Below are 72089 nucleotides of genomic sequence, written 5' to 3'. Positions count from 1 at the left end.
TGATAGCAATTCTTTTCTTTAAATAGAGTAGCATATTAAAATAGTTAGTCTCCACTTGTACCACTGCACTAGAGTTTTCTTGTTGCTTATTACTTTTTTCTCCTATCATCACCCTTTAGTCTATTGTTTCCTAATTGTCTTGAAATAATTGTTCCCCTAAGTGTTTTTCACAAAGACTTCATCGCCTTCACTCCTAGTTTATTTTAGGACATCATACTTCTCCCCCTCGAGTTAGAGTTCATCCTCCTAGTCCTCCATTAAGTCCCCATATTGACTCTAGTTTTTCTGATTCTTCTAGTTCTCCCTCTGATTCCATATCTTCCCAACCCTGTACCGTCACCATGTTGGGCACTAACGTGAGTGTGGGAAACTAAGGTGGTAACCAAGGTATCCCCAAACGTGGAAGCTTTACCATTATAGTCACTAATCTTCCATTTATCCACTATATGGCTAGTTTGAACCTTCCTGATTTCAGAAAACTCATCAACGATCCTCTTGTCCATGACCCCAATTGGCCTGCTATGCCTACCAAGTTTCCTTTCGAAATCCCCAAATTTAAAGGTAATCCTAGAGAAAACCCCACAAATCATGTTCACTCTTTCCATATGTGATGTTCATCAAATTCCATCATTGAAGACTCCATTTGTCTTCACCTTTTCCAACACACCCTTGCTAGAGCTATTGACAAATGGTATGTGGACCAACTGCATCCCTCCCATTCCATCTTCATGACTCTAACCAAAGATTTTTTCATCCTTCAAGCTACCTCTTTGATATGACATTGGTACCAAACTCTTGAATTCTTTCCTTCAAACTTCTACCACTCGCCTATCTGACCATGTTCAAGAATGGCGCAGAAGAAGGAGTGTGTGTAGGGCCCTTGAATTTGAAGACCGCGTCTATATGGATTAGTTCCTTAGAATGCTTTTGGCCCCATAGGTAAAGATGTTACCTCTTACTTCCCCTAGTCTGAGAAATAAGTGCTCCATATAGCTTTGAAATATAACCTGATCTATGCATAGTCAAGTTATGATTATATTGTCCTTCGTGAATATCATTCCATTAACAGTATCATTGGATCTATCTCATACCCTCAACTATCACCATATCATCAACTTTATATCAGTTATGGTCAACCCCATGGGGGGATCATTTCTGTTACCTATCCCCCTCCTAATCCTTCGTGTGTCAACAGTTACCAAGGTACAAGCACATCATATGCATATCCCCATCTGCATTAGTCAATTCTAAGGCCAACTATTGTTTCACCTGGTTATTGAAATGTTGCCACAAATCCTTACTATTCTTATGCACTGCAAGGTAATCTAGCCTCACTGGCACTAGCGGCCCAACCTCCCATGACTCCTCCAGCTCTTCCACAACAACAACCATCACCTCAAGGTCATGTTTATGCTCAAGAGAGTGCAACCAATCCCCCCAACCCAAACAGAAGGAATAAGGGGAAGGGTTTCCAAAACCATCCATCTCAAGGTAACTAAGGAAACCAAAGTCCACCACCTAATTCCCCTAAGGGTGACCAACTTAATCCCACAAGCCAACAATAGGATGGACATCTCAAGAAAAATAAGGCTCTTCAAACAACAAACCTTGTGCATGTTGCAGAGTAGTTAGCCATTATACTCATGAATGTCCCATTTTTTTTGGAAATAATTTTGAGAGGGGGGGTGAATTAGTATTTACAATCTATAACTTTTTCATTTCCATAATCATATTTATATACGCTACCTCAGTGAAGGGAATTCACATGTGCACACAACTGTTATTGAGGAAACCAACGTATATCCAGTGAACTTATGATTCAGTTAATTCATCATATGTTGACCTTTAATCAGTGAATCAGTACTTTATTAAACATTAAATAGTAACCATGTGCAATAATAACAGAATAAACCATCACACATAAGCAACACACATGAACACCAAGATTTAAGGTGGAAACTCAATGTGGGTGAAAACCACCTGCTATTATAGTCTCTGTCTTCTTTTAATAATAAGAAAATATGTTTACAATCTTGTACTGGTGCAGACTCATACCAATACACAGTCTTCTACCTGCAGAAGGTTACAACCTTCTCTTGTTCTCCAGATTCTATTGGAAAGGAGCTACAACCCCCTAGCTCTTATACTAGCTAATATGTTTACTGGTACATAGGCGTTCCCTACTGAAGGCTCATACCTTCACTCACTATCCAGCTACTACTAGAAGGGAGATCCAATCCCCTGGCTCTTGTACTAGCTGATATGTTTACCAGTACATAGGTGCCAACCTACAGAAGGCTACGATCTTCTCTCTTCCTCCAGGGACCACGTTTCATTAATTTTCAAACTGGATACTCCTGGAACAACATTGAAGCTCAAAATCATAACTGCATTACAAGCATCAAATACATCTGCATCAACTAATCACTGAAACTCAATCATCACTCTCTAAATCAGCCATAACTCAATCAATTACTGACAACCTCTCAACCTGTGGCACAACTGTATCATTCATATATACTTAATTAACTTCAACCAATCAACTGGAACAGATAGATTACTGTAACCAATACACAGATCCAAACCCAGAACACTGCATCATCATTCAGAACCAATTGTCGCATCAAAACAATGCATCAAAGTGTATACGCTACTTGGTTGAACACAAACTGCATGTATATGATACTTCCTTTAGCCCAACCTGTGTATATCTCTAATGACACTGAATCGTAAAACTTCTGAACCACAAACTTTACCAATCAGTGACATTTTGAATATCTACTATTATATTATTGAGTTCTAAACAGATATCAACAAGGATCACCCTTCCTTCTCAACCAATCAATCAATCAAACTCAATTTCCTTATATATTTGATTCTACTTTTAGATATAAGAAGGCATCATTGATAAATAGTAGTAAAACCATAGTATTGAGCTAATAGATCAATCATCCTTGAACATCAAGCTTTTCTTTTGCATACACTACATGGAAGAGCCGAACCAGCGTGTATATGCAATTTCACCAAAGTGAACCAATGTATAGATCTGCAAATACTTACATATAACTTCGCTGCACTTCTCGACTTCAGAAGTACCCAGATCATCATATATAAAGGATAAAATATGTGTTAGCAATCATATCTAGCCCATCCATTATCAGATCACATAATGATAAGTCATTATGATCTTGATCCATCATTAGATCTCATCACAATCAATCAATCTGAACATTCAAAACACTGTCACTAGAATGCAATCACCAGAACACAAAGCATAACCCAGAACTCTGCATCAACAACCAGAACCAATTGCAACTTCAAACATCATACTTCATAAGGTATACGCTACTTCGATGTGTCGAACCAGCGTGTATACACGCTTTTACCAAAGCGAAAAAACATACATATCTGCAAATACTAACTTAAAACTTCACAGTTATTCCAGACTTCAGTCATACCCAGATCATAACATATACAGAATAAAACATGCGTCATTATTCAAATCTACATCGTCCATGATCAAATCACATAATGATAATTCATTTCATGCTTTATGATCCTGATCCATCATCCATCATCAACCACATAGGTGCATCCTTAGTTCAGAACAAGAAAAGCATTAGAAGCTCATAACTTGTATATATGATCTAACACTTTATAAGATATTCAATACTTGCACCCCTTGGCCTAATGATCTTCTCCACCTTATATAGTTTTAACCCTTTCTCAATACCTTGGATCAAAACCACTTAGTACCGATACCTTGGACCAAATACCTAGGGTCAATACCTTGGACCAAATACCTTGGACCAAAATACCTTGGTTTTCCAACATGTATGTGCTTTTCCTCTTGTGAAAGTGCGTGTATACATATACGCTCTTTTTATTCTATGGACCAACGTGTAAATGATGTTTTGACTAGGTGGACCTGTGTATACTTCTTAAACTGCTTTTCATCAACATTTTCCTTTACCTTCTTTATTCTGATCAGTAGACCTTAGTTCCATCTTCCTGTTCTTCTATGCCAATGTCCATTACCTCTGAATATACCTATTACACTGTAATTTGTCATATTAATTCTCAAATGATTCCTTTCAACTACCCTGCATTTTGTCACATTTGTAAACACAACTGCCATGCATTCTGTCACATCAGATATTTCTTCTATAGATTCATCTAGTTACCATATACAAGTGATTTGTTTTGCTATAAGTGGGTTGCCATCAAGTACACCACATGTATCATAATGCCAAAAATCCCCCCCTTTGGACTTGATGGCAACCATGTTGGTGTTGATTACTACACGCTATAGAAACTATTAGAGATAACAAGCAACACGAAAATACTCTCCCCCTTTGACATCAAGGGAAAAGGGTGGACCAAGATATTCTCCCCATTTGATATGAAGAATGTAATATCTGAACAATTGAATATAAACATTGATCATGCTCCCCATATACACATGTTGAATTCTCTGATTAGACTCCCTCTTTATGCATGTTCTGATATCATTATACATGTTGTGTTGCACTAACCATCCATGCTCCCCCTGAGCACATGTAGAGTCGACAAAAATATTTTCCAAAAGAATAACATGACTCTATAACTCAACTATGTGAGTCTGACCTTCCTATCACCAATGACTCATACATACATCAATCTCCCAATCAAGTGCGGATATACCAAATTTGACTCATCTACCCAACCAAGTGGGGATATACCAAATGTTTATACATGATTGAAATATAACAATTATTACATCATCCTTCCCATGCATAGTATGGGTACAAATTACTTCATATGACCAAAAGGGACTTATTAACAGAATACGATGGACAAAGATATATTACATCATGGGTCATATGACCTTTACATCGAATGATGACATTTATAACAAAGACCAAAGATCTAAACAAGACCGTGATAGTCATCAACAACTATCATACACCATGTATGATCTGCACCATAAGCATCTGTCAATCAACATCTAAATCAGCAACCTGTATATGTCCATCATTAGTTCCCAAAATATGACAATGTAATTACCATCAATTTGTGACAAACTATGTTGCATATAGATATCAATTCATCTTGATCTCATCAATAACAACTTGCTCTGTTTCCTTAGTAGAAAGAGCCTTAGCATAACCTTCCATGAATCAACCTAGAATATGTCATATCTCCAATTATTCACATCATATCATATGTATGTGGAAACACCATAGTCATCATTTATGATCATAACATCATCATCTAGAACTGCGTGATATTTCCACAAGAACCCTCAATATATCAACCATGTATCATCACTAGGGAATATCCCACATCTGATAAGCATCAACCATGATAATCAACATATGTGAATATCAAACCTATCATCATAAAGTAAAACGTTATCATCATTATGTGAATAAGTAAGCCATGTCTTCAAATATCCATGTCTTCAAAAGGCTATGGAACGTGTAACAACACCATTCTATTGGCTAACCAACAATATCTATCAATATGAAGCTTAATTAATCATCCATGTATCCAATCATAATGTATATCCATCAAAGAGATAGAAATATGTATCTAGAAAACCATGAGCTCATAGTCATGCGTCAAGCTTTCTTGATACCATCAATAGCAACAATCCTCAACCATGTGAGAGCCAAGAACTTGCATCATAACTGCACCATATGAACTTTATGCATTTTTGAAGACATGATGACAGTAGCATAAAAGAAACAAGTGACTCATCATCAAATAATGAAGTTGTGTACTCAAGCTTTGTACTTCTCCTTGTCCATTATGTACTGTATGCATTATCAAAAATTCATCCACAATCATCCATAAATATGATCTGAATAACAACTATGTAACCCCAAGCAATACAAGTATTGTCATCATAGGAAACTTATAACCACGCCATAGCATGATGTATAAAAACACTTTCATTTGGTACCAAAGACTTATAATGCCAACAATGCAATATTAGAAGCCTAGCATATTCTCCCCTTGAACATATGCCACCTGTTCACTGTCAGATCTGATCATTGCATATATCAGTAAGAAATATCAAGGCAACATCATCAATCAGATATACATCAACTTTTTAACAACTTATGAGCACTTTACACATTTCCACACATCATCATCAAATTGTGACTATCATTAAACATAGTAGATAATTGTCTGAACCATATCAGACCCCTTTTCCTGAGTCTGTCCCACTTCTTTTTCTTCAAACCAACATATACACAACTGTGCAGCTTAGATCTCACGTATATACGTGACTTGTCTTCATGAAAATTGCATATGAGATTTAGAGCACTGAAGTTTCACACTTTCAGCTTCCCCTGAGTCTGTTATGTCTATACACTATGTTATGCCACATCTTTCTGACTGTACTTCCTTCTTCTTCCATATCTTCAAGTGTGATGATGTTTTCTCCTTTTGGTATGGTGCTCAAATTTTCTCCTGCAATCCTTTGTTATATGTCCAAACTTGTTACATGCATAAATCTTACATGTTTCATATTCCTTCTATAGCAGTCAATGGCTTTGTGACCAAACATATTGCAAGAAAAACAATATCCCTTAAAGTACCTGGAAGTTGATGATATTTCTGTGTGATGGTCTTGAACCATTCCACTTCTGCATCTCACTACAACATGTCCAAAATTATTACATATAAAAAATTCAACATTATTCATCAAAGGAAAGAACCAATTATCACTTCCATAGTTAGGAGTAAATGATTTTCTTTGAAGACTCCCTTGCTTTGGTTGTTGATGGGGTTGACCTCTTATCTCCTTGTTGAGCATTTTAGATTTTGCACTAGATTTCTTTGCTTCAGTTTGTGAGCTAGATTCTCCTTTAAAAATTTCATGAAAACCAAGACCATATTTGATGGTAGGAGACCTTTGAGTACTAAGAATATCATCCAAAATCTTAGTACTATCTTGAAATAGTAAAAGTTTATCCTTTTCTTCTAATTTACCTTTTAGGATATTTACCTCAACCTGATATTGCTTTTCCTTTTCAAGATACTACTTCTTCATGGTTTCTTCAAATTTTCTTCCTTCTTCCACTTGTTTCCTTAATTCGAGAACTTTTTTGTTTTTGTTTTTCAAATGATTGGAGTAGTTCTTCATTCTACTTATTTGGTTTTTCAAGATCTTCTTTTAGAGAGAGGATCTTAGCTTCAAGACTTTCATAGTAACTAGATCTCTCTTTAATTTTCTTTATTGTTGTATTCCTTTCACTTACTTCATTTCTTAATGATGTCACTTCATCCTGCAGCTTTTGACATTGATCTTCCTTTTCCTTATACTGCTTCCTTACCTTGTTTCCTTCCTCCAACTGATATTTTAATCTGGTAACTTCTTCTTTGTAGGAACATTTCCTTTTATCAATTAGATCTTCTTGATCTCTAATTATATCCGTGAGCCTTTTAAATTCTTCTTCTATTTTATTTCTTTTTCTTTCACCCATAAGAGAAAATTCAGTTGTTTCACTATCACTTTCATTATCTTCAAATGAACAGAGAAATGTGTCACAAGAGGACAACAAATTCATACCTAATAGTTCTTTTTCTTGTTCATCTTCATTCTGAGGTGATTTTGAATCTGAAGAGTTGCTTCTACATAATCCCCAATCATCTCTTCCACTGTCATAATTCCTTTGGGATGCCTTCTTCTTTTGAGGTGCTTTCTTCTTTATCTTCTTTCCCATTGCTTCTATGGATCTCCTTCAAGCGATCAAGCTTCTGCCAAAGGACCTGCTTTGATACCAATTGTTGAAAATAATACTAAGAGGGGGGTGAATCAATATTTACAATCTATAACTTTTTCATTTCCATAATCAGATTTATATACACTACTTCAATGAATGGAATTCACGTGTGCACACAACTGTTCTTGATGAAACCAACATATGTCCAGTGAACTTATGATTCAATTAATTCATCATATTTTGATCTTTAATCAGTGCATCAGTACTTTATTAAACATTAAATAGTAACCATGTGCAGTAATAACAGAATAAACCATCAACTATAAGCAACACACATGAACACCAAGATTTAAGGTGGAAACCCAATGTGGGTGAAAACCACCTGTTGCTGTTATCTCTGTCTTCTTTTAATAATAAGAAAATCTGTTTACAATCTTGTACTGGTGTAGACTCATACTAGTACGTAAGCTTCTACTTGTAGAAGGTTACAACCTTCTCTCATTCCCCAACTTCTACTGGAAGGGAGCTACAACCCCCTAGCTCTTGTACTAGCTGATATGTTTACTAGTACGTAGGTGTTGGCCTACTAAAGGCTCCAACCTTGTTGTTTTCCAGCTACTATTGTAAGGGAGCTCCAACCCCCTGGCCCTTATACTAGTCGATATTTTTACCAGTACATAGGTGCCGGTTTATAGAAGGCTACAACCTTCTCTCTTCCTCCAGGGACCACGTTTCATTAATTTTTAGACTAGATACTCCTTGAACAACATTGAAGCTCAAAATCATAACTGCAATACAACCATCAAATACATATGCATCAACCAATCACTGAAACTCAATCATCACTCTCTAAATCAGCCATAACTCAATCAATTACTCACAACCTCTAAACCTCTAGCACAACTAAATCATTCATTTATACTTAATCAACTTCAACCAATCAACTAGAATAGATAGATCACTGTAACCAGTACAAAGATCTAAACCCAGAACATTGCATCATCATTCAGAATCAATTGTAACCTCAAAACCATGCATTAGAGTGTATAGGCTACTTGGTTGAACCCAAGTTGCATGTATATGCTACTTCCTTTAGCCCAACTTGCGTATATCTCTAAAGATACTGAATCATAAAACTTTTGAACCACGAACTGTACCAATCAATGACATTTTGAAGATCTACTATCATATTACTGAGTTGTAAATAGATAGCAACAAGGATCACCCTTCCTTCTCAATCAATCAATCAATCAGACTCAATTTCCTTATATATTCAGTTCTAGTTTCATATCTAAGAAGACATCATTGACAAACAGTAGTAAAACAGTAGTACTGATCTAATATATCAATCATCCTTGAACATCAAGATTTTATTTTGCATACGCTACTTGGAAGAGCCGAAACATCATGTATACGCAATTTCACCAAAGCAAACCAACGTATAGATCTGCAAATATTTACTTATAACTTTGCTGCACTTCCTGACTTCAGACATACTTTTATGAAACCAGCTCACCAAAAGATAGAAAAGAGAGATCCACGCCTTAGAATACAGCCTCTTCGAGGGGGAAACCTCCTTTACATTACATAAATGAGAAATTCTTGGATGATTCAAATGACAAAACCTCCTTTCTATATATAGGATTCTAAGGAGTCACAATATAACCCAGCCGACCTAACAACAATAATATAAAGCCACAAACATAACAATAGAGGAATTCTATGGGGCACAGTAATAACAATATGGGGGCGATAGGGGCACAAAAATATTAATAAGGGATACAACTACAATAGTAATGGGGTAATCACTAGTATTATAGGGACCCAACATGCCCCTCTCCTTCAAAAAAGTGTTGTCCTCAACGCTTCAATAGTTCTGGATACTTCTGTATAAAATTCTCATCCTCTCATGTGGAATCTTCAGCGGATAAGTTCTTTGACTTGATAAGATACTCTGAAATTGATCGATTTCATAACTGTCGAGTTCTTGTTTCTGTGACTGCTTTTGGTTCCAATATAATTTTTCCTTCCTCATCAAGTTCTGGAAATATTGTTTGAACTGGGAGCTTGTCACCTATAACCTTCTATAAACATGAAACATGGAAAACTGGGTGCAATCAAGAAGCTGCACGAAGCTCCAATTTGCATGCCATAGTACCAATCTTTTGCAACACCTTGTACGGACCATAATACTTTGGTGATAATTTATTATCTTTCTTAGCTTGCTTGGGGGACATTTGCTTATATGGTTGTAGCTGTAGGAATACCCAATCACCTACATCAAAACTTCTTTCGCTACGATGTTGATTTGCCTGTTGTTTCATTCTATTCTGTGCCAACACGAGGTTATCCTTTAAGAGTTGGAGGACATGTTGTTGATGTTTGATGTGATGTTCCACTGCTTGAACCTTAGAATTTTCTCTTAAATATGATGTAATGGATGGTGGCTGATATCCATAAAGTGCCATAAATGGGGTCATTTTTGTTGCTGTATGGAAGGAAGTGTTATACCACCATTCAGCCAGAGGCAACCATTTGACCCATTGTGTTTGTTTATCAGATACAAAGCAATGAAGATATCCTTCCAAACATTTGTTTACTATCTCATTTTGCCCATCAGATTGAGGATGATAAGATGAGCTATGAGCTAACTGAGTACCAAGACAAGAAAATAATTCTGTCCAAGAATTTCCAGTGAAAATGGGATCTCTGTCACTTACAATAATCTTTGGGTTTCCATGTAGCTTTTGAATTGTTTCCATAAATGCAGTAGAAACTGTACTGGCTTTAAATGGATGTGATAATGCACAAAAGTGTGAATACTTGGTAAGTCTGTCAACTACCACCATGATGACACTCTTTCCCTCAGACTTGGGTAAACCTGTGATAAAATCCATTGAAACCTCCTCCCAACGTTGGCTTGGAATGGATAAAGGTTGTAATAGACCCGGTGTCTTAATTGTTTCAACTTTATTTTGTTTGCAAACCAAACATTCCGCCACAAACTTTTGAATATCTGATTTAAGGCCCTCCCAAAAAAAATCTTTCTTAACTCTGTGGTAAGTTTTTAAAAATCCTGAGTGCCCTCCTAAGGGAGAAGTGTGCAATTCCATAAGAATCTTTTGTTTTAGCTGGGAATTCTTGCAGAGGTATAAGCGATCTTTGTACCATAACGAATCATTTTTCCAGCTAAATGTATCAGACGTACTGGAGTCTTGTTGTAACTTTCGAATAAGTGCCCACACTTCTTCGTCTTTCTTCCATTCCTCCCTTTCTTTGTTTATCAAATCTAGTTGGATAATAGAAATGGCGCACAACGATGCTTCAACATCCTCATCCTTTCTGGAGAGTGCATCTTCCACCACATTTTGCTTCCCTTTTTTGTAGATGATTTCAAAGTCATAACCCAACATCTTTGTGACCCACTTTTGTTGCTCTTCAGAGGATAATCTTTGTTCTAAAAAGTATTTAAGGCTATCATGATCCGTTTTTACCTTGAAGTGTCTTCCCATTAGGCAGGGTTGCCATTTCTTAAGTGCATGGAGTATTGCCAACATTTCCTTCTCATAAATATCTCTGTGTAAAAACTTTCCCTTGATTGGACGACTTTCGAAAGAAATGGGTCTTTCATCTTGCATTAAAACAGCACCAATTCCATTTCCTGAAGCATCACATTCCACAATAAAGGTTTTTGTGAAGTCTGGTGTAACTAAGATCGGTGCTTGGCACATTGCCTCTTTAAGATGCTCGAAGGCCTTTGTTGCTTCTGGAGTCCATGAAAATGCATCTTTCTTCAATAATGTTGTTAGAGGTGCTGTTATTCTCCCATAATTCTTAACAAACTTGTGATAATACCCTGTCAACCCAAGAAATCCTCGCAGATGCTTTATGGATGTGGGGATTTTCCATTCCTTAATGGCTTTAATTTTTCTAGGGTCTACCTTAACTCCTTCATGAGATACAATATGACCCAGATATTCCACCTCTTGTACTCCAAAAAAACATTTGGATCTTTTTGCATATAATTGTTTCTCCTCCAATAATTGTAGCACCCTGTCAACATGTTCAACATGATCCTTCCAAGACTTGCTATAGATTAGTATATCATCAAACAATACTAACACAAATTTTCTAATGAATGGTTTGAAAATGGAATTCATCAAACCTTGAAATGTTGAAGGTGCATTGGTAAGGCCAAAAGGCATGACCAAAAATTCATAATGACCCTCATGAGTTCCAAATGCTATTTTTGGAATGTCTTCAGTATTCATTCTGATTTGATGATATCCTGAATGAAGATCCAACTTGGTGAAGTAAATTGATCCATGCAATTCATCCAGTAATTCATCAATGACTGGAATGGGAAACTTATCTTTAATAGTGAGCTTTTTGAGCTCCCTATAATCCAGACACATGCGCCATGATCCATCCTTCTTGTGCACCAATACTACTGGAGCAGAGAAAGAATTTTGACTCGGTTGAATTATACCAGCCTCTAGCATTTCTTCAACCATATGTTCAATTACACTCTTTTGGGCATAGGGATATCTGTACGGCCTGATGTTTGGGGAACACTTCCTGGAATCAGATGAATAGTATGATCATGATCACGAATAGGTGGGAGACCTTTGGGAGTCTCAAATACCTTGGAATGATTGTCCAAAACTTTTTGGAGATCTGGAGAAATAGATGATTCCAATGTGGAAACATCTAGCGAACATAATTGTGTAATTACACCTATTTGTTCCTTTTTTAGAAGCTTTGTCATACCATTAGAGCTGATTATCTTTCCCGGTTTTCCTGCAATACCCCTTAATTCAACTTCCTTTCCTTCCACAGAACATTTCATGAAAAGTTCTTGAAAATTAAAAGCTATTGTACCCAATGATTGTAGCCATTGGACTCCTAGTACAACATGAGCACCTCCCATTGGAATGGAAAGCATTGGGCTAGTCAATACATATTCTCCCATGGATAGCTTAATATTATGGCAATTTCCAGAGCAATTTATTGTTCCTCCATTTGTAACCATCACTTGACACTATCGTGCTGGATATAAGAAGAAATTCAATTCTTTTGCTACCTTATAATGAATAAAATTGTGGGTACTTCCTGAATCAATCAACACTATTACCTTTTTCTTCTTGATTTGTCCTTCTATCTTGATGGTTTGAGGAGTGGTAATTCCTACCAATGCATTACAAGATATGGTTGGATTCATTTCTTCTTTATCTAGGCTTTTTTCCTGGAGTATATCCTCTTCTTTTGACCTTTCTTGCTCCTTTTCTTCTTCCTCTTCACAATCTATGTAGAATAATTTCTTCTCAACACACTTATGACATTTAGTGTATTTGCTATCACAGTTGTAACAAAGCCCTTTTGCTCTTTTTTCTTCCAATTGTTGTGGTGTCAACCTTATAGGTTGTGGAAGACTAGGGGCAACAACACTTCCATCTTTATAGTTGTGAGTGGTATGCTTCCTCGTTGCCATTATTTTGCTTTCCATTTTTCTTGCTAACCTAAATGCCTTCTCTAATGAATCAGGTTCCAAAAGGCAAACATCATGTTGGATATTATCCTTTAAAGTCCCTATGAACACATCAATCCTATGCTCCTCTACAATATTTTTTACCCTTACGTTCAATTTTTGGAACTCCTCAATGTACTCCATTATTGAACCCTTTTGTTTGAGACTTATAAATTGGCTAAAAAAAGTGTTGCCCAAGTGATAATTTGTTTACGAGAGCAAAGCCATTGATACCAGACAAACTGATTAGGTTCCAAATATAAAGTTTCAATACGTACCTTTTATGTGTTTTGCACATTATTGAGATCGAAAAATTGCTCCATCTATAATATCCATGTTGCAGGATCCTTGCCATCAAACTTCCTCATATCGATTTTTGGAATATGGTGGGTCTTCGATCCAACAGTAGAGTCTATGGAATCATGATTAACATTTCTTTTGTTCTCATCATGAGTTTCCTTTACTACCCTTTCACCATTAGTGACCATTTCTTGTAGAAAATTATTAATATTTATCTTCAATTCTTCCATCTTATCATCCATGCCATAAATTTTAGCATCCATGCCATTCATCTTAGCTTCCATGCCATCCATATTAGCTTCTATGCCTTTCTTTAAACAATCCATTTAGCTTTTACACCTTTCTTTAAACCATCCATCTTAGCTTCTACATCTTTCCTTAAACCATACATCTTAGATTCTGTTGCCTTTTGTGCAAGTGACACTTGTTGCACTTGGTCTTGTAATTTTGATATATCATGTTGCATTTCTTCCTTTTCTTCATAAGTCATGCTAGAGACTTCAGGTTTCTTACTAGGTGTTTGTATTTTCTTTCCTCGAGTGTTATAGACATTTTTGGGCCCTACAACCCCAAGCATGAAATGTCCATAAACCAAGGGCTCCTAAGTCCCTAAAAGTGTTTTTCTAACCCCTAAAGGCACAAGGTCAGCAGATTACAGCTTCTCCCAGAAGTTCTCCATGAAAAACTGCTCAGAATTGGTCAAAACAGGATCATTTCAGCTGCTCCACTGGCTAAGTGTGTTGCATCTCACCTAAATACACTGTGTGGGTGCGTTGCATTTCAAAAATCCCTTCTGTGGGGTGCGATGGGCAAGAAATGACAAATGGCAGTGTCATTCCGCGAGGTGGAGAGGCAATGGAAACTTCCAGAATATTCCCCTGTGACACTTGCCTCACTGAATTCGACCAAGGATGAGTAAGAGACCATCAATCTCCAAGTGGAAGCAAGAACTATCAGAGAGAAGACGCTAATCAAATCACAAGCTGACTCATCCTCCTTATAGATATCTATATATGGATCCCTCATCCCAGAGATCCAGAGGATGGAATTTTGCATATTGTAAGGAATTGTTGTTGGTCTCTTGAGACAAACATCAGATTGTTGGGTGATCTAAGCTTTGTTTGAGGTGAAGAGGGGCTTCTTTGCTGGGAGGTTGATGCTGGGTCAGAACAACTGATTGTAACTCCTCTTGGCTCTTTTCTTGTTTATCAATAAAAGCTATTCAAGTTTTCCTCCATGCTTTTGTGTCAATGATGCTTGTTACATTTGTATGGTCAATTTACATCCGATCCTAGATTGTTTATGATTATAGATCCATGTCTTTGTATAGTGCTATGCTTCTGTGATCTTACAGGTACTTTGTGAAGCTGGGCATGCAAGGGAGCAGGTAGCTGAGGACTATCAAAGAAGAGAGGAATCAAATCAGGAGATTAGTGCAAGACAGAGGTTGGTCTTTCTGTTCCTCTCTATCTATAATTCATAAAGGAAAAACGAAAGTAGCTTTTCTCTGTTTGTTTCTAAGGCAGCTGTCACACCTTAGTGGGATAGAGCAGTTCTATATAGACACTTCTCCCTGTAACAAAATGGCAACTCCATTGGGGAGCTAATTAGTTATTTTGTTTATCATTCTTTGTTGTTTGTTTCATAAACTTACAAGTAGCATTCGAACTGCATTTGCCATAACAAATGCAAAGTAGATAACTGCTACTTCAATCCATCTACTGGATCTGTTTATGATTTAAACAACTGATTCACAAACTATCTGATTGCCCTTGTGATAGCTCTTAGATCCTCCTTAGACCTACACCTGATTGTTGCATTACTGATTGTTTTTTGCTCGGCCAAAACCCAAGAACTGAACTGCAAACTGTGACCCGGAACCCGAATAGAGTCTCGTTTCTGGCCCGGCGCAAGTACTGTTCAAAGAATCTGAATTTCAATGCACTTCCCAAGTGGAAAAGCTGCGCTGCATTTCAAATTCTCTGTGTTACCGGTGCGCTTATCAGATTAGCTCTGTGCAGTTTGGGCTTCTGTGATTCATTCTTTCCAGTTCTATTCCTAAATTTTGCTGCCTGTGATCAGTATATGTCTGTTTGAAACCCCTTTTCCTTGCTGTTATTCCGCCTCCTTTGTACAAAAGAACTGTAGATGTTTTTGTGTGTTTGTTGAGTCATTTACAGTTCTCCTTTGCAAAAGTAGCATAATCGTACTATCGTCCTTTGATTTGAAACCATCGCAAGTGTCGATTTCAATCGTAGGAAAGAGTTTGATTGCTGTTGATGGTCGATTATCCTGTTACTATTGCTTTTGGTCTGAATTTGTAATCTTCTAGTGTCGAGAACAAGTATTCAGTTCAAAATCGTAAAGTGTTGTGATCGTCTCCATTTTTGATTTCGAAAAGAAACTTGTTGATATTTGTCGCTTGAAAAGAAATTCAGATTTGTACATCAACTTTATTTTTAGCATTCATATACTAATAAAGTCGAAAACAAATACATGCATGTGCATTTGCATATAGACAGTCTGAATGGCTTGATTTAGGAAAGTGCATTTAGAGTGTGCTCTTTGCTCTTTGTGAAAATATTCTGTCTTTCTTTTCCTTAGTAGCTAGGATTTTCATTGCACAAAGAAGATAAAAAGTTTGTTTATCATCTTAGATTGCATTTTAGGAATTACATCTACATCTTGTGGTGAACCTGAAAGGAAAACTTCATAAACAAGATCAACTTAAAATAAATTCAATGAATCTAACAACACTTTGGAACTTAACGCACAACGTTTAGAAGTCTAGGCTAGAGACGTATTCCAGCGTCGTAAAGCCTGGTAACTGTTGTTCTCACTGATGGTTGGGTGATTCCTCCACTTTGAGACGATAAGTGCCAGTACGGACTTGTGCTCCCACGTACCGTCGAGTATATTTTGGGAGACCCCAATAGGCTTAATCCTTTATCCATAGGAAGCCGTGTCTGCCGCCCTATCGATCGCAATGCACTGAACACAGCATTCGGGAAGATTGACTGCCGTACCGTAAAATGTATTCTGCAGTTTTGCAATTGGTTTGGTAATCCCTCTACCTAGATTTCTAGAGCATTCCCTTTCGTTCCTTTTCAGACTCCTTAACAGAAAAGGTCCATCTGAGCACTTGTCACTTCAGGCTCATTAAAAATCGAAGGCGACTAGAGTCATCTTTTGTTTTTTCTCGACTCTTAAAAAATGAAAAAACAAGTTGTGTCAAAGCGTCTAAAATTTATTTTAAACGGAATATTCATTACCCTTTCCTACGTTGATCTTGGGTTGAGGAAAATGGAATCCGCCAACCAAGGAATTCCCCTTGGAGGAAATCCTAGTCCCTTCTCCTCTTGGGGAGATGTTGGTGCACCCCATATGGCCACATTGTCCCTTCCAGGACTGACAATTGGTTTGCCTGTATGGCTCTTCTCAACCTCTGTCATTCAAAACACCACAATTCCTGAACAATCGAATCAGCAACTAGACGAGTCCAGAGTTACCCACCAACCTTCTAGTTCCTCTAATTCTTCCTCTCCTCCTTCCTCTTCGCTTGATGGTGCTGGTAAAGCCAAAAGTCAAGTACCTAAGGAGAAGAGGGAAAAGAAGAAGAAAGAGAAGAAGAAGAAGGAGCTAAAAGTGAATGGGGGCGAACGAGTGTCGTCTAGCGAAAATCCACACACTGCACCGACCAGGCCTAAATCGCCATGTGTCATTTGCAAAGGAGACCACTATCACAGAGATTGTCCTTGCATCCCTCGGATTTTAAGGGACTGGTCTCCTTGTTTGCACAACCCGGTGTCGTCAACCTCTGATGGTCATGTTGAAAACACACCGTCAACTAGTGAAAGTGAAGCCCCAGGACAAAAAGGAAAATATAGATTTCCTTGTAAACTGTGCGAAGGCGACCATGCCGTCCACCGTTGTACCTTCTTAGATGAGGCTAAAAGAGTTTTGGACAATCATCTGGTTTCACTGTTACGACATCCTCCTGGATATAAAAAACTCTTGCCGAGTCCATCACTAGCTGAAAATTCGGCTGGCCCGCTCAGGTGGTCGGCCAAAGCATCTATCGTTGAAGATAAACCATCTGAACCCATACCAGACGAAATTCAAAAGGTCGAGGCGGCAGTTGAGCCGGTCTTGCCTTCAGAGGTTCCATCTTCAGATGATACAGTCACTGAAGAGAACAAGGATGACACCGTCCAAATTATTTTCATAAGCACAGACTCCAACGAACATGGGGGCAATTTACCCGTTCCTTTACTGCAGGAAGGAAGTTCGTCAGAGTCATACCCGGCCGTCTATTCGGTCCCACCTCCAAGCAACCTAGTTGTCTCCTTCGACTGGAATCAACTAGGCAGACCCCTTTTACCAGCTAGTTTACCATTCCGAATCATTGTTCAAATATATAGAATGGTTATGGCTGGTACCATCATAGATGAGGGGGCTTCTGTGAGTATCCTTTCCTCAACTGCTTGGAAAGCGCTTGGTTCGCCATCGCTTTTGCCTGAGATGAGAAATCTAACAGGTTTTGATAAAGGAACCAGTCGACCGTTAGGGATCCTTACCGATGTGCCCATAACATTGAGAGGGAAAACAGTTCACATGAACGTAATGGTAGTCCAAGGACCCCTGGATTACAATCTACTCTTTGGATGAGACTATATTTATTGCATGAGAGCCATTGTCTCATCACTCTTTAGAGTGATGTGTTTTCTGCACGAAGGAAGAGTGGTCAAGCTCGTAGACCAGCTTTCATTTCCCGGATCACGCATAGCAAATAGTCGTATACCATCCCTGAATGGTCTTTTCATGCAAGAAATGTCTCAATCCCCAGTCCGTCCACCCGATGAGCATGAATGATTCAGGGAGACATGACTGAAACCCAGGGGGCATGCACCCGGGTCTTCTTCGGTAGGAAAACTTCAGGTATAGGGTAGGTTTCCGCGAGAGAATATGACTAGTCTGTACTCCCGTCTGTGATTGGAAGAGGGGGTTATTCTGGAACAAGATTCTCTTGTCAAAGTTATGTGAGTGGGGTAGCCTCCTTCACTCATCTTTGTCTATTTCGGTAGACATCGTCGAAGAAGTGTTTTGTTTGCGCTATGAATAGAATAATCTTTGGTAACCTGAAAGAGGTATACCTTTCCTGATAAAACAAATGTTTTGTCAGCTCGAATAAAAGGTGACCTTGAAGCTCTGTTTTATACCTGGGGGCATGCAACCCTTTTGGTGTGCAAGCGAAGACCGACTATTTATTTTTTTAAATTTGTAGGTCCTCTAACCCTTTAAACTCGTAGGATGGGTCGTTTCCTAACTTGCATAAAGAAAGGATGTGGGGCAAAACTCTAAAAATTGTCGTTTTTATATGAGACATTCTTATCACACGACTAGATTTAATCGAGCAGTTTTAGCACATAGTTCAAGCTCGTTAAAAAATAAACATAAGACATGAGAAAATGTTTCCCCCCGCATTTAAGCTCGTTAAAAAATGAACTATTTCCCGGTAAATAACCATCATGAATGTAGTACTTCAGCCATTAAAGCCTTGGTCGTGTTTGCACCGTCACCTCCACTTTTACATTGGCTGATCATTCACCCCCATTTGATTGTTTACCCATTTTGAGGAATAGCTGCGAAGAGTGATTTCACTAGCCATCCTTGTGACACTGCCGTGATTGGAAAATTCCAAACCTTACCTGGAATCAGCTGCTACCCTTTTTATCACTCGTTCCTCAAAAGACGAGTCTCCTTTAAGCTCTTTTCAACTGACTCGTAAAATATGAAAAGATTGTCGAGCCCTTGGCCTCTCCAGCTCGTTAAAGGGACAGGAAGTGCTATCCCTCCTCTAGATTTTAATCTTTTTGGACCTGAGGGATTATTACACAAAAAGATCGAGTGCTTGTTTGGTTCGGCTCGTTAAAGTATCGAAAATTCATCCCTTCTGTATTGTTTTATACTTTTTCGGACTTAAGGGATTAGATGACGAAAAAGGAATTTTGGAGTTACCTTTACGTCCCTTTTCAGACTCTCTAAAATTGAAAAGGACCGAGTTATCTTTGTCGTTAAGCTTGTTAAAATCTTAATAGCGACAAACTTGTCTATAGACGAGAACGAGTTTCACTATCGCTAGGCTCGTTAAAACATAGCGATGGGTTTGCCCGAAGGGAAAATTATAGAACAAGCATATGTTATCCTCCTCAAGCTTGACAAAAATAAAGAGGTACTGGTCAGCAATGACTGGGGAAAATTGGGAAGAAAACTTGAAGAAACCTTGTTGGTAGCAAGTCGCTCTTGAACATGACACTTCCACTCCGTGTTCGAGTCGGGTTGGGTTGTTTCATTCACCGGTCACATCACCATGGTCCCATCATACCATCCACATTTGGGGTTAATGCTACCAATCCATCACAACTGTGTTGTTGATATGTTCAAGAGAAGTCATTCAGAGAATTCACCTGTGTCTCACCCACTACCATACATTATACTCCATTCTTTCATGACCGCCACCCTGAACCTTATATCACAAATCGTTTTCACCTCCATTAAAATCATTTGCTCCGTTCCGTGTCATTGATGTGGGATTCATTAAGGCCCTCCTGTGACGGATCACTTCTTGTCGACATCAGCTCATTATCCAAGAAGTTGATCTAGGAACACCCCATTCAGTACATTGAAGCTTGCATGCCTCAATGGCAAGTTTCTCACTTCCAGCGACAGGTTTACATCAATGGCCTTTGACCGAAAGATTTTGCGTGGTGTTCGACGCCAAGTCCTTTATTCAACCACGTGAATTGTACTGCAGTACCTTGAGGGTCATTATCATTATCGATGATTCCTCTCGCACTTGTTAACAGTTTACATCATTGGCTGGTAATCAAGCGATGTCTTTCCATGTTCGACTTCAGAACATTTCTCACATGGATCGACTTGTACTCCGAGTGAAGATCGAATGAGATTGAAGACCCCGGATCTAGTTTCATCCATCCAAGCTGCGATATATATTCAGGGAAAATAAAGACATCAAATGTACATCATTACTGCACAGATAATCATCCAATCAAAAGGATGATGGCTCTATCAGAATCATCAGTCTACACTCAGACGATTGTCTGTCCTATGTACATGAAAATGAATTTATAAAGCTGAGCATGGGAATGCCTGCCTCGGCTAGATCATGAAAATATTATGAAGATAATGTATTGTATTGTATCTTATTACAGGTCTCCTCCCAGCATTGAAAGAACTTCGGATCCTCATAATAAAGCATTTCACCCGACATCAAAAGATTAACGACCTCATGCTTTAGGGGGCAACTGTTATAGACATTTTTGGGCCCTACAACCCCAAGCATGAAATGTCCATAAACCAAGGGCTCCTAAGTCCCTAAAAGTTTTGTTCTAACCCCTAAAGGAATGAGGTCAGTAGATTACAGCTTCTCCCAGAAGTTCTCCATGAAAAACTGCTCAGAATTGGTCAAAATAGGATTATTTCAGCTGCTCCACTGGCTAAGTGTGTTGCATCTCACCTAAATATGCTGTGTGGGTGCGTTGCATTTCAAAAATCCCTTCTGTGGGGTGCGATGGGCGAGAAATGACAAATGGCAATGTCATTCCGCGAGGTGGAGAGGCAATGGAAACTTCCAGAATCTTCCCCTGTGACACTTGCCTCACTGAATTCGACCAAGGATGAGTAAGAGACCATCAATCTCCAAGTGGAAGCAAGAACTATCAGAGAGAATACACTAATCAAATCACAAGCTGACTCATCCTCCTTATAGATATCTATATATGGATCCCTCATCCCAGAGATCCAGAGGCTGGAATTTTGCATATTGTAAGGAATTGTTGTTGGTCTCTTGAGACAAACATCAGATTGTTGGGTGATCTAAGCTTTGTTTCAGGTGAAGAGGGGCTTCTTTGCTGGGAGGTTGATGCTAGGTCAGAACAACTGGTTGTAACTCCTCTTGGCTCTTTTCTTGTTTATCAATAAAAGCTATTCAAGTTTTCCTCCATGCTTTTGTGTCAATGATGCTTGTTACATTTGTATGGTCAATTTACATCTGATCCTAGATTGTTTATGATTATAGATCCATGTCTTTGTATAGTGCTATGCTTCTGTGATCTTACAGGTACTTTGTGAAGCTGGGCGTGCTAGGGAGCAGGTAGCTGAGGACTATCAAAGAAGAGAGGAATCAAATCAGGAGATTAGCGCAAGACAGAGGTTGGTCTTTCTGTTCCTCTCTATCTATAATTCATAAAGGAAAAACAAAATTAGCTTTTCTCTGTTTGTTTCTAAGGCAGCTGTCACACCTTAGTGGGATAGAGCAGTTCTATATAGACACTTTTCCCTGTAACATTGGGGCATCAATTACTGATTTAAACCAATTTTTCAAACCAAGCTTAAGCAAAAATTAAAAAAAAACTATACACCTTTTTTCACTCTGTAGAAGCTTGATATTGAATCTGATGTATCTCTACAATTTCAGCTCATCCAGTTCTAAAATTGTGACTTGTAGTAGCCCTCTATGTCCTCTTTCCAATTCCACTAGTCTGATCCAAGTTGGATTCTCCAAGGAAGAGTTATGCACAATCTCCTAAGATGACCTGATTATAGACTAGTTCAGTAGAGCGACTTTTACGACGTGCCATGAGTCACTGTTTCGACCTCTAGATCTGAAAAAGATATACAAGAAACTACAGTCCATCCTTTTTCTATACCTTCTTATGAAATTTCAATTTGATGCTCAAAGAGAAAGTTATGACGATTTTACCCAGGTCACCTATTTGGAATGTAATTCAGGAGTCTGCAAAAAGAGAAATTTCCTCAGATCATATCTCCATAAATATAGTACGAAAAGTTTTGAAATTTGGACTCGAGATTCAGAACGATTTCTTCTCAAATGGGTTTTTTTTTTTAGCTTCTGAAATGTCACAAAAAAAAAGTTATAGTGAAAATTCCACGATGACCTGTTTGGAGCAGCGAAACCCTAGAATCCAAAGCTCTGATACCAAATGTTATGAAACCAGCTCACCAAAAGATAGAAGAGAGAGATCCACGCCTTAGAATTCAGCATCTTCGAGGGGGAAACCTCCTTTACATTACATAAATGAGCAATTCTTGGATGATTCAAATGACAAAACCTCCTTTCTATATATAGGAGTCTAAGGAGTCACAATATAACCCAACCGACCTAACAACAATAATATAAAGCCACAAAAATAACAATAGAGGAATTATGTGGGGCACAGTAATAACAATATGGGAGTGATAGGGGCACAACAATATTAATAAGGGATACAACTACAATAGTAATGGGGTAATCACTAGTATTATAGGGACCCAACACATACCCAGATCATCATATATAAAGGATAAAATATGTGTTAGCAATCATATCTAGCCCATCGATTATCAGAAAACATAATGATAAGTCATTATGATCTTGATCCATCATTAGATCTCATCACAATAAATCAATCTAAACATTCAGAACACTGTCACCAAAATGTAGTCATCAGAACACAAAGAATAACCCAGAACTCTGCATCAACAACCAGAACCAACTGCAACTTCAAACATCATAGTTCATAAGGTATACACTACTTTGATGTGTCGAACTAGCATGTATACATGCTTTTACCAAAGCGAAACAATGTACATATCTGCAAATACTAACTTAAAACTTCACAACTATTCCAGACTTCAGTCATACCCAGATCATAACATTTACAGAATAAAACATGTGTTAGTATTCAGATCTAGACTGTCCATGATAAAACCACATAATGATAGTTCATTTCATGCTTTATGATCCCGATCCATCATCCATCATCAACCACATAGGTGCATCCTTAATTCAGGTCAATCAAAGCATCAGAAGCTCATAACCTACATATATGATCTAACATTTCATAAGATATTCAATACTTGCACCCCTTGGCTTAATGATCTTCTCCTCCTTATATAGTTTTAGGCCTTTCTCAATACCTAGGACCAAAACCACTTAGGACCAATACCTTGGACCAAATACCCAGGGTCAATACCTTGGACCAAATACCTTGGATCAATACCTTACCTCGGACCAAATACCTTGGATCAATACCTTGGACCAAAATACCTTGGTTTTCCAACATGTACACGCTTTTCCTCTTGTAAAAGTGTGTGTATACGTTACACTCTTTTTGTTTTGTGGACCAACGTGTATATTTTGTTTTGACTAAGTGGACCTGTGTATACTTCTTAAACTTCTTTTCATCAACCTTTTCCTTTACCTTCTTTATTCTGATTAGTAGACCTTAGTTCCATCTTCCTATTCTTCTGTGTCAATGCCCTGTTACCTTTTAATAGACTTATTAAACTGTAATTTTCCATATTACTTCTGAAATGATTCCTTTGAACTGCCCTGCATTTTATCACATCTGTAAACACAACTGCCATGCATTCTGTCACATCTGATATTTCTCCTGTAGATTCATCTAATTACCATATACAAGTGATTTGTTCTGCTATAAGTGGGTTGCCATCAAGTACAACACATGTATCATAATTCCAACACTTTTACCTCAGATGCGCCAAGCATGGGAAGCTCAAGAAATTGCTTCCAATGGACCTCAACTCATTACTCCACCTCCTCCCCCTCCCGCTTCATCCCGTACAATTGTCTTACAAATATTTTTCTCCATTAAGGATATGTAGCTGTCCAACCCAAACAAGGTAATGCAGCTCCTCAACTGTTACAATCTGGCCAAAAGAATTACCATATCCTCATGATGAATTTTGAAGAAGTCAACACCAAACAAGTCAACCTATAGACTCGGTCACGCATATATGGCAAGCCCCCTGCAAAGTCAATGACTGATTCCCAACCTAAAGTTTCCATTGAGCCTCTGTTATCACCAAATGACACCTTGTAGATCCCTCTACATAAGGTAGAGGTTCCCCCAAACATCCCTAAAGGTCCATTACATATAAATGCTTCTTCTTCTAAATATTCCTATACCTACAACATAGTAGATGATTTGGTGCAGTCTCTTGTTTCCATGTTAATGCTGGAAGTCCTCTAGACGTGCCCATCCCAATGGAAATATCTAATATCTTCTTTAAACATTGTGGATCCCTATGAAAATCATCTAATTGTCTTTGACATTGACAAAGCGAAACATCCCCCCTTCCTTCCTTAGTTTCCTTTCAAATACTATTCTCCATAAAGAATGTCACGATCCAGCGATGTATCCTAGACGAAGGCGCCTTCACTTGTGGGATGGCCGCTAGTGTTTGGAAGCAACTTGGTTGCTATGACCTGTCCCCATCCATTATCACTCTTTGTACTTGGGATTGTCATCACTTGCAACAACGTAGTTTATATGAAAACTTTCCCATTACTATTTCCAGCAAGAATTTATTTGTTGATATTGAAGTCATTGGTTCCCCCTTAGATTATAACATCTTGTTGGGTCATAGTTACACCTATGGCCCACCGCCTACCCCTTCTGAGCCTAGATCATCTAGTGTTTTCATGCTTCAAGTGTCACAGGATGCCAACAAGTGGCCTAGTATGCCTTCACAACAACCGGCCACTCTATAACCTCCTTCTCCCAACTCAACCCAACCTTCAATATAATTTATCTAGGCCCTTTTCCTTCTACAGGTATCTTTCCCAGTCCTTTTCAGCCTAGAACTATTCCCTTAGATCTTAACCATCTAGGAGAAGTTCCCCCAGGTCATTACCTCTCAAGTCAGATACCTTTCTTATTCTCACCACCAAGAATATTTTCTACTCCTATTATGGCTACATTGAGTCTACCTAACATTACATTGGGATCCCAATATGGTACATTGATCCTCCCGCAAACACTCCTCCTAATAACCTCACATATTACACATCTTTGAGCCCAGTTCAACTTGTTGTTCTTACCCCTTCCTTTTCTTCAGTTCCACAACAACCTCAACAATAATGCAATCCTATTGCGAAAACATCTGGTTAGGGAGGAAAAGCCCATAAAAGGGACCCAAAGACAAGCCACCCCAAGCAACTTGCACTCCTCCTAAACTGCCAAATCCCGCTCCTCCATGCACTATGTGTGATGTTTTTAGGCATGCCACCGATAATTCTCTTGAACTCCCTCATATTAATAATGTGGTCTCTGATACTTTCCCAGACTCTAAAATTCCTGAGGTCCATGTCACCTTTAGCTAAGTCCACCAAAAAGAAAAAATCCTTATGCATTTATCACCCTTGTGGTTTGTGTGATAACTATGGCCATTATTCCCATCATTGTCCCTGTCTAAATGATTTTCATGATACACTTCAAGTGCTTCATGATTTATATGTTGCTTTTAGTGATTCTAATTCCCCTCTACCTGTGGGTTCTAGCCCCACTACTTTTCTAGAAGAGGTTTCCCAACCCACCATTGTGATTCCCCCTCTGCACGTTACCCCTACTCTCTACGTGTCATCATCCATGGGATTAATATATTCAGACTCTTCAACATTTTCTTATTTTCCTTCTTCCAAACCTTCTTTGGAAGACACTTCGGTCTCAACATTGGTAAACACCATATCTATTAGTCATTTTTCCAACCCTTTTGATGATGCACATGTGACCCATGTCTCCCATGATGATGATTGGTTCCAACACCCCCTACTTTGAATCCATGATTTCGAACCCATGATTTCAAACCATATCCACCTTGCAGACATTACATTACTGCATAATGTTTGGGTAAGGGGGCATCCATTTTTGAGAGCCCAGGAGAAGAAATTCTCCCCAACTCTCCTAGTGCATCTGGTAGTGTTGAGTATAGTACCATTATTCTTCCCAACTTGAAGAACCTATAAATTCCCTTATCACTCCATATCACCCTAGGTATGATCCACTTAATTATCCCTCCATCTTATATCAACAACCCAATCCATTCGACATTGTTATTATTCAACCCCATTGTCGTCTAAGTGAATATCAATTCATGATATCTTAAGCCACTCTTTGGTATAGTAACATCATGTATGCAAACCCAGAAATTTAGTACATTTGATTCATATATGTAGTGGCAAGTGGGATTGGTAATCCACCATTTCCTTTCTCATACTGCACACATCATACATTCTTCCCACAAGAAGACAACCATACACAACAAATGGAAAACCACACCATCAAAATGTATTTAGAGTCCACTATTCTAAATACATTCAACATGCCCATAGCATGTTACATCCATCCCTACAAAATTAGGGAACACCTATGCCCCTACATCTACTCATGATCCTCTAGAGGATCTCCTACCATTTAGGTGGTCTGCTTGAATCCCTTATTTGAGAACTTGGAACATAGTGGTGCTCCACAAACTCCTCTAGCTGGGGGAATCATTCCCACCTTTTGCATACCTAATCAGTTCCCTCAATCATCATATGGTGGGGGAAATATCTCATTCTTGGGGGCGTGATGGAACCCCTGGCCACCTTCTTATTTGATTACCTTAAGTCTCGGTCTAGATCCCAATTATCTAGGTATGGTCAATTATCCTTTCATTCCTTCGATCGTTTGTCATACCGACCTCTCCGATGAGCCATATACACATCACATATCATAGATGCTTGATACCATATATTAAAATATTCTACTCTATTCACATTTACCACTTGGTCCCCATGATTGACTTAGTGATTATCGTAGACCTTCACTAGTAGTTCATTCCTGTTTTCCTTTCTTACTTCGATTCTTCATCAGGAACCATCCTTCAAAGAAGCATTAAGGCCATCTTTAGACAAGTAAGGCCACAACCTGAAATTCACATAACCAAATTTCGATGGTCGAGTTTTCTACTACACACTCACCACGATTTAGGGCCTCCTCCTCCTTTCCAAATTCTCCAAAATCTCATTATGCAAATCAATTGGATTTGGGTGTAAGAATCCCTTTTATAGGAAAAACCCTAGTTTTTCCATCACCCATTACAATCAAACCATAGCTCAGTTTGATGAATAGTAAGTGTAAAGCTCTCACCGAGTTCTATAATGGGTCTCTTTTTTCCTTTAGTAAATTTCACTTTACGAGGAAGCCATTTTTTCTGTTAACGCTCGAATCCGCCTCAGGCTGAGGAAGGCAAAACTCGAGGCAACATCATACCATGCTCAGCCTCGTAGCTAGCCCTACGAGGACAGGAGAGGGCTCTCTCCGGGTCTATCTCGACAGATAAATCTTCAAATGGGCTGAGATGACCAATAAGGAATACCGATTTTAGGCTAGTAAATTGATAGAAAGGGGTTTTTTAATAAATGATTGGGTTTTCTGGGCTGCATGGGCAAAGACAGCAAGAGCAGAGGTTTTAATCAAAGGCACAGGTTAATCCATAAGGCGAGGTAGGAGTGAAGTTTAACAATAAAATTGAGATTAAACGGAATGGCAAGACTGCTGAGAATTCGATAAGGGCATGTGTGATGGATCCTTATCAAACAGAAGAAAACATTAAATATGAACACTTCCTCAAGACAGAGCAAATAAATTGAATTCTGCCTTTCTCACTTAAAAGTATTCATTTAGAAACGATTATGAATGAACTACGAAACATTACCAAAAACATTGAAACAGAAAGAAAGATACATTTGCTAAACTTTCACACCACAAGGATCTTACAAATCAGAGCTGTACTCTTCAATTAATCTCTGTCAAACACTGTACAATGAAATTCTGTTCTTCTCCACACACCTCTCAGAATTCTCTAACCTTTTTTTTAAAAAATGATTTTTAATACATTAAATAAAATTCAGCTAGGAGAAAACAAATCGACCCAAAACAAGGGTGTTGTTTCAACTAAAATGATGAAAATAGGAAAGGTCTGCTCTAAAAAGGAGCAGCGTTACATTTGTTTGTTAATAACTAATGGAGAGGCGACAGCTGTAGCTGAAGACCCTTTAAATTTGTAACTTTCCGCCTTTGATTGCCACTTGTTTTTCCTTTATTTTCTAACTTATTAACAAAATGCTATTTGAATAAAAACTAATTTTAAAAATAGTTTTTAATAGATTGCCCGAGCCTCATTTATGTTACCAGCCAACAGCTCCATGTTTATATAGCCTTGCCAGGCCTCTAACATCCCACCACATATCTTAATTAAGCTTTCCCAAACTCCTTGAGCAGCTTCCAAATCCCCTCCAAGCTGATATTCAGTATGCATGCAAATGCAAGAATTGATCTGTGTAATTTAGATATGAAGACAAATATTCTGCTTCACGCTGAAATTTTTCTTGAAGTTGAACAACGTAAGATAATTTACTAATTTCATCCACCTTCATAATCCGTCGCCTCACTTTGTAGTTCTTCAGTGTCTACCTCTTCTGCAAAAGCCTCTGCAGACTCCAAGTCAGCTTGGACCTTGGTGGAGGATTTCAATAGCCTTTTGAACAGACTTCTCAGCAGATGCAACTCCTTTTCTCAAGTCTGAAACGCGATTGTAGGTTTTGCTGAGAGCATTTCTTAAAACCTCCCAGAGTCGGTCTGAAGTGTGGAATTGTTCAATGTTGGTAGGAGAGAACATCCAGCTCAAATAGCAATATTAGAGATAATACGATATCCCATCATGCGATCAATTGCAATAGCAGTCATTTGGGCACTATTTTGCCATAGTTTAGCAACCTCTGATATGACTAAGATTTAATTTGATTCATCAGAAGCCAATTTACTCAGTACATACCCATATCTTTCTAGGACAGTGACTAGATGAGTGAAGCTTTTAGATCCAATATGAAGAAGAGTTTGAACAACCACTTCGATAGTAACCTTGTGGCCATGTACTAATATAATCTTCTCCTCTACCCAAGGATAAATTTCACGAGCCAACTATTTTCCTTTACCATACCACTTAACTCTGCAGACAAGGCAAATTCTCCTTCATACTATTCCCCTTGACTTTCTCCACTGTATTTGAAACAAATTCCTCCTTTAGGTGGGAGAAGTTCTTCTAGCTCAAGAGCATTATCTAAACTCTCCTTAATTTTGTCCCAATACGATAATCTAACTTCCTTTTCAAGCACTTCCTGTGCAAAGACACGCTGTGGTGACCATTTTGGAAGATCCAAAACATGCGACCATTCTTTCCAAGGCCAAATAAACTGGAAATTTAATAAGTGATGTGCAAACCAATGGACAAAGCGAGTCGGCACTCCATATCTAATTCACCAACTCTATCAAAAAGTGTATGCACAGCTCCAGCCACTACTGCAGGGAAAGCTCCAGGAAGGGTCGAAATGAGACTGGTAAGCCAACCATGTATACAGGACATTCCTTCCGGCAGCCATTCATGTATAGTAGCACATCAAGCAAATATTCCTCAACCACAAAACGATCTATTGGCTGCAATTCCTCCTCTGTTTTTGACAGTGGAAATAACTGCAACCTTCGAATTCTCTGTGGATATTTCAATTCATCCTCCTGTCTCTGTCTACCCCACTGTTACATCAGAAATTGTTGAAGGTGCAACAGGTTGTTCAGGACATGTCACTGGTCCAAAGTCATAACTCTTTCCTGTTACTAGCCGAGCCTCAAATGCAAGGTGTGGTCATGGAACACTGTCAATTTTCCATCCATTATCAGATAGTGATTGTATGCGCTTCCATAAATCTTCTAAAAAGTCCAATCCTGTTATCCTCTCTCTGCTCATTTGTATCGAAAGCAAAATAGGCAGGCTCCACATTGTGCTTCTAATACTTAAATATGCTTCAATTCCAGCGATTATTCTATCAAGCTCCTCTGGCACATGCTCCAATAGCTCTAAGCCACTCCATGGAAGAGAAGCTAGAATGCAGAAAATATAGAAGTCAGCACGTGCTTGCCAAGCAGGGTTTCCTCCCTCTTCATCAACAGTTATAGCTGCTGAGGACAATAGTGTTTCAAACACCTCTATCAGAGCTCCAGGAAGAATGACATTGCAAAATCTTCATCTTCTAGATTCAATAAGCCCACCAGTGTAGCATAGAAGGAACTCCTGTGTGAAAGCTCCTCAACACATTGCATAAGCAACAGCAAAACATCATCTCCAAATTGATCTAGCTCCCGCCATAGAATACCACAACATGTTTCCTGCCCGTTTAAAATCAAGTGCCTTCAACTTCTCTGCTCTGATATTTTCTTCAAGGCGTATCCTTTCTTCCTTTGAACCTTCGGTTTTGTCCACATTTGCTCGTGCAGTGTAATTTCCCAAGTTACCATGAACATGGCTAGATGTAGAAACCAAACCCTTATTCTTGGCACTGACTCCTTTGGTTGGCATCTGGCTAAAAATATCATTTTCTTTCCAGCCAATCCCTTTCAACGCAGATAACAACTGGGGATCAAAAATATCATCTACTACCTCACCATCATCATTGCTGATGCCATCAATTGAAATATGAGCTTGTGAGTTCCCAGCTAATTCATCCATCTGAATCTCCAGTGACTTTGCTAGCTCAAATTCATCTTCAGATTCCTCCAATTTACCTTCACGCTTTAAAGCAAGAGCCCGCCTTTTATGTGCCAGCACCTGCATCTGCTCAGCACCAACAACAGATTCATTCTGTGTGTTTTTATTTTCTGAGATTCACCAAGAAGAGTTGACAGTTCACCCCAAGGGACTGACAGGACTGAGTCTAACATTGGCTCCAATGGGGATGGCAGCTGCCACTTCTTGGAGGTGCCAAGAACCGCAGAGCTTTGGGAGAGCAGACAGTGCCTCCATCCATTGGGCTATGGAGTCCATTATTCCGACAAACCAACATGACACTTGATTGAATTTTTAAACTGAAACTGAACTCAAACTGATTCGATCTCAAGACTAAAGTAACTGAAAAACTGACTCAACGAACTTCAAACTAAAGCTGCAATGAAACTAGAACAAAATGCTGCCCTTTAACTGCTTATTTATTTACAAAATCTACCCTACTTTGTTGTAAAAACAATAGATCAGGTAATACTGAAATGCCAGATCAACCATTCAAGTAAACCTGAGAATGATGCCGCTTGAGAGTGCTTCAACCAGATCACAGATGCAATTGCTGGCAACCCTTCATGCACGTAATGAGCCTGATCATGTAAAAGACAGTTTGATTTGACAGCCAAACTGAAAAACATTGTCATGTACATTGCAATAGGATCGTGAAAGCCAGACTCTGTTGGCTGCCCCAACTCCGCAATACATACCTCCAGCTGCACATTGTCAATGCAAACATCTGTAGGCAATTCTATTATTTCTTGTTTCGAAGGAGAAAGGATTTCCAAGAACTTTTTAGGGTCTTGGAAATCGTATGACTGGATCTGCTCATCTAAACATTAAATCTCCTTCTCAACTCTTTCAACAACTAACTCACAAACACTAGTTTTAGCTTCAAGAGGGAACTTTGGAGATTTCAAGAATTGAAGCAAGGCACTGAAAAATTCTTCATTAATTTTAGAATCTGCTAACTGGTTTCTTACTTCTTTTACAGCTTCACACAGGGCAGGGTTTGCCACATACCCCACCATTGCATAAATGGATCAGCGAGCACTGGACTGTCTGGATCAAGTTGGAGTCGCCAGGTGAATGTCTCAGCCTTCATAAGTGTCTGACTTCTGTCCACCATCAGCATCAGATCTGCAATTTGATTTCATGTATTGGGACAAGACAATCTACAAGTCGAATGTCACATCAATAGCAAACCATCTTCCCCAGTATGGTCGCCACTATGTTAACGCTCGAATCCGCCTTAGGTTGAGGAAGGAAAAACTCGAGGCAACATCATACCACTCTCAGCCTCGTAGCTAGCCCTATGAGGACAGGAGAGGGCTCTCTCCGGGTCTATCTCGATAGATAAATCTTCAAATGGGCTGAGATGACCAATAAGGAATACTGATTTTAGGCTAGTAAATTGATAGAAAGGGGTTTTTTAATAAATGATTGGGTTTTCTGGGCTGCATGGGCAAAGACAACAAGAGCAGAGGTTTTAATCAAAGGCACAGGTTAATCCATAAGGCGAGGTAGGAGTGAAGTTTAACAATAAAATTGAGATTAAACGGAATGGCAAGACTGTTGAGAAGTCGACAAGGGCATGTGTGATGGATCCTTATCAAACAGAAGAAAACATTAAATATGAACACTTCCTCAAGACAGAGCAAATAAATTGAATTCTGCCTTTCTCACTTAAAAGTATTCATTTAGAAACGATTATGAATGAACTATGAAACATTACAAAAGACATTGAAACAGAAAGAAAGATACATTTGCTAAACTTTCACACCACAAGGATCTTACAAATCAGAGCTGTACTCTTCAATTAATCTCTGTCAAACACTGTACAATGAAATTCTGTTCTTCTCCACGCACCTCTCAGAATTCTCTAACCTTTTTTTTAAAAAATGATTTTTAATACATTAAATAAAATTCAGCTAGGAGAAAACAAATCGACCCAAAACAAGGGCACTGTTTCAACTAAAATGATGAAAATAGGAAAGGTCTGCTCTAAAAAGGAGCAGCATTACATTTGTTTGTTAATAACTAATGGAGAGGCGGTAGCTGTAGCTGAAGACCCTTTAAATTTGTAACTGAAGACCAAAATAGACAGTGCGCTCTGCTTGTGGCAAGTATTACCATTTAAATTTAAACTTTCTGCCTTTGACTGCCACTTGTTTTTCCTTTATTTTCTAACTTATTAACAAAATGCTATTTGAATAAAAACTAATTTTAAAAATAGTTTTTAATAGATTGCCCGAGCCTCATTTATGTTACCAGCCAATAGCTCCATGTTTATATAGCCTTGCCAAGCCTCTAACATCCCACCACATATCTTAATTAAGCTTTCCCAAACTCCTCGAGCAGCTTCCAAATCCCCTCCAAGCTGATATTCAGTATGCATGCAAATGCAAGAATTGATCTGTGTAATTCAGATGTGAAGACAAATATTCTGCTTCACGCTGAAATTTTTCTCGAAGTTTAACAACGTAAGATAATTTACTAATTTCATCCACCTTCATAATCCGTCGCCTCACTTTGCAGTTCTTCAGTGTCTACCTCTTCTGCAAAAGCCTCTGCAGACTCCAAGTCAGCTTGGACCTTGGTGGAGGATTTCAATAGCCTTTTGAACAGACTTCTCAGCAGATGCAACTCCTTTTCTCAAGTCTGAAACACGATTGTAGGTTTTGCTGAGAGCATTTCTTAAAACCTCCCAGAGTCGGTCTGAAATGTGGAATTGTTCAATGTTGGCAGGAGAGAACATCCAACTCAAATAGCAATATTAGAGATAATACGATATCCCATCATGCGGTCAATTGCAATAGCAGTCATTTGGGCACTATTTTGCCACAGTTTAGCAACCTCTGATATGACTAAGATTTAATTTGATTCATCAGAAGCCAATTTACTCAGTACATACCCATATCTTTCTAGGACAGTGACTAGATGAGTGAAGCTTTTAGATCCAATATGAAGAAGAGTTTGAACAACCACTTCGATAGTAACCTTGTGGCCATGTACTAATATAATCTTCTCCTCTACCCAAGGATAAATTTCACGAGCCAACTTTTTTCCTTTACCATACCACTTAACTCTGCAGACAAGGCAAATTCTCCTTCATATTGTTCCCCTTGACTTTCTCCACTATATTTGAAACAAATTCCTCCTTTAGGTGGGAGAAGTTCTTCTAGCTCAGGAGCGTTATCTAAAATCTCATTAATTTTGTCCCAATACGATAATCTAACTTCCTTTTCAAGCACTTCCTGTGCAAAGACACGCTGTGGTGACCATTTTGGAAGATCCAAAACATGCGCCCATTCTTTCCAAGGCCAAATAAACTGGAAATTTGATAAGTGATGTGCAAACCAATGGACAAAGTGAGTCTGGCACTCCATATCTAATTCACCAACTCTATCAAAAAGTGTACGTATAGCTCTAGCCACTACTGCAAGGAAAGCTCCAGGAAGGGCCGAAATGAGACTGGTAAGCCAACCATGTATACAGGACATTCCTTCCGGCAGCCATTCATGTATAGCAGCACATCAAGCAAATATTCCTCAACCACAAAACGATCTATTAGCTGCAATTCCTCCTCTGTTTTTGACAGTGGAAATAACTGCAACCTTCGAATTCTCTGTGGATATTTCAATTCAGCCTCCTGTCTCTGTCTACCCCACTGTTACATCAGAAATTGTTGAAGGTGCAACAGGTTGTTCAGGACATGTCTCTGGTCCAAAGTCATAACTCTTTCCTGTTACTATCCGAGCCTCAAATGCAAGGTGTGATCGTGGAACACTATCAATTTTCCATCCATTATCAGATAGTGATTGTATGCGCTTCCATAAATCTTCTAAAAAGTCCAATCCTGTTATCCTCTCTCTGCTCATTTGTATCGAAAGCGAAATAGGCAGGCTCCACAATGTGCTTCTAATACTTAAATATGCTTCAATTCCAGCCATTATTCTATCAAGCTCCTCTGGCACACGCTCCAATAGCTCTAAGCCACTCCATGGAAGAGAAGCTAGAAAGCAGAAAATATAGAAATCAGCACGTGCTTGCCAAGCAGGGTTTCCTCCCTCTTCATCAACAGTTATAGCTACTGAGGACAATAGTGTTTCAAACACCTCTATCAGAGCTCCAGGAAGAATGACATTGCAAAATCTTCATCTTCTAGATTCAATAAGCCCACCAGTGTAGCATAGAAGGAACTCCTGTGTGAAAGCTCCTCAGCACATTGCATAAGCAACAGAAAAACATCATCTCCAAATTGATCTAGCTCCCGCCATAGAATACCACAACATGTTTCCTGCCCATTTAAAATCAAGTGCCTTCAACTTCTCTGCTTTGATATTTTCTTCAAGGCGTATCCTTTCTTCCTTTGAACCTTCGGTTTTGTCCACATTTGCTCGTGCAGTGTCATTTCCCAAGTTACCATGAGCATGGCTAGATGTAGAAACCAAACCCTTATTCTTGGCACTGAATCCTTTGGTTGGCATCTGGCTAAAAATATCGTTTTCTTTCTAGCCAATCCCTTTCAAGGTAGATAACAACTGGGGATAAAAAATCTCATCTACTGCCTCGCCATCATCATTGCTGATGCCATCAATTGAAATGTGAGCTTGTGAGTTCCCAGCTAATTCATCCATCTGAATCTCCAGTGACTTTGCTAGCTCAAATTCATCTTCAGATTCCTCCAATTTACCTTCACGCTTTAAAGCAAGAGCCCGCCTTTTATGTGCCAGCACCTGCATCTGCTCAACACCAACAACATATTCATTCTTTGTGTTTTTATTTTCTGAGATTCACCAAGAAGAGTTGACAGTTCACCCCAAGGGACTGACAAGACCGAGTCTAACATTTTCCATGAGGTCTCACTTTGTCACCCATCAAAACCAAATTTCTTCATGTGATTCAATTATACTCTAGAACCACTTTTCCTTTGCACTTGCTGAATTATGTGTTATTTCATCATTAGCAACCATTATTTACTCATGTTTGTATGGTCCCCTTCGGGCCTCTCCCCTATGGAAGCATTATTGAGTCACCCTTGTTCAGAGCATTAGAGATGAGTCACCCTTGCATCCATGGAGTTTGTGCTAAGCCCCTTGAGTCTTGTTACAATATATCATCCATATTTTTGTCGCATTCATCCTATTTTGCTCATATTTTGCCTCTAGCAATATTGCTCTGTCTTTAAAAAGCCTTCATACAATTAATTGACCATCCCCTCTAGAATCAAGTCAGTCTCTACCAAGTCAACCATGCATATCATGCTCTGATAAGGGAATTCATCAGTCCACCTCTATTCCTGTCTCCTTACAATATCATCCCTAGTGTCAGTCCATAAGTCACATTATTATGACCCTCGTGCCTTTGTTGAGGAATCCTCATTGTGTCACCCATAGCAAGCCCTCTTCTGTCAACTTCAACACATTTATTCAAAGAGAGTGGTATAGAGGGTAGTGTACCCTGGTTCCAACTTTCATCATTGTTCGGTGCCCCAGATAAAGCAAAGGGAATCATCATTTCCCTTTGACTTGGTTGTTTCTCGCGTGCTCGACTTTAACCCATTATCGCAGGATCAAGAATTATACACTTGATATTCCAATGATCTAGCAGATGGTACCAACATTCTTTGAGTGTGTGTGAGATGTTCTAGACCTCGATGGGGTGACCCTTCAAGTAGCCCCCGACATGCTCAGATTTCAGCAACTTATGATCCAGCCTTAGATGCAATTCCATAAATTTGACTGGCTTGGTTCCCGCTACTTGTTGATCTAGGTGGATGTTGGTTTCCACCCGCCTATTCAACTTGGAACCCCACCACTATCTCTTTTAGTTTTTCTTTTTCCTTAATTTTATCACAATTTACTATTTTTGGTAGTTTTTCAGGTCGTGAACTTTCAAAGCCATTTTAAGGCCCTAAACTACGTTTTTTGGACAAACTGGGGCCAACAGGGGTTGTTGACCATTGTTGGCCATTTGGAAGTTGTATTCCTCAAATAGATATTTCTAACGAGGTGTTGTGCATGTCAAACAAAGGTTTTATGCCAAATTTATGGGCCCAGGAAGTTGATGTACCAATTTACCCAAACAAGGCCCATAGTTTTTGCACTTCATCTCCTAGAGTTAGGTTTTTGGATGTTTACATTTTTCCATTGTTTATCAATAATAAATAGTCCTCTGAGCCTCATTGTAACACAATTTAGAGGCATGTAGCTACCACATCTCTTCTAAGAGATAAGATACCATCACCCAAGCTAGTTTATTTCCATTTCTATTTGTAAGCATATTTCAGTATTTGATATTAATGAAATGAAGTATTATTCTATTGCAGCTTTGTATTTACAGTTATATCTGTAATTTGTTTCGTTCTTGTTTAAATTTGGATTAGTGGTATTAGAGCAGTCTGCTCTTTCTTTATTTTTCTTTGCATGTCCCAAATGAGGTTGGGATATAAGGAGTTAGGGATCGAACTGGTCGAACCTTTGCAAGACCCGCCTCACAAATCTCGACAACCTCCCATGGAAGAAGAGAAGAAATGCGAGGGTGTAGGAGATCCTTTTAAAATTTTGCTCAAAGAAGCCCTCAAGCGACAAAGGAATGCGATGATGGAAAAATTTACCCATATCCTTCAGTGACTACCCAAAGGCGATGCATCTACTTCCGACAACTACTCAAGAAGTGCCACACCCTTTAAGGTACATGTTAACTTTGATATCCCCATATTTGAAGGTCAAATAGATGTGAATGCCATATATAAATTCTTGAATATGTTAGAAGGATATTTTTCTATTCATGATTTTTCTATCTAGGAAAATATTACTTTTGCACTTCTCAAAGATGCCTCCCACATTAAGGACTAGTGGGAAACCTACTATGAGCAGAAGGACAAGAGGGAACCCTCACTATTTTTAGTCATACCCAGTTGGAATTATTTCCCAGATGCCATCAAGGAGTAGTACTACCATGTCGGGAGCTATGAGAATAAATACATAAAGTGGACCACATTGTGGCAGGGAAGGGACCAAGACATGCTAGAGTTTACCAATATTTTTCATACCCTTCACACAAAGTTGGGTATCAAGGATTCTAAGCGGCATTTGGTACTCAAATACCACAACTACGTACACAACTACATCCAATACAAGATGGAGTTCCTAGACATCTCATCGCCTGACACGACATAGCGATACACTGTCAAGATAGAACAAATGTTTAAAACAAAGAAGTGATACTTTGGATCTTCGAATCTGAAGTAAGGGAATGGTGCCCCCAAATCAGAGAAGAAAGGAAAAAGCCAAGGTGGGGTGACCCAAGACAACCTGTCGAAGCTGCAAGAAAAGAACAACACCACGAAGTCAAAGAAGGACTAAGGAAAGTGGTGTGAGTTCCATAAGAGCCCCATTCATATAACAAGTGAGTGTCGGGTCAAGCAGTCACTGATGGTCGAGTTGAAGACTTCAGAATCAAATGAATGTTCCAACTCTGAGTTAGAACCCAACAAGAGGAATGAAAAATGGAAGGAGATTATTGATGCAGAACCCAAAGCCACTGTTGCCACCACCAATATCCATAAGAATGAGCCGGAAGATCCAGAGGAGGGGGATCGTCTTTTCCACTCAAAAATGTGGGTGAAGGGTTTGCTGTTGCAGTTCATTATCAACAGTGGGAGCAAAAAGAACCTCATTTCAGTAGAGGTCATGAAGCGGTTGGGCCTACCGACTATACCACACCCGCAGTCATACAGTGTTGGGTGGCTTCACCAAGGATGAGATCTATAAGTCAACCAATATTGCTACCTTCCCTACAACATCAAGCCTTTCACAGATGAGGTATTATGTGATGTTGCTCCTCTTGGTGTTTATGATGTATTATTAGGAAAACCATACTTGTGGAAGTGAAATGTTTTATATGAGTCTAGACCTCACTCTCTGATTATTTCTTTGGGTAATACGCTATACAGGATACGAGAGGTAGCCCCACCTACCGCCACCTCTTTGATCTTTGCTAAGAAATGCAGTAAGCTCATCTCCCAAACTAGGAAATTTATTTTCCTTCTAAATCACTATCAAAGTAAGAGGAATATCATAGCCACATCCATGGCCCCTAAGAAGGGTTCCTCCATGCAGCAGAAGCAGGTGGATACAATTGTGGAAGAATATAGGGACATCTTCTCCTCACCTACACGGGTTCCCTTGCACTGTCAGGTCAAGCATTCATTCGATCTGACTCCCGGAGCACCTCCACCCAATGGGCCAATATATTTCCACTCCATTATGTAAAATACCAAGTATAATGAGCGACATGATCAACGTCGAGTGCCACACAAGTTTCAGGTGGGTGACAAAGTCTGATTGCATTTGTAGAAATAATGCCTTACTGGAGCCCATCGAAATCTCAGACCACTTTGATATGGTCCTTATACCATTACGAAGGATGTGGGAGACAATTATTTTGAGATCAACATTCCACCATTCCTTGGCCTGCACCCAGTGTTCAATGTGGATGCCTTCAACCATACTTCCCACCATTTTTGGACACATCACACATTGCAGAACAACTTACACCAACAAAAGTTAAACCTAGACTGCATGGCACAGGCCACAACTAATTGGATTATGGACACACAAGTCAAGAAAAATCTCCGACAAAATATCCAACTTTATCAACTTGTCAAAGATAGCCAACTCCTGTACCAAGGCAAGTGGCTCACGAGTGACCAAGTTCAGTAGAAATTCCCCATCTCCTTGAGGCAGTCAACACAATGGGGACAATTTCTTCCTTGGGGGGAGTAATGATCTAGGTGGATGTTGTTGGCCACTAGCCTATTCCACTTGTACCCCCACCATTGTCTCTTTCAGTTTTTCAATTTCCTTAATTGTAGCACAATTTACTATTTTCAACAGTTTTTTGGGTCCCTAATTTCTAGAGCCATTTTGAGGCCCTAAACAATTGTTTTGGGGAAAATCGAGACCAACAAGGATCGTTGAACAATTTTGGTTGTTCAAAAATTTTATTCCTTGGATAGATATTTCTAACGAGGTATTTTGTGTGTTAAATGGAGATCGTATGCCAAAGTTATGACCCCGAGAAGTTGATGTACCAATTTACCAAAACAGAGCCCATAGTTTTGGCACTTCGTCTCTTAGGGTTAGGTTTTTGGATGTTTAGGGTTTTCCATTGTTTCTCAATAATAAATAGGCCTCCGTGACTCATTGTAACACAATTTAGAGGCATGTAGTCTCCACGTATCTTCTCAAAGATAAGCTACCATCGCCCGAGCTAGTTTATTTCCATTTCTATTTGTAAACATATTTCAATATTTGATATTAATGAAATGAATTATTATTCTACTGCATCCCTGTATTTATTGTTTTATATGTAATTTCTTTTGTGTTCCTGTTTAAATTTGGATCACCTGCAGTGCCCACAACATGCATGCCTCAATCAAATGATCCATTTAGATCTTCAGAGCCCTTTCATGTTCAACAAGGCCTCTCTAGTTGTGATTCCCACTCACAATCTCAGCTTGAGGGGCATTATGTCTCATGTACTCAAACTAACATATAATATTGTATTTAGTCCTCACCTCTATTTTTCTAGGCACATTATGTATATGGGACTCATTGTATTATTATATCATATTATTGCCCATTTGATGCTAGTGCTTAATGTGTCATGTATCTTGTAGCTCAGTTCCACATCGTTGGGCACACCATTGTTATTTTACTCATTTATCTAAGTGGGTATAGATATACCTCCCCCGCCTCATTTGAGATAATGTACTTCAAAATAAAATGAGACTTCTATCATATTAGTAGGTCTCTCCCCCTCCATTCCTCCATCCTCCCTTACATTGCATCAATCTCTCTCTCTCTCTCTCTCTCTCTCTCTCTCTCTCTCTGACGCCCTTATGGTGTCTCGTGAAAGTGTAACCTACAACGTATTTTGGTCATACAATTTTTTTCCTAACACTCGTACGTTGGGGGGAAATCTGTTATCACCCAAAAAATGATCACCTAGCCATTTCATATTGGGTGGATCGAAATACACCATCATGTAGGATTAATTTTAGCATAGTAAATTCACTTTCACCATAGGAAATAATTTAGTAAATCATTTTTATTAAATTATTTCTGATTAAAATTTAAACACCCCATAAGAATATTTAATAAATCAACATTTATTTAATATCTCTAGGAATAATTATTAAATCATTATTTCATAATTATTCCTTGTCACATTTGACTAAATCACCTTGGAATATTTAAATAAACCACTATTTATTTGTTATTCTTCTTCTTATTTTTGGAATAATTGTTAAACCATTATTTAATAATTATTTCAAATTCACACTTTTCTTAATCATAACAAAGTGATTACTAAATCATTTTTATTTGTTAATTACTTCAACCACTTTCTAAATAAATATATTTGACTATTTTGAATATCTTTTCACTCTCTAAAAAATATAGTAATGTATTCCTAACAACCAGATTTTATTTGGTCAATAATAATTTATTGTTTTCCAATTCCTCATTTAACTCAATATTTTGTTATAAATAAGAGGGTTTTCCACTCATTCTTCACCATGATCACTATCATCATCACCATTATCTTCTCACAACATTTGAGCTCCCACTTGAGTTCCATCTTGCTTTTGGTTTTTTTGCATATTTGAGAGAGAAGAATAAGATCACTAAAGCACAAAGACATGAAAAGGACCCATCCCACGTAGGGTCTCTATAGACTCATGTTGTAAATCTTCCTCATCAGGTGTTTTAATAAAATATAATTCATTTGAAGTCCTTTTATTGGGTTATTGAACTTTTCTTTATTGTTGTTATATGTTTTAGGCTCACATCATATATTTTCTTACAGGGTTTCATCACTTTTTCTTGCGGATCTAAAGCATAAGAGTGACCACAAATTGTTATTAGGGTCACTTGTCACCAATGACTTAAGTGAAGCATTTTTGGTACACTTTTCCGAAATATTTACACTAACAATGTACATTTATAATTATATATAGTTAACATAACTAGATATAATTTTAGATTACAATTTTACCATTACAATTAGTTATAACTATAACATAACTATATATAATTATAGTTAACATAACATAATATAACCAGTATATACATATAAAACTTTATTTTTGCAATGACTAGATCGAGTTGTTTGTTCACCACATATATGGCTCGATCGAGGGTTTCTTAAACCCTCAATCAAGCTATTTGAATTTATAAATTAAGCACTCAATTAAGAATTTTAAGCGCTCGATTGAGCTGTTGAGGCCCTAAAAAGCATAGTTTTAGCACCCCTTCTGCAGATTTATATGTAACACCAGTTTATACCCTGGCAGACTTAAGGCAGAATTTGTCCTTAAGTGGAAAAGTTGATCATGTTGGATTCATGAAGGAATCCTTTATCAAATGACATAGGGGTTTGACATTTTCTAATTCATATGATTATTTTCATCTAATTAGTTTTAAATATAATGCTTCAAATATTTTTGGACCGTTTCAAAGGGGTTGAATAAAAAATCAATAACATAAAATATACACAATGAAAAAATTCAAAAGCTACTACTATCTTTGTTTACGAGCCTTCATCAAAAGGGTACTCTTGGTTTTTCAATTTATTTATGTAGTTCAAAATAATCTTATGTGAACACATGTGTCTACAAAATACAATTGAAGTATTACTTTGCCAATTTTGAAAAATAAGAAAAATACATAATTTAACATATATATATCTTTTAATATGCATAAATGATTTATCTCCGTGTAGATCACCATCATAGATATATTAAAAATTACACATTTTATTTTAAGTTATGCTACATGAACACACACATACCTCTTAAGATGCGTGAACATTTGCAAGATAAGCATTTCATTTAATGGAAAATTGTCAGATTATATGACACTAATTTTTTTTGCAAAAAATATTATTAGGACAATAACATAATTCTTCACAAATTGTATTTTTGCTCCAAATCAAAATTCACAATGCTTATATGAAATTTGAGGTCTCCAATTTGACAAAAGAGTAAAATTTTGAAATTTCATTGCCATATTTGGCCCTAAAGTGTAACTCATCTTCATGCATTTGCCCAAAGTGTTCCATTGTATATACATCACACTGGTAAAAACACATTTATGGTCAGGATATGGCTATAATGGTAAAAAACACTTAAAGTTGTTCCAAGTCTTAGGTAACAGTTACCCTTAAGCAAGATACATTACTAGGTATAAAAAGCTTGTAGATTAAAGTCTCCAAAAAGGGAAGTAAAGCTAAAACATCAATCTATGAGATGAAAATAGAAGACAAGAGACCCTGGTATTTTTCCTCGCACATAGAGACATGAACATGTAGAGAAATAATCTAGGGGTTTCTAGATCATATGACCTAGAAGGAAGAACTAAAATATTTGTTAGTGCTATGATGTCTTCAAGCCTTTTCATCGAAATAAAAGGTTTAAAAAATTAACCCTAGAATTGTAATTACCTATGAACACATATTAAATGATGGTTGTTAAGTATAAATGACTTAAAACATCGTATGAAGTAAAGAAAGAGACTCGAAAGGTATTTACATAGAAGTGTTCTCCTGTAACATAACGCTTTGCTATAACCCTACAAATTGAAATAATTTTATATGATTAAGGATTTGAAATTCATAAATTTGGGTTAAACTCAGAAATAAAATAAAAAAGGCCATTTGAGAAAAATTAACTGGAAGTTAGTTAGGGTTATAACCTTGTAAAAACATTATACCATAATCGAAGAGGAACAAAATTAAATAATGTACATAAAACACTTTTATAGGGTTAAAGCCCTATGAAATCATTCACAAAGGTTCAAGGTAAAAAATTTTAATAATCAAAATACTTTATAGATACCCTCATATAAGAATGTAGGAAGTTATAGAGTTCAGGCTTCTGTGATCCATATCAAGATTGTGAGAGATTTTTCAGCGAAAATCACATGGAGTATCATTTGTCGACGCGTTTCGAACCAACTAGTGTGGTTCATCGTCAGGACAACTTGAAGAAACATATCCAGCTTAGCATGATAAATAGCCTGAGCAGAGTCTCCAACAGCTAGATTGATTAACGGCTAATTTTGACCTTAGGAGCCAGGTCAAAATTATAATTTATTAATTTAATATTTTTACTATTTTTATTATTATTTTTCTATGGAAATAAGTTAAATAATTTACTTATTTATTTATTTATTATTTATATTTCTTTATTTTTATTTTTATTATTTTATTTTTTATTTTTATTTATTTATTTATTATTATTATTATTATTATTATTTTATTTATTTATTTATTTTTTTTTTTTTTTAACTGACATTATTTTGAACTGATTTTTATTTATTTAATATTATTTAATTATTGTTCCCTTTTATTTATTTTAAAATTTTAATATTACTTTTTTTCCAATTTGCTTTTAACTTTGATAATACTTAGAAATCAGCTCCCTTTTCAATTAATTTTATATATATTTTACATTACCTTAAGGTCCTTTATATAATTAATTTTACGTTGAAATTCTAATCTAATTATTTTTAACTAATTTTCTAACTAACGTAACATCTTTTGAATAAACTAACCATTAAATTATGATTGAATAAAAATACTCGTCAACCTATTATTATGATTTTAAGTATAAAAATATTTATATATATGTATAATACCAATATTAATTATTAAATAATTTAAATAAATAAATAAATTTTCTTTTCTTTTCAAATCAACCATTGAAATGATTAATCCTAACTTTTAATAACCTAGTATTATAATTATATTTATTAATTTTTATAAATAAATTCCTTTTTAAAACCAACCATTTACCTAATTTAACTTATTTCCATAGAAAAATAATAATAAAAATAGTAAAAATATTAAATTAATAAATTATAATTTTGACCTGGCTCCTAAGGTCAAAATTAGCCGTTAATCAATCTAGCCGTTGGAGACTCTGCTCAGGCTATTTATCATGCTAAGTTGGATCTGTTTCTTCAACTTGTCCTGACGATGAACCACACTACTTGGTTCGAAACGCGTCGACAAATGATACTCCATGTGATTTTCGCTGAAAAATCTCTCACAATGTAGGAAGTTGTTATGATATTCATAATGATACCCAACCATATTTATACAAATAATCAAATAGGGTTACAGGCTTTTTGTTATAGAACCTAATAACATTATAGACGGTATAATAGTCGTGGAAATCGTAGAAAAAAAGAAAGTTAAAGGAATGTATTAAAAGTTACCTATCACAAAAAAGGAACATACATGAATACTGAAATTCAATCATATGAATTCGTCACTAGAAAAATAAAAAACCTCGGTAGAAAAAGGTTGGGAAACCTTTTCATATCCTACCATAAATGACCAAAAAGTAAAAACATGTAGCAATTTAAATATATGAGGAGAAAATGGAAAGACCTTTTCAAAAAAAATAATAGTAGCTAAACAAATTAGAGCATAATGCATTTTTAGTACTGTAAATGCCAAAAACCTATATAACAACTGATGAAGTAGCCTTGGCCAAGACCATGACCCAAAAAAAGTTCAGAATTAAGACAATAAAATTAACCTTAAAACATGGATTAAGAAAAGAACAAGTTGATAGACAGATAACCAATAAAAATTAGGTACCATATTGAATAATAAGTATATTATGTTGGGTAAAAACCAAAAATGAAAAACCTACAGAATAATGCTTACAACTCAAACCACCAATGCAAAGGAAGGGTTACCAAGGATGCATCCTATTAAACTAAACAAAGGAATGATATTTAATGTAAATCAAAACGTTTTATCAGTAAATGATTAATCTATTAAACTGAGCAAAGGAATGGATGAACAAGTGAAATGGTGGTTGGAGTATTCATTAGAGATAATTGAAAAACCCCAATTGATATGCACTAGAGATATCTTATAGTCAGATATTAATCATTGGAGGTAGGGTTCTTTGGAGCCTCTATGTTAGAACCATAGGGAGGCAGGTTTGCATGGTTATGTGTATCATACTCTTAGAATAATCTATAACTTTAGTATGTGTAATATACCACATAGAAAATGGTGATAAAGGTTGGAAACATTTATAAAAAGGACCTTTGAGGTATATTCACATGAACCCAGACAACATACAAACCAATATGCAATGCTATGCAATAATAATATGTTTAATAAAACATTTTGAAAGTTTTATTTTTGGAATTAAGCTTCTAAGAGGTAAATAAGATCACATATAGGCAAAGCTTAGCCAAGGGAATGAATATAAAGAATAAATAAGTCTAGTAAGGACTTGAACATACATGAATATGAATTAACAACAAATTCTACATGGTGTATGTATACCATGATGAATATCCATTGAATGTATTATTAACACAAATTACAATATTAACAATGTCATCATAGCAAACTATTATCTATTTTGATAGAAAATGAAATATGAGTTTATTCTTTTGGGGTTGTTACAAACACTTAGCATTATTGTTTTGCTTGCCAAATAACTCTTGCGATATTTTTTAGCACTTGGGCACACCTTTCCATCATGAAATATTTCTAAATCCATGCTCATATACTCATGTAACCTTGCCAACAATTACCTCAATAGATAGACATGAGTGCCTATTTCCAATTCCAATGCTAAGGCCTCCCGGGAATCCTCTTTCCCTTTGTTATCTCCCCATTCATGTGATGGGATGTGTAATTTCCATCATCATGGATTTTTTTAGATTTACGCTCATATTTTATTCATTTTCTCCTCGTGTTGTCCACTCATTCTATCTATTTTCATTATTGGGTTCTCCTCAAGTTATCACTACTTTACCTACTTTTTTTTGCTTTATTCTTTGATTGTTATTGAGGTTCTCCATTGCCTTTGTCTCGTTTCAATTTTTAGAGCAAAGCACAAGGGTTTCTATTTATAATTCATTGGAATGAATATTCAAGGGCTTAGGGAAAGGATAAGAAACATGGAAATGCCATTTCCCAATTGGACCTCTCAAATTCTAATGGAAATAGAGAACAGGAAACCCTTCTTATGAAAACAAGAATGTAACTATACACTCTTCAATATTGGGAATTAGAGAAAAAATATTATTGGTATGTTGTTTAGAGAACGTGATGCATCCCTTGATGTCATTAGTTGAGTTTTTGTTTGTATTTCAGGCTTTATGAATTCCCCTGAGATAAGAGATATTTTCTTTGGCTCCAATTCAACATGAACCTATTGAAGAACCAACAAGGCCCATAAACATGCTCCCTAAGTGGAATCTTGATCTAGGTGGATATTGGTGGCCACCCATCTATCCCACCTACACCTCTAGTTAGTTTCATTTATTTCCTTGTTTATTTCAGCATTTAATATTTTTAGCCTTTTTTCGGGTCCTGAACTTTCGGAGTTGTTTTGACCCCCAAAACGACCTTTTTTTGAGGTCCGTTGCAGGCCCCTAGCCAAGGCCCATGTCAAATCATGTATTACTCGAAGATATATTTCTAATGAGGTAGTAGGTTCTTGAGCACATTCTATTGAAGCCTCTAGACACTATTCGACACCAATCTCACAAAATCGACTGCCTTCCATACCCAGACTGATGTCCAGATGGAGGTCGTCAATAGGATGATAGTGCACATACTCCGCATGTACAACCCCAAGCATCCTTGAAATTGGGATCAGAGTCTTCCATATGTGCAACACAATTATAATAGAGCTCTCCATATCTCGACTGGTCGTAGTCCCTTTCAAGTGGGTCTAGGATTTCAACCGTTGTGTGTGACTGATGTTGCCATGCCTCATGTGACTACACATACATAATCCACACATATACTGTCTAAGGCTGATAACATGACCAGATTTATTGAACACATCCAACACATCTGACAGTAGTTTCATGAAATCTTAGAGGAGTCAAATGTCAAGTACAAGTAGCAACATGATCAACATCGAGTTCCACACAAGTTTCAGGTGGGCGACAAAGTCTAGTTGCATTTGTAGAAATAATGCCTTACCGGAGCCCATCAAAAGCTCAGATCACTCCGATATGGTACTTACACCATTACCAAGGTTGTGGGAGAAAATTCCTTTGAGCTCAAGATTCCCCATTCCTTGGCCTGCACCTAGTGTTCAATGTGGACCACCTTCGACCATACTTCCCACCATTGCTGGAAACCTAAGAAGTTGTAGAACAACTCACACCAATAAAGTTAAAACCAGATTGCATGGAACAAGCCACAATTGATTGGATTATGGACACACAGGTCATGAATACTTGCGAGCAAAATATCCAACTATATTAGGTTGTCAAAGTTGGCTAACTCTTGTACCAAGGCAAGTGGCTCACCAAGGACCAGGTTCAACTGAAATTTCCTCACCTCATGGAGGCTTTGAACACAATGGGGGTCTTTGATTCTTAAAGGGGGAAGAATGATCCAGGTGGATATTGGTGGCCACCCACCTATCCCACCTAAACCTCTAGTCAGTTTCATTTGTTTCCTTGTTTATTTTAACATTTACTATTTTTAGCAATTTTTTGGGTCTTGAACATCCGGAGCAGTTTTGACCCCCTAAACGACGTTTTCTTGAGTTCCGTTCTAGGCCCATGGCCATTGGTTGGTGCCTACTGGAACATCTATAGTCTTGAAGAGACCTTTCCAACAAGGTATCATACATGCCAAACAAAGATAATATGACCAAGTTATGACCCTGGGAAGTTAGTTTCCCAACTAACCCCAACAGGGTCGAACAACTCTTGGTGTTACATCTCCTAGGGTTAGTGTTTTGGTTTTTTAGGGTTTTATCATGTTTTCAAATAATAAATAGGCCCTTGAGCTCATTGTAACACAATTCAGAGGCATGCAACTACCACATCACTTCTTAGAGATAAGCTACCATCGCTCGAGGTAGTCTTATTTCCATTTTGTTTGTAAGCATATTTTAGTAATTGATATTAATGAAATAAAGTGTTATTTCTACTTCATCTTTGTATTTATGGTTAAATCTGTAATTTGTTGCATTCATGTTTAAGTTTGGATCAGTGGTATCTTAGCAGTCCACTCTTTCTTTGTTTTTTTGTGCATGTCCTCAACAAGGTCTGGATATAAGGAGTTAGGGCTTGAACTGGTCAAACCTTTGCAAGACTAACCTGTCAAATCCCAACGGCCATCCATGACATAAGAAAATATAGATGAGGGGGTAGGAGATCCTAGCAAAATCTTGCTCGAAGAAGCCCTCGAGTGATAGAGGAACACGATGATGGACAACTTTTCTCGTATCCTTTAGCGACCACTCAAGAGTGACACATCTACTTCCAGTAGCTACTCTGGAAGCGCCACACCCTTAAGGTACAAATTAAATTTGACATTCCCATATTTGGGGATCAGATAGATGCAGACGCTATAGATAAATGGTTAAATCTACTAGAAGGATACTTTTATGTTCATGGATTTTTGAGTTGAAAAAATATTACTTTGCTCTTCTCAGAGTCATCCCCGACATTAAGGACTAGTGGCAAACCTACTATGCAGAAGGATGAAAGTACGCCCTCAATATTTTAGGCCACACGCACTTGGGATTCATTCTAAGATTCCTTAAGGAGTAGTACTACCCTGTCGGGAGCTGTGAGGATAAATACGTAAGGTGGACCACACTGCGATAGGGAAAGGACCAAGACATGCCAGAGTTTACCAATGTTTTTCATATGCTTCGCACGAAGTTGGGTATTAAGGATTCTGATAAACATTTGGTACTCAAGTGCTGTGACTGCCTACACAAGTGCATCCAGGATGAGATGGAGTTCTTGGAAATATCCTCACTCGGTACGACATACCGATACACTGTCAAGATTGAGCAAAAGCTTAAATAGGAAAATCAAGACTTTGGATCTACGAATACGAAGTAAGGAAAGGCACCCCCAAACCAAAAAGAAAAGGGCAAAGCCAAGGCAGGGAAACCTAGGATAACCCACCGAAGCCACAAGAAAATAACAACACCACGAAGACAAATAAGGACACAAGAAAGTGGTGTGAGTTCCATAAGAGCTGCACTCACAACACAAATGAGTGTCAGGGCAAGAAGTCACTGGTGGCTGAGCTGAAGGCTTCTAAGTCTAATGCATGTTTCAACTTTGAGTAAGAACCCGAAAAGGGGAATGATAAAGGGAAGTAGGTCATTGACACGGAGCTCGGTGCCATTGTTGCCACCACCAAGATCTAGAATATTGATCCTGAAGATCCATAAGAGGGGGAGCACCTATTCCACTCACAAATGTGGGTGAAGGCTTCTCCATTGCGGTTCATTGTCGACAATAGGAGCCAAAAGATCCTTATTTCAGCTTAGGTCATGAAGCAGATGGGTCTACTGACTACAACACATTCGCAGTCGTACACCATCGAGTGCCTTCACCAAAGACGAGATCTCTACGTCAACCATCAGTGTCGCCTTCCCTACAGCATCAAGCTCTTTGCGGATGAGGTACTATGTGATGTTTCTCCTCTTGATGTTTGTGATGTATTATTAGGACAACCATACTTATGGAAGCGACATGTTGTATATGAGTCTAGACCTTGATCTATTATTATTTCTTTAGGTACTAAGTTATACATGATACTGGAGGTAGACCCACCTAAAGCCATCACTTTGATCTATGCTAAGCAATGTAGTAAAGTCATCTCCTAGGCTGGGAAATTTTTTTTCTTTCTGATTCACTCTCAAAGTAAGGGGAAGGTAGTAGCCACATCCATGGTCTCCAGGAAGGGTTCCTCCAAGAAACAGAAGCAGGTGGATACAGTCGTGGAAGATAGGGACATCATCTCCTCACCCACAAGGGTACCCTTACATTTCTAGGTCAAGCATTCAACCGATCTAACTCCCAGTGCACCTCTACCCAACGGGACGATACATCACTATTCCATTCTGGAAAATGAAGAGAACAAGCAGAAAATCTAGGAGTTGCTACAAAAAGGTCACATCCGACCAAGTTCCTTTCCTTGTGGGAGCCCGATTGTACTTGTACAAAAGAAGGATGGGACCAGGAGGCTCTTTATTGATTATCGGGCACTAAACAAAATCACTCTCAGGAATAGGTATCCAATCCTACAAATTGATGACCTGCTAGACCAACTCAAGTGGGGCACTTATTCAACGATATTGATTTAAAGTTTGGTTATCACCAGGTTCCAATAGAGCCGACAGATGTATGGAAGACTACCTTTAAATCAAAGGAAGGCCTTTTTGAATGGTTGGTTATGCCCTTCAGGTTGAAAAATGCCCCTGCTACTTTTATGAGGCTAATGGATGACATCTTGTGACCCTTCACCAACTCATTTGTGTTGGTTTATCTCGATGACTTCCTCATCTTAAGTAAGAGTTGGGAAGAATAATTGCAACACATTCGACAGGTCCTTAAAACCCTTCGGTAGCACAAAATGTGTGCCAACTTGGATAAATGCACCTTTGGCATGAGCCAGGTCCGATACTTGGCTTACATCATAGATGAGCGTGGCGAGCATTTGGACCTGACTAAGATCCAATTCATTCAAGATTGGTCAACCCCGATCACTCTAATGGAGCTTTGCAACTTTTTTGCCCTTGCAAATTTCTATTGGAGGTCATGTTGGAATTCTCCCATATCATTTGGCATTTGAGTCAGACTATTAAGGGTGGGACGAAAGAAAAGTTTTCCCGGTCCAAATCCCAACATAAGGCCTTTGTTGAGTTGAAGCACTTCCTCTACTTTACACCAATACTCACACTGCCAGACCTGCAATAGCCATTTGAAATCTCGACGGACACCTTAGACTATGCTATTGGTGCAGTCCTCGCCCAACGCAACCATCCAGTGGCCTATCATAGTGAGACTTTTCAATACAATTCGGAAGTACCCCACCTATGATAAAGAGATGTATTCCATCGTGCAACATTAACGATAATGGAAGCACTACATTCTAGGGAAAGAGACAATCATCCACACCGATCACCGACCTCTTCAGTTTATACTGACACAGGGGAAGTTGCAGAATGATCACCATCAGAAGTGGTCTACATATCTACAACAATTCCACTTGAACATTAAATACAAAAAGGGTAGCACTAATCATGTTGTATACTACCTCAGTTGGCCCCCAGTTGCATCATTGACTACTGTTCTCAACTCTTGTGGTCACGAGACCTCTGGATGGCCACAACTATATAAAAATGATCCAGAATTTGGCTCGATAGAATAGATGCTTGTAGCTGGAAAGAAAGTTATTGATTTCCATCTCTGGGACGCATTATTATGCTACCTGGGCCACCTTTGTGTTCCTTCAAGCGAGCATACCAAGTTGATCTAGGAGGTGCACTACAGTCGGGTCGCAGGACACTTTGTTGTGGAGAAAACTGTGGTTGTACTACAAAAGTAATTTTGTTGGCCCAAACTCCGAATGGATGTTGGGAAATATGTTAGACCATGCACTGCCTAGGTCATCACCAAGCCAACCATTAAGAAGCAAGGCTCGTACACTCCTATGCCTACTCCCATTTATATGTGGGAATCCATCTCCATGGACTATATGTCTAGCCTCCCTTCTACCAAGCATGGATGACTGTGTATTTGTGGTCGTGGGACAAATTTTCTAAGATGGCTATATTGGCAGCCTGCAAGAAGAGTATCACAACAGAGGACACTGCCAAACTCTTCTTTGAACGAGTATGAGTACATTTTGGGATCCCGCAAACCATTATATCAGATCAAGATATCAAGCTCTTGAGCACATTCTGGTCAAGCCTCTAGAAGCTATTGGACACCAAGCTCACCAAATCGACTACCTTCCATCCATAGACTGATGGCCAGATAGAGGTCGTCAATAGGATGATAGTGCACATACTCCGCATGTACAACTCCAAGTATCCTCGAACTTGGGATGAGAGTCTTCCATATGTGCAATGTTAGCTTTGCTATTACTTTCAACATTTTAAGGAGAAATGCGGGCTTGATTAGGTAGCTCATGATAAAAAAGGAGCTCTTAGCTGTTCATTTTATTCCTTCCTCCTTCATTTGCGTTATACCCTTATAACTCCCGCTACCTCCGTTTCCTCCTTCCCTTTCATTCTCCTTATTCTCCTAACTCCATTATTTATGTTTTCTTCTATAAACCCTATAAACCCTGTTTAAACCCTTTTCCCTCGGGTCCCCAGCGCTAAGGTCTTAACCATTCATAACTGCACGCATACAAAAAAGTGCTACCGCCGAGACCCTTCCTTGTCATGTCAAGTAATAAGCACGTGTTGTAATACCTAGACTGTCCGATCATTTCTCATGGATCTGACAGTGTTTGCAGCTCCCACCCACACAATCCGCACACACATTAGCCCGTGGGGAAGGTGGTTTCCCACCAGGCCTACCTACCACTTGTCACATTTTTGTTGGATCGCATGGTCACATACGGATACCTCCCACCTCCCGTAAACGGTGCAGGGAAACCGCTTACCGCTCATCCCGTACAACTCCCGCCTGTTAATTTCCCCGTTGCTTCCGTGCCTGTCCACCGTCCGATCGTCCATCTCGCAATTTGACGGTCCACGATCTCCCTGCTCCCCTACCTTCAATTAGCCTCCATATGTTGTCCTCCACCGTTCGATTACATGATCCAATGGCCCACAATCTTCCATCTGCATATGTCTTTCGATAGCCCACATAGTCTGATCTCCACCGTCCAATTTGTCAGATCCAATGGCCTATATTCAATCGCGCTTCCGTTTCCTCCCAATGCTGCTCGCTATGAGATCTCAGCTGTCCATCTGAGCCATCCAATAGCTAATATTCATTCTCAGGCCATCGTCCATTTTCCATGCATTTTCTGTGTTTTGGGCCTGCCCTGTGCATGTGAAGAAGAAAGGGAGCCATGACCCGGTACTCTACGCATTGAATCCCCAGCAACCACATTTAAAGAGCAGCACGGCCAAGGATGAGAAGGACAGCCTTGAGAAGATAAACACGACATTTCACCTGATCATGATGTACAACAGAGCAACAGAAAGGTCATTTTGTCCATTAAAACAATCAAATTGTATCAAAGACCATATTTGATTGTAAATGTGGTTGGTGGCCAGTTATGACCCCTCCATGAATAGGTCAACAAAGCAATTTTGTAAACAAACTCTATATATACCCACAAACAAAATGTAATGGGGGTTGATGAATGTTATTTTTATATAAGGTTCAACTTCTGGAGATTGCAACTACTATGATACCTGCAGCTTCTGGTCTTCATTTTCAGCTAATACAAGCTTCTTTTGATGTTAATTGCTCACTTTCCACTTCTTCTTTGTTCCAGGCTGTGCCTGTTATGCATTTGTTCATGTGATCTTGATGTTTAGCATTAGAGGGGTTGTCATCCCACCTCTGTGTTAGAATCTAGTATGTATCATTGAATTTGTATGCAGGTTTCTGTTATTTTAATGCCAGAGAGTTGTCATCCTGTCTGTGCATTAGGAAATAGATTTGCAGACCTTCTTACTAGTTGCAGCTGGCCATCACAGGGTCCTGTGCATCTGCTGGTGTGATCAGTATTCTCCATCTTCACCTATTCCTCAAACTGTGAGTAATTGGTGGTCTAAAGCCTTGTAGTCTGAGGGTGTTCACCCATGTCTGGGTTAAGCATAGTAGAAGTGGTTATCTGGCTTGAATATGCATCATGCCTCCCATTCATCCACCATTTTCCAACATTTTTGTTGAGTTTGTAATGTTCCCGAGCATCTCTGAGATACAACCTAGGAGAGTTTCTTGGGGTGATAACATTAATTGGCGCCATTGCCGGGGACAGGAGAATTGAAGCTCAACTTCCGTGGGAGAACGACACAGTTCCAGATTTTGATGATAGACAAGGTCTGGACACATATTTTGGTTGTAATCATCTATCTGGTGACTCCATTAGAGGAATACCAACCTTTAGCGACTCCACATTGAAGTTTTGGCTCAGTTTGTGAGACATACTCGAAGAAATCCTTAGAAATCACCAACTGAATCAGTGCCTGACCTTGAGAAAACTGTCAAATCGAAGAAAGCATCGTAGAAAGGTGCATCAAGATCAGGTAAGCCTAAGAAATCTCATGAATCTCTGAAAGATAAAGTTGTAGCTGAAGATATTCAGTTTGAAGATTTAGAACCCAACATTGTTAATAAGGAAATTCCTTCAGAGATTAATTCATCCCCTTGTGCAGTTAGTTCCCGTTTGAATCTCAGTCCAAAGAAAGCTTCCCATTCAGTCCAAAACATCCCTTTATCTCTGCCTTCCATCACATTACTTCCTACCATTCAATCTGCCAGTAGCCTTCCACATATCCCAATCATGGCAGGCCAACAAGCACCCACGAAGATAGAAAGAATTGTTGCTACTAGATATGGACCTTTAGTCTTGCATGTTCCTTTAAATCCTATGCCTGTGGGAGAATATCAGAAATATATGCCTAAATTCACTGGTACAGAGGGAGTAACAGCAGAAAAACACCTTGAAGCTTTATACAGCTATGCTGATAACTTAGATATAAGTGAAAATGTTGTATGGATGAGAGTTTTTATCCAGAGCCTTGATGGAGAGGTCAGGAAGTGGTTTAGAGAATCACCCCAGAGATCTATAACTAATATTGAAACACTAAACGATGCATTTTTGAAGCACTGGGGAGATAAAAAGGACTTGTTGTATTATCATATTGAGTTTGGTAATCTGAAGAAGGAAAATGGTGAATCTTTGCCTGATTTTAATAAAAGATTCAATCGTATGTATAGTAAGATTCCAGCTGAAGTAAAGCCTACACCTACCTCTGCCAAACTCACTTATGCTAATGATTTTGACACTAATTTCTGCCTATTGTTGAGAGAAAGGAGATGTGCCACTCTAGCTGATATGCAAGATGCAGCACTGGAGGTGGAATCTAATATTATGGCTGCAGAAAAGCTCAAAAGTCAAGCTGACAAAAGGAGGCAGAGAGGTCAGGCTTCTACTTCCTCTACATCATCTTCAGAGCCTAAATTAGACAAAATGACTAAGATGATAGAGTAATTGGCTGCTGAAATTTCTAAGCTGAAGGTTGAGCAGAATTCAGGAAAAACAAGGCAACATAACACATTTTCTCCAAGAAATCAAAATCCATTCAGAAGAGCAAATGAGTAGTTACAAATTATGCAGAGAAGTGAAGAATCAAAAGAAGATTAGAAAGTTAAAGCTCCTTTCCAAAATGTAGTCATGGAGGAGGAACAATTTGAAGATGAGGATGAAATTCACTGCATGGAAGATGAAGGTAGCACTGCATTTTTTACTTTGGCTGCTTATGAAGAATCATTGCTACAAGAACAAGATAGTCAAGAATGGGATAGAGAAGTTGTTTTACAAACTGAACAACAGCAGAGATATAATTTGAGGTCAAATGCAAGAAATGTCAAAGAGAATCCTGCCCAAAGAGATGTTGTCCAAGCAGAATCGCAAAATATCAGGCAGAGAAGACCAGCAGCTGATCCAGTCATCCTCAAAGCTCTAGTTCAAGAGGTAAAATGTTCTCATAAGTTATCTTCTTCTTTCAGCTTTGAGTCAGAAGTTCAGAAATTAAAAATATATGTGTGTCTGGTAGAGTTGGTAAAGAGTGAAGTATTTAGAAAGCCTATCCTTGAAGCCCTTGAGCTAGAAATTACACAAACCTCCACTAACTCTATCAATTTGCGAGATGACAAGCCTACCATTGTGCTCAGCCCCATGATTGAACCTGTTGATAATAATTCTCCATATTTTTATGTCTCCTTGACCATTCATGACAAAATCCTCCATAATTTCTTGCTAGACACAGGGGCCAGCCACAATTTAACGCCTAAAGCTATCATGGAAGAGTTAGGCCTTGATATCACCAGACCATATCATGATTTATTCTCTTTTGATTCAAGGAAAGTGAAGTGCCTAGGACTATCAAAGACCTGGCTATTACCTTAACTCAGTTGCCCATGAAGAGTATGATGATGGATATTGTGGTAGCAGATGTCCCTCCTAAGTTTGGCATGCCGTTGTCTAGAGGATGGATTAAGAGACTAGGTGGGACATTATAGAATGATCTATCTTATGCCACTGTCCCAGTGTTTGGAGGAGAAATTAGGAGATTGTACAGAGAAGCAAAATTGGCATACATCATCAGTGATGAGAGGAATCCTACTAATCATCCCATATATGCAGTGGACACTGATTTTGGAGCATGTATCCTCCAAATAGAAGAATCTCAGAAGGCCTCAATGCAGATCAAGAAACCAACAGTTCAGGTCGAGGAAGAGCAAGGAAGTCAGGTTTGGGAGATGTTCTTTGATGGAGCATGTTCCAGGGAGATTGCAGGAGCAGGGGTGGTGCTAGTATCTCTAGGGAAAGAAAGCACACAAATGTCCTTTAAGCTGGCTTTTCAAGTCACAAACAACATAGAAGATATGAAGCTCTACTATTGGGCCTTAATGCAGCAAAAGACAAAGGAATCAGGAACATAAAGGTGTTTGGGGATGCTAATCTGATGATTCAACAAGTAAATAAAACATTTCAGGCAAAGAAGCCAAGGCTGAAAGCATACAGAGATGAGTTATGGAGAATAAGAGATTCTTTTGATTATTTCTATATTTCATATATTCCTAGAGCCTAAAATCAACTTTCTGATTCCCTTGCTGTGTCTACTAGTCTGTTTATCCCTCCCATGCCTCCCAAACTCATATATGAAGTCCAAATGAAATATAGACCATCCTTCCCTGATAATGTCCAGCATTGGAAAGTTTTTAATGATGATGATGAGATAAATAGGTTTCTTCAAGTCATTGACGAGTTCTCTGAAATGCAAATTGACCAAGAAAATGAAGCCTTGTTAGAAAATCACCAGTACCAGCTTAAATATAAAATTGGAAAAAACAACATTGTTCAGCTTCCCAACAATCATATCCCTAAGGGTCTAATTCCTCTTGAAAGACTGTTTGATTAGAATGATGTGCCTTATAGGGCTGCCCAAGAAGAAGATCAATCTGCAGTCTGTAAGCATGATAAAGGAAGTCAAGGTCAGTCTAGATACATAAATTTGTCCACTCATCTGTCTGCTGACCAAAGTTCTGAATACTGCAAATTAATGAAGCAATATGCTGATGTGTTTGCCTGGGAGTATAGTGACCTAAAAACGTATGATAAAAACATAATCCAGCATAAAATCCCTCTGGAGAAAGACACCATTCCTTTCAAACAGAAGCTGAGACCAATAAATCCTATGCTTCTTCCTCTAATTGAAAAAGAAATTAAAAAATTGTTGGCTACCAAGATCATAGTTCCTCTAAGATACTCAAAATGGGTAGCCAATTTGGTGGTGGTGAGGAAGAAAAGTGGTGAAATCAGACTGTGTGTTGATTTCCAAAACTTAAATAAATGTTCAAAGAAAGACAACTATCCTCTACCAAAAATGTCTTTCTTGGATGGATTTTCAGGCTTTAATCAGATTGTTGTGCACCCAGATGACCAAGAGAAGACTGCATTCACCACTCCTTGGGGCACTTTTATGTATGCCAAGATGCCTTTTGGATTGATGAATGTTGGAGCCACCTTTCAGAGAGCTATGGATATAGAATTTGTAGGAGAGAAGGACAAATTTGTCCTTATCTACCTTGATGACATAACAATCTATTCCAACAGCCATCAAAATCATTTGCAGCATTTGAAAAAGGTGTTTCTGAAGTGCAGAAGGTTTGGAATTTCAGTCAATCCTAAAAAATTACAATTTGCTTTAGAAGAAGGCAAGTTGTTAGGACATGTTGTGTCTGCTGCAAGTGTCTGGATTGATCCAGCAAGAGAAAAAGCATTAGAAACTTTGTCTGTCCGAAGATCAAAGAAGGACATTCAGTCCTTTCTGGGCAAAATTAATTTTGTAAGGAGGTTTATCCTAAATTTTGCAAATTGGTGAAGCATATTAGCTCCATGTTGAAGAAAGGAGTAGAGTTAAGATGGACTAATGCAATAAGAAAATCATTTGATTCCATCAAGAAAGCTATTATGGAGGCTCCCACATTAATAAATCCAGATTACAGCAAGGAGTTCCATATATTTTCATTTGCCTCTGAAGACACCATTGCAACAGTTCTATTCCAAGCAGATGAAGAAGGTTCAAAGCATCCAATAGCATTTTTTAGCAAGAACTTGAGGGATGTTGAACTGAGGTGTGATATTATTGAAAAACATGCATATTCCCTTATCAAATCCTTGAAAGCTTTCAGATTTTATATCTTGCATTCCAAGATAATTACATATGTACCCTCTGCTGCAATAAAAGATGTCTTGACACAACCTAATGCTGATGGAAGAAGGGCTAGATGGATTGAAAAATTGATTGAATTTAATATAGAACTGAAGCCCACCAAGCTGGTCAAAGATCAGGGTCTTGCCAAATTGTTAGCTTAAGAAAATTGCAGATCTTTAGATATTGATTTCTTGTGCACAATTGCAGAAATTGGTTAGACAGATAAAGAAGAGGAAGCAGCTGAACTGAACAGAAAGTAGTCAGTGGCCGAGAGTCTAGCTTCTTCTAATTAGTATGCTGAAATAATTAATTTCTTGCTCAAGGTAGAAATCCCTTCAGAACTTACTCAAAGTCAAGCTAGAACTGTTAAGCTTATGGCAACTAAATATTGCATCAATGAAAGTTTGTTCTATTGGAGGGATCCATCTAGAGTGCTTTTGAGGTGTTTGGAAAAAGAATAGCTAAAAGAAGTTGTGCAGCAATTTCATTCTAGCATGTGTGGAGGACACCATTATTGGAAGACCATAGCCCATAAAATCCTGAGAGCTGGGTACTATTGGCCCACTTTATTTCTTGATGTATTTTCTTTTGTTAAATCTTGTGACAGGTGCCAAAGATTTGAAGGAAAACAGCAGTTGAAGTCCCTGCCCCTAAAACCAATACATGCAAAAGGACCTTTTCAGCAGTGGGGCTTGGATTTCATTGGAGAAATCAATCCACATTCCAGTGGCCAACACAGATGGATATTAGTAGCCACTGATTATTTCACTAAGTGGATTGAAGCAGTCCCTGCCAGGAAAGCTGATCATAATGTGATCATGAAGTTTATAATTGAAAATACCTTTACCAGATTTGGTTGTCCACACAAACTAGTCACAGATAATGCAACAACCTTTAGGGCAAAAGAATTGGTGGAAATGTGTGATTTTATGGGTATTAAACTTGTTCATTCCACCTCATATTATCCTCAAGGAAATGGTCTAGCAGAATCTTCAAATAAAATCCTGATAAGGATGATTAAGAAGTTGCTGGAAGACAATAAAAATAATTGGGATTCCAAGCTCAATTATGAATTGTGGACTGATAGAGTAACCATTAAGAAATCCACAGGGCATTCTCCTTTCAAGTTGGTATATGGCACTGAAGTTGTATTTCTGATTCAGCTAACTCTCCCTGTGGTAAAATTCCTTCAAACAGAACAGAATGAAGAAGAATACATGGCAAAGAGGATCACTGATTTAGCAGAGGTACATTAGATCAAAGATCAGGTGGTTGAAAAGGCTGCAGCACATCAAAGAAAGATCAAGGAAGTTTTTGACAAAAAGGAAAAATCAGCTAATTTTGAGGTTGGAGATCTGGTTTTGAAATGGGATGCAATAAAGGAAAAGAAAGGCAACCATGGGAAGTTTGATGCTTTCTGGACAGGGCCTTTTATTATTTCACAGATTCAAGGGAACAACACCTTCATACTGAAAAGTATGGGAGGAGAAGCAGTTTTTGATGGCCTAGTTAATGGGCGGTTTTTGAAAGTTTATGTGGTTTAAGGTCTTTGACCTTAAAAGTTGTAAATATTTGGTTTTTATCAGTTTTGTATAGGTAAAGTGGACTCCATGCCCAATGGAACAGTAGGATTTTTGGCTAATTTGTGTTCAGCTGGAAAGACATTGATCTGCAGGTTCTTGAGACCTCACAGGGAGGATCTCATCCCCAGAAGGAGCTAGTGTTAGCTCTGCTATTACTTTCAACATTTTAAGGAAAAATGCGGGTTTGATTGGGCAGTTGATGATAAAAAAGGAGCTCGTAGCTGTTCATTTTATTCCTTCCTCCTTCATTTGCATTATACCCTTATAACTCCTACTACCTCCGTTTCCTCCTTCCCTTTCATTCCCCTTATTCTCCTAACTCAATTATTTATGTTTTCTTCTATAAACCCTATTTAAACCCCTTTCCCTCGGGTCCCCGACGCTAAGGTCTTAACCCTTCATAACTGCGCGCATACACAAAAGTGCTACTGCCGAGACCCTTCCCTATCACGTCAAGTAATAAGCACGTGTTGTAATACCTAGACCGTCTAATCATTTCACACGGATCTGATGGTGTTCGCAGCTCCCGTCCATGTAATCTACATGGATGTTAGCCCACGGGGAAGGTGGTTTCCTGCCGGACCTACCTACCACTTGTCACATTTTTGTTGGATCGCACGGTAACATATAGATACCGCCCACCTCCCGTAAGCGGTGCGGGGAAACTGCTTACCGCTCATCCCGTACAACTCTTGCCCGTTAATTTCCCCGCAACTTCCGTGCCCATCCACCATCTGATCGTCCATCTCGCGATCCGATGGTCCGCAATCTCCCTAGTCCCCTACCTTCCCTTAGCCTCCGTAAGCCTTCCTCCACCGTTCAATTACATGATCTGATGCCCCACACTCTTCCATCCACATATGTCTTCTGATAGCCTGCATAGTCCGATCTCCGCCGTCTAATTTTTCAGATCCAACATCTTATATTCAATCGCGCTTCTGTTTCCTCCCGGCGCTGCCCGCTAAGAGATCTCGGCCGTCCGTCTGAGCCATCCAACGGCTAATATTCATTCTCAGGCCATTGTCCATTTTCTATGCATTTTCTGTGTTTTAGGCCTATCCTGTGCATGCGAAGAAGAAAAGGAGCCATGACGCGGTACTCTGCGCATTGAATCCCCAGCAACCACATTTAAAGAGCAACACGACCAAGAATGAGAAGGACAGCCTTGAGGAGATAAACACAGAATTTCACCTGATCGTGATGTACAATAGAGCAATAGAAAGGTCATTTTGTCCATTAAAACAATCAAATTGTATCAAAGACCATATCTGATTGTAAATGTGGTTGGTGGCCAGTTATGACCCTTCCACGCATAGGTCAGCAGAGCAATTTTGTAAACAAACTCTATATATACCCACAAACAAGATGTAATGGGGGTTGATGAATGTTATTTTGATGTAAGGTTCAACTTTTGGAGACTGCAACTACTATGATACCTGCAGCTTCTAGTATTTATTTTCAGCTAATACAAGCTTCTTTTGCTGTTAATTGCTCACTTTCCACTTCTTCTTTGTTCCAGGTTGTGCCTGTTATGCATTTGTTCATGTGCTCTTCATGTTTAGCATTAGAGGGGCTGTCATCCCACCTCTGTGTTAGAATCTAGTATGTATCATTGAATTTGTATGTAGGCTTATGTTATGTTAATGCCAGAGAGCTGTCATTCTGTCTGTGCATTAGGAAATAGATTTGCAGACCTCCTTGCTGGTTGCAGCTGGCCATCACAGGGTCCTGTGCATCTGCTGGTGTGATCAGTATTCTCCATCTTCACCTGTTCCTCAAACTGTGAGTAATTGGTGGTCTAAAGCCTTGTAGTCTGAGGGTGTCCACCCATGTCTGGGGTTAAGCATCGTAGAAGTGGTTATCTGGCTTGAATATGCATCATTCCTTTCATTCATCCACCATTTTCCAACATTTTTGTTGAGTTTGTAATGTTCCCAAGCATCTCTAAGATAAAAACTAGGAGAGTTTCTTGGGGTGACAACATGCAACATCATTATGATAGACCTCTCCATAGCTCGACTGGTCACAGTCCCTTTCAAGTGGGTCTAGGATTTCAACCATTATGTCTTATTGATGTTTCCATACCTCATGCGAATACGTAAACGAAATCCACATGTGTATTGTCCAAGGCTGATAAAGCGACCAAATTTATTGAACGCATCCAACACATCCGCCAACAGGTTCAAAACATCCTGGAGAAGCCAAATACCAATTATGGGCAACGTCATGATCAACATCGAGTGCCACATAAGTTTTACGTGGGAGATAAAGTATGAGTGCATTTGCAGAAAGAACGCCTTACCAGAGCCCATCAGAAGCTAAGACCACTCCGATATGGTCCTTACACCATTACCAAGGTTGTGGGAGACATTTCCTTTGAGCTTAGCATTCCCCCATTCCTTGGCCTACACCGAGTGTTCAATGTGGACCGCCTTCGACCATACTTCCCACCATTGCTAGAAACTTGAGACGTTATAGAGCAATTCACACCAACAGAGTTAAACCCAGACTACATGGAACATGCCATGACTGATCAGATTATGGACACACAGGTCAAGAACACTGCACAAAAAAATATCCAACTATATCAGGTTGTCAAAGCTGACCAACTCTTGCACCAAGGCAAGTGGCTCACCAGGGACTAGGTTCAACATAAATTTCCTCACTTCATGAAGTCTCTACATGCATTGGGGACCATTGCTTCCTAAGGGGGGAGGAATGATCCTGGTGGATATTGGTGGCCACCCACCTATCCCACCTATACCTCCAGTCATTTTCATTTGTTTCCATGTTTATTTCAGCATTTACTATTTTAAGCAGTTTTTCGGGTCTTGAACTTTCAAATCAGTTTGACCCCCTAAACAACATTTTTTTGAGGTCCGTTGCAGGTTCACAGCCATAGGAAAGGGCCTGTGACAAAACCTATAGTACTCGGAGAGACCTTTTCAACAAGGTATCGTATGCGCCGAATAGAGATAATATGACCAAGTTATGACCCTGGGAAGTTGGCTGCCCAACTAACCCCAACAGGGTCCACAAACTCTTGGCATTACATCTCCTGGGGTTAGGGTTTTCGCCATTTATGGTTTTCTCATGTTTTTTGATAATAAATAGGCCCTTAAGCCTCATTGTAACACAGTTCATATGCATGTAGCCATCCCATCTCTTCTCAAAGATAAGGCACCATCACTAGAGCTAGTCTTATTTCAATTTTGTTTGTAAGCATATTTTAATATTTGATATTAATGAAATGAAGTTTTATTTTTGCTACATCATTGTATTTATGTTTATATATGTAATTTGTTGCGTTCCTGTTTAAATTCCGATCAAATCTATAACGACCTTGTACACTTTTTCATTTTATATAATATTATTAGAACAATTTGTAAAAAAAATATATCCACCATTTTATAAGTAGAATGCTATGGGTTTGTTTGATAAGCCTAGCATTGGACAACTTTCAATATTCGCAAAAATTAGAGACTTCTACTCTTAATTTTATTTTTTTTAAATCATTTGTTGCTAGTGTAAAGTTGACCTTGTTTTAATGTAAATCAATAATCATTAGTTTGGAAGAAAAAAAAAGAATTTAATGTTCTCAAAACTTTGGTTACATATGTGAAATTGAGCTCATTTTAATGAACATTGATATATGTTTCTTTAGTAAACAAGGAAAAGATGCCCAATAACTAGCTCATGCTTTTAATTTTAAGATAAGTAATTTAAGTAGTTATTTCACAATGCAAGAAATACTTAGATATAACAACTAAGTTACTTAATATAACAAGTATTGGTGTTCTAATCAATGGTGTTTGCAAATTTCAAAGAGCATACCCGTTCATGTATCAATACATCGTTGATTACAAACCACTTTCAATGTCATTTTAAGAACCACAACAATATCTTAACAATATTTAGACAATTATTTTAATATTTTAGAACTATTTTAATGATTGTTATGGTGGTTAATGACAAAAAATACTTGATTTCCTATGTCAATGATATTCAACCAAGCATATTCTTAAGACAAAATAAATATGAATAACTTTGAATAGCTCATGTGCTATGTGATTGCCTGGTTTTGCTTCACTACATTTGTCCCATCAACACCATGGTAACTACCTTAATCGAATTAACTCACGTGCTATGTGATTGTCAGGTTTTGCTTCACTACATTTGTCCCATCAACACCATGGTAGCTACCTTAATCGACTTAAGCATTTAACATTCATCTTAGAGATGCTAACCCATTTATCAATAAACCAAATTCACTACTTCATTTTACACTTAAGGCATATCCTCAACTAATTGCATAGGTTTGACTTGTAGTGGGATATGTAGTTTGAGTTCTACTTGATCCAATAAAAGAGATATAGTTAGTAGTGCATGAAGCAATTGGTAATGGAGAAAGAAATTCTTTGCTACAAAGAAAAGGCATTATTCGATGCTCATGCTCTTCAATATTCAATTACATGTTAAAAAAAAATTAAAATGTGATGTAGTTTGTTTAGGAAGAATTTCATACATTACTTTGTGATTGGAAACCCTCTTTTTGTTTGAAGTTTTGGTTAGTTATGATGACCAAAGATAATGGGTATACTAGGAATTTAAATACCCAAGTCTAGTCCCATTAACAAAGCTAGAAATGGAAATAGCCAAACATTCGTTGTTACTAATTTTGACGATTAAGTAAATTAAGTCAAGTAAACATATGATAGAACAATTGGTTAAGCAATTCCATACCTATTCAAAGTGAATCTACACATTGGTTAAGTTATAAAGTCATCTCACAATGGATAAACAAGGTTATGGGTGTAACAAGATGCACACATTCTAGTCCACAATGACTAAACTAATTTGAGACAAGTAATATTGATTGAGTGTGGTGGTAGCTCAACTATGTTTGCATAATAGGCATTCTTACCTTGATTGCAACAATGATAAATCTTTTAAAGTGGTCATTAAGAAATATGTTTTTGTTTTTTGTTTTTGAAAAATAACTCTATTATGCCTCAAATTAGTTTTGCTTGGCTAACAACTCATCTTCTGCAGATGTAAGGAAACAAATTAAGTGCTTAAGACCCAGAAGCATCTAGAGTTAAAACTCGTCCCTTACAAAACACTAATAAATAATTTAATAATGAATTAGCTTATAGTCATAAATAATAATTAATAATAATTGTCTTCACTAGAAATTTGACAACTAAATTATAATAAATTTTTTCATTATTAAAAAAAGAATTAAAAAACAATTTTAAAACCTATAAAAGTAACGTTGATTCCATAGGAAAGTCCTAATCAACACTCTTGATTGGTTGTACGTCCGTAATCCTGGCCAAGTCTTAAAGGATTTGGCCAGTGAAGCGCATGGTGGTCCTCCTTATCGATCAAGTAAAGTGAATGAGAATGGTCGCCTTCTCTTTATAGAACATTATATTTTTTATCTTTTCCATAACTACAAGTATTTAAAGGTTGCTTGCTTTCTTAAATCTCTAATAAAAATCACGGTTAGGAATTGTATAGGGACGTCCACAAGGATTTCATGCATGTCTTTTATCGTATAGTGCCCTCCACTCCTCACCAACTTCTTCTCAATCATTTATTAATGGTTTTTTCGATGATATTTTATCTTTATTGAAGTTGAACATTATACTAAAAATAGCTCTATGTCATATCAAAATAGATTTGATGACAAAAGGGAATCTCAATATTACGAAATTAAATGTTTTATATTCTTACTTAATGTGTACTCTTCTTTGTTTGATGTGTAGTTGTTATTTGTTGTTATGGGAAATAGGTTAATAAAATATTTATATAAAATTTATTATATTTTAATTATTAATTTAGATTATAGAAATTTAGATAGATGTTTTTTGGATTAATTACATATTGGTTGATTTTTCGAATTAACTAATGTGGTCTATTTTCAGGACTACATTAGTTGGTTTGAAACGTTGTCAAATGGATTATGTCCAAAGACATTTATCTACATTATAGATCACAAAAGTCTTAGATTTAACATTATAGAAATTGTTATGGAAAAATATTAAATAATTTTTTATAATAATAATTTATTATTATTATTAATTATAAATATTAGTTTAAATTTATGTTCAAATTTATCAATTGTTGAGAGGAAATTTTTTTTTTTTCAAAAAATTTGATCTCGGGATGATTGGTAGATAAGGGATTAAGATGAATATAGACTAGTTTAATTTTTTTTTTTTTCATCATTTCAAGAAATTTGATCTCTTGATACTTAGTAAAAAAGAAATTAAGATAAATATAGAATAATTTAATTATTATTATTTTGTTTAATTTAATTGAGTTAAAATGTTACAAAACATTACAATGTTTAACAAGACATAATAATATCTCTACTGGAGATCAACTTTTAGCACAATAATCATTATTAATTATTATTTGTAAATATAAAATAATATCACTATAAAATAATAATTTATAAAAATTAGTTAATTATTTTTTACTAACATATTTTTTTTCCCTGTAAATATTAAAATATTATTATTGTTTATTGGTTAAGTGGAAGTATTTGGGATTACTTGCTTTCTTAAATTTCTAATATTTATTAGGATATTTCAAGAAATATTATTTTTTATTGGTCAAATGGAAGTATCAGGGGTTGTTTGCTTTCTTAAATTTCTAATATTTATTAGGATATTTAATAGAATACAGTTAGGAAATATCTTGGGTTGCGAAGATGGAAAATTGCGAAGATGGAAAATTTTAAAATATTATTGGCTTTTTTCTTAGCTATATATTATAATTGCAAAAATATTTAATAAGAATTAATAGTAATAAAGATATTAAGAAAGAGATTGTAGTATATGATATGGATATTGTATTTTAGTATTCTTAGAGGTTTACTTTTGAGTTATTGTGGTGTGATTTATTTTGATATTGTTTTTATATATGATCTATTTAAAGATAACTTGTTTTTTTATAGGATGGTTTTTAAATATTGGATTACTTTTATTTGACTTACTCTACTTTAACTTATATGTGTCAGCTTTATGATATGTTTAACATTTTGGTATGGTTTAGGTTTGTTTTTTTTTTTTTTTGTTTTTTTATATTTGGACTTTGGTTAGTTAATTGATTTTGTAAGACTTTTTGAGACACATAGTTATTGTTTGGGTTATGATTTGAACTCCAAGTTTTTATTTAACACATAATTGATTATATTACAAGGAAAACACCAATTAATAGAGGTTTTTAGACAAAATTACCCAAGAAAAAGTTTTTAATGAAAGAGAAGGTTTTAGTAGATATTCATTGTCATTGCACCTAGTCACCGAAGCTTTTAATGAAGGTTTTTATTGATCACCTATGATGTTAAGAACACTATTACACCACTATTAAATACACATTGGATTGGAAATAATACTAAGAGGGGGTGAATCAATATTATCAGATCAGTAATTTTATTTCCCAAACAGATTTATATACGCTACTTCAGTGAAGTGAACTAGTGTGTATACGCGACTGTGCTTAAAGAAACCAGTGTATATGCAGAGAACTTGTGATTTAGACAATTTATCATGTGTTGAGCTTAAACCAATATATCATAAATTTATTAGACAGTGCAGTAAAAGCAACATAAAGCATCACACATAAGCAACACACATGAACACCAAGATTTAAGGTGGAAACCCAATGTGGGTAAAAAACACCTGTTGTTGTCATCTCTGGCTTCTTTTAATAATAGGAAAATCTACTTACAATCTTGTATTAGTGCAGACTCATACCAATACGGAGGCTTCTACTTGTTGAAGGTTACAACCTTCTCTTATTCTCCATCTTCTACTGGAAGGGAGCTACAACCCCCTAGCTCTTGTACTAGCCAATATGTTCACTAGTACGTAGGTGCCAGCCTGGGAAAACTCCACTCTTCCACTAGGGACCACGTTTCATGAATAAACTGAAGGCTACATTTCATCAAATTTTCATACTGGACCCATCAAAGCTTTTAAACTTAAACTGCATCAACCAATATTCAGTTAATCTAAAAAATCAGATCACTGACACCAGAACACTGTACTGAACCCAAAACCCTGCATCATCTTGCAGAACCAGCTGTAACCTCAAAAAGCCTGCATTAGAATGTATACGCTACTTGGATGTACCCAAATTGCGTGTGTACGCTACTTCCGTTAATTGAACCTGCGTATACCTTTAAAACTACTGCAAACATAAACTCTTGAATCAAGTCTGTACCAACTATTAATATTCTGAATACCTACTGTCAACTTTCAGAGCTTTGCATAGGCGGGGACAAAGATCACTTCTTCTCACTTATACAATCAATCAATCAAATGTTAGCCTCCTTATGCATTCAGTTTTACATTCAGATCTAAGAAGACTTCATTGACAGACAATAGTAACATAACAAAATTTTATCAAATAGATCAATCAGATCCGGAAATAAGCTTTTCTTTAGTATACGTTACTTGAAGGAATCGAACCTGTGTGTATACAGTCTTTGGCTGAGACGAACCTGCGTATGGATTTACAAATATTGACTTAGAATTTTGTTGCAATTCCAGACTTCAGACAAACCCAGATCATGATAGGTAATAAATAGAACAGGCACAAAACGTTAGATCTAGTCTCACCCAATATCAGATCATTCAAGAATAAGTCATTTCAAGTCTCATGATTTCTGATCTAATATTGAACTCACAATGCACATGAATATTTCAGATCTAGTCACAAGTTAAATCGCAATCAAGAGTTGGAGGTGCAAAGGATAGCAATAATAAACACAGTGATTTGCAACGGGTCGATACGCCGATAGCGATAAATCGGCGGTCGGAGATCGAGATCATCAACAATCAGGCGTCGGGGGTGGAGATCGGAAGTTATAAGTGGAAAGGCTCAAAGCAGGTGGACCTGACGCATTTATAGATGCGAGTTTAATAAATTTGAAGTCCTCTATATGTGTTCGGACAGAGTTTTCCTTTGTAAATGGGATAGTGAAGAATTAAGCACCAATAGTGTATTTCCTGGTCTTAAAGGGAGAGTCCCATATCGGAGTCGAAGAAGGGATGAGGCATACATGTATGTATAACTGTGAAAGTGCTATAGCTGATTGCGATAGAGGTACAGCCTCGGGATCTGTGCAGAAGCCATACGGAAGGTGGAAAAGGGTATGTCTGCATAGTTTTCCTTTGAAAATGGTTTTATAAGGAAATGGAACAAGTGAAGGTTTTTATGTGATAAATATATATTAACCAATGTTTTAAGAGGGTGGTTATATCTATCTATCTATCTATAGATATATATATATAGATATCTATATATGCGGTTGATGGGTTTCAAAAGAATTAACTAAGATTTAGATGGTTTTAATGTCCCGATAGAAGGAATTAGAAGGAAGGCTTTAATAAAGTCCTATATAAAGGCTTGAGGGTTGTTTAAAGTCCCGGTAGGTGGTTTTGGTGGGGTGAATGGGTTCCGATAAAAAGGAACCAATGATGAGGGCCTTAACTAAGTATAGTTGAGATTTGACTCCTTTGAGAGTCAATTACCTAGGACAGATGTATTTATGCATTTTTATGCATACTGTGGGTATGTGCAGGGGTAACCCTGCGTCAACTGTCATCTGAGTGAGTTTCCATCAAGGACAACACCTGTATCACAATGCCAACAATCTCACCCTTTGGACTTGATGGCAACAACAACACCATGACACTCTCCGCCTTTGACATCAAGGGCAAAGGGTGGACCAAGATATTCTCTCCCTTTGACATACATTATGCTATCCATGGTCCCCCTGAGTACAAGCTAAATTCTCTAATTGAGCTACCCTTTGTTCATGCTGAGATGCACTGAAACTGTCCATGCTCCCCCTGAGCACATGCAAGAATATTCTGCAAAAGAATAACATGGCTTTAGAACTCAATTATGTGACTATGACCTTCCTATCTCCAGTGACTCATACATTTATCCATCTCCCAATCAAGTGGGGATAAACCAAATTTGACTCATCCACCCAACCAAGTGGGGATATACCAATTGTTTATACATGACAGAAATAATAAATATTACATCATCCATTCCATGCAAAGTGGGGATACAAATTACATCATTTGTCCAGGAGGACTCATTCAAAAGTATGAGAATACATATCACACCCTAAACTTTTACATGACTTAAGCAAAAAGTGGTATAAATATCTGAAGCCATGGCTAGAGTCAGCAACCATAATGCCAACAATGCTGAACGTACGTGAAGGCTAATGCACCCCCTGAACATGTGCTACCTATGCATTGTTAACAAGTCAATGATCAAAGCATCTTTGTTAGTCAAATAAAAATTAATGAACAAAGCATATCGATAGATAGTAATCATCAACATCAGACAGAGCACCCATATTAGAGCTCGCACCACTGTTTTTCCCGACTGACAAACATATATGCTCATTGATCCATAGAAACTTGCGTGTGTATGTGACTATACTTCATGAAACACACATATAATAACCTTTCTCTGAAAAAGTTGGATTTAACAGCAGGATGATGCAACAACTACTCCCAGCGTTTGTCTGAGATATTCACATGTTTCTCTGGGCAGTGGTTTAGTGAATATATCAGCAACCTATTCCGTGGAGGGAACATACTCCAATTTGACCTTTTGTTCAAGCACTTGTTGACATAGAAAATGGTAATTGATGGGTATGTGCTTGGTCTTGGAGTGCACGAATGAATTCTTGAAAATACTGATGGCACTTGTATTATCACATAGAATGGAGATAGGTGGAGTACATGTGATCTGAATGTCTTGCAAAGTTTGCATCATCCAAAGTAGTTGTGTGCAACAAGATGCAGCAACCACATATTCTGCTTCAGCTGTGGATAAAGCAATTGAACTTTGTTTCTTGCTAAACCAAGATACTAACCTGGAACCCATATAGAATGCACCACCACTAGTGCTTTTTCTATCATCAACACTTCCTGCCCAATCTGCATTTGTATATGCATGAAGAGTAAGATCTATATCTCTAGGATACCATAAACCAAAGTCTTATGTTCCTTGAAGATATTTGAAAATTCTTTTGACTGTCTGAAGGTGTGATTCCTTTGGATTTGCTTGGAATCTTCCAACTATTCCTACTGCATGCATGATGTCAGGTCGGGTACCTGTTAGATAAAGCACACTACCAATCA

General features: G+C 37.7%; 2 pseudogenes; both read right to left on the bottom strand.

Annotated features, from left to right (window-relative positions):
- Positions 1–28835: 28835 nt before the first annotated feature.
- On the bottom strand, positions 28836–31077 carry LOC149220892 (nuclear cap-binding protein subunit 1 pseudogene; annotated as a pseudogene).
- Positions 31078–33519: 2442 nt separating this feature from the next.
- On the bottom strand, positions 33520–53590 carry LOC149220891 (nuclear cap-binding protein subunit 1 pseudogene; annotated as a pseudogene).
- Positions 53591–72089: the final 18499 nt, after the last annotated feature.

This window comes from Pinus tabuliformis, chromosome Q (genome assembly GCF_031772625.1).
Source record: "Pinus tabuliformis cultivar Carrire ecotype Pingquan chromosome Q, CPIR1, whole genome shotgun sequence".
In the NCBI taxonomy this organism is placed as follows: domain Eukaryota; kingdom Viridiplantae; phylum Streptophyta; class Pinopsida; order Pinales; family Pinaceae; genus Pinus; species Pinus tabuliformis.
This window is presented reverse-complemented; position numbering and strand designations above follow the sequence as displayed.